The 72089-nt window shown below is 44.4% G+C and overlaps 3 protein-coding genes and 1 non-coding gene across 5 annotated transcripts; 2 read left to right on the forward strand and 2 right to left on the reverse strand.

Moving 5' to 3' along the window:
- Positions 1-27820: 27820 nt before the first annotated feature.
- LOC124679420 (probable carboxylesterase 15) lies at positions 27821-28957 on the reverse strand. The gene has a single exon (XM_047215178.1). It carries the CDS (start codon positions 28955-28957, stop codon positions 27974-27976), a length of 984 nt encoding a protein of 327 aa, XP_047071134.1. The 3' UTR covers positions 27821-27973.
- A 2496-nt stretch (positions 28958-31453) lies between these two features.
- Positions 31454-38733, reverse strand: LOC124672412 (D-lactate dehydrogenase [cytochrome], mitochondrial-like). Its single transcript, XM_047208641.1, has 18 exons — positions 38375-38733; positions 38158-38251; positions 37931-38031; positions 37785-37833; positions 37268-37360; positions 36998-37112; positions 36595-36655; positions 36131-36167; positions 35991-36052; positions 35735-35831; positions 34982-35056; positions 34531-34639; positions 34288-34397; positions 34031-34093; positions 32616-32695; positions 32262-32392; positions 32130-32173; positions 31454-31840 (listed from the first exon to the last, which is right to left on the reverse strand). Exons 1-18 carry the CDS (start codon positions 38731-38733, stop codon positions 31721-31723), a joined length of 1800 nt encoding a protein of 599 aa, XP_047064597.1. The 3' UTR covers positions 31454-31720.
- A 52-nt stretch (positions 38734-38785) lies between these two features.
- Positions 38786-38857, forward strand: TRNAG-UCC. The gene has a single exon. It is a non-coding gene; the product is annotated as a tRNA-Gly (tRNA).
- Positions 38858-41586: 2729 nt separating this feature from the next.
- LOC124670000 (valine--tRNA ligase, chloroplastic/mitochondrial 2-like) lies at positions 41587-58668 on the forward strand. 2 transcript variants are annotated; one of them, XM_047206521.1, is made up of 27 exons: positions 41587-41731; positions 41846-41927; positions 42542-42668; positions 43628-43711; positions 43815-43909; positions 44387-44478; positions 44991-45044; positions 45965-46017; positions 46199-46266; positions 46558-46633; positions 46816-46899; positions 47454-47602; positions 48067-48184; positions 48274-48390; positions 49077-49297; positions 55097-55186; positions 55322-55433; positions 55868-55978; positions 56056-56193; positions 56287-56337; positions 56412-56524; positions 56831-56978; positions 57090-57194; positions 57281-57382; positions 57845-57917; positions 57999-58165; positions 58258-58668. In XM_047206521.1, exons 1-27 carry the CDS (start codon positions 41599-41601, stop codon positions 58378-58380), a joined length of 2886 nt encoding a protein of 961 aa, XP_047062477.1. In that variant the 5' UTR covers positions 41587-41598; the 3' UTR covers positions 58381-58668. The 2 variants fall into 2 exon arrangements, with proteins under 2 accessions (XP_047062477.1, XP_047062478.1); XM_047206522.1 differs by lacking the exons at positions 41587-41731; positions 41846-41927 and having other exon boundaries at positions 42557-42668; positions 43620-43711.
- The last annotated feature ends 13421 nt before the right edge of the window (positions 58669-72089 follow it).

A 72089-nucleotide genomic window follows, 5' to 3' on the forward strand; every position in this document is an offset into this window, starting at 1 on the left:
GATCTCCGGATCCCGCTATTGGTTATTGGTCGGAGTGAGTACTCAACCATGTCCGCGAGTTCACGAACCGTAGGGTGACACACTTAAAGTTGGATGTTGAAATGGTAGAACTTGAATATGGAATGGAGTTCGAATATTTGTTCGGAGTCCCGGATGAGATCCCGGACATCACGAGGAGTTCCGGAATGGTCCGGAGAATAAGATTCATATATAGGAAGTCATATTCCAAGTTTGGAAATGATCCGGTGCATTTATGGCAGGTTCTAGAAGGTTCTAGAAAAGTCCGGAAGAAATCACCATGGAAAGTAGAGTCCCGGAGGGACTCCACCTTGCATGACCAGCCAACCCTAAAGGGGGGGAGTCCAAGGTGGACTCCCCTAGGGTGGCCGGCCAACCCACCTCAAGGAAAGGTGGGAGTCCCACCTTGGGTAGGACTCCCTCCTTGAGTAGGTTTCCCACATATGGGAGGTTTTAGTGTTGGGGTCTTATTCGAAGACTTGGACTAGAACTCTTGGTGCTTCCACCTATATAATGAGGGGCATAGGAGAGGGGCTGAACACTTCAAGCCTCAGCCTTGGCCGCACCCCTTAGAGGGCCGACGCCAAACCCCCTCTCTCCCCAAACCCTAGCGGTCTCTCTCCTCCACCACATCCCGCACGCTTAAGCGAAGCTCCGCCGGATTTCTCCACCACCACCGACACCACGCCGTCGTGTCTGTCGGATTCAAGAGGAGCTACTACTTCCGCTGCCCGCCGGAACGGGGAGGTGGACGTCGTCTTCATCAACAACCGAACGTGTGACCGAGTACGGAGGTGCTGCCCGTTCGTGGCGCCGGAACCGATCGTGATCAAGATCTTCTACGCGCTTTTGCAAGCGGCAAGTGAACGTCTACCGCAGCAACAAGAGCCTCATCTTGTAGGCTTTGGAATCTCTTCAAGGGTGAGACTCGATACCCCCTCGTTGCTACCGTCTTCTAGATTGCATCTTGGCTTGGATTGCGTGTTCGCGGTAGGAAATTTTTTGTTTTCTATGCAACGTTATCCTATAGTGGTATCAGAGCCGTGTCTATGCATAGATGGTTGCACGAGTAGAACACAATGGTTTTGTGGGCGTTGATGCTCTTGTTATCTTTAGTTTGAGTACTTTGCATCTTTGTGGCATAGTGGGATGAAGCGGCTCGGGCTAACTTTACATGACCGCGTTCATGAGACTTGCTCCTCGTTCGACATGCAACTTGTATTGCATAAGAGGCTTTGCGGGTGTCTTGTCTCTCCTACTATAGTGAAGATTCAATTTACTCTTCTATTGACAACACTAGTATCACCGTTGTGGTTCATGTTCGTAGGTAGATTAGATCTTACTCGAAAACCCTAAACCACGTAAAATATGCAAACCAAATTAGAGACGTCTAACTTGTTTTTGCAGGGTTTGGTGATGTGATATGGCCATGATGTGATGATGAATATGTATGAGATGATCATTATTGTATTGTGGCAACCAGCAGGAGCCTTATGGTTGTCTTTAATTTCATGTTGAGTAGTATTTCAAAGTAGTTGTAATAGTTGCTACATGAGGTGAACAACCATGAAGACGGCGCCATGAACCTTGACGCTACGCCGACGATGATGGAGATCATGCCCGTTGATGATGGAGATCATGTCCGTGCTTTAGAGATGAAGATCGAAGGCGCAAAGACAAAAGGGCCATATCATATCACATATGAACTGCATGTGATGTTAATCCTTTTATGCATCTTATTTTGCTTAGATCGCGACAGTAGCATTATAAGATGATCCGTCACATTAATATCAAGATAATAAAGTGTTCTCCCCTAGTATGCACCGTTTTACAGTTCGTCGTTTCGGAGCATCTCGTGATGATCGGATGTGATAGACTCAACGTTCACATACAACGGGTGTAAGCCATGTTGCACACGCGGAATACTTGGGTTTGCTTGACGAGCCTAGCATGTACAGACATGGCCTCGGGACAACGGAAACCGAAAGGTTGAACACGAGTCATATGGATGATATGATCAACATTTTGATGTTCACTATTGAAGCTACATCATCTCACGTGATGATCGGTTTTTGTGTAGTGGATTTGGATCGTGTACCACTTAACAACTATGAGGGATGTTGTATTAAGTGGGAGTTTATTAGTAATTAGATTAAAACATGAACTAATTATCATAAACATAGTCTGAGTAGTATTTTGAATTAATTTTGTAATATTGGCATTCGTTTTCTACCATGCGCTAGTCTTGTAATTGAGATAGAAATACTGTTAAAATCTGACAAGAAACTTTACGGATTGGTACCGTATTGTTAAAGAATCAAGAATTGATTAAGTCCTATTGCAAACTTTTAGTAAACCTCACATTGTTGATTCAAAGAGCTATGGTTTCAATTAGTACCTAAAGTTATCTTGTCTCCGTGAAACTTGAAGTTCAAATCTGTTTGAAAAGTAAGGAGCTGAAAATTTAGTTTTCGAAATAATCAAGGTATGAGATATATGTGATATCTAAGACCTTATTGCAAGATGATAGAATATAATTTGGTGAGACTACATGAACTCATAAGTTTTATGGGAATGTACGAAGGTTGAAGACGCAAGGCGTCACAATCCTCCAACTATTGGGGCACTAACGATATTCACATATCCATGAAGTGACCATCCTTAATATGCACCGTTGCTAAGACTCGTCGTTTCGAAGCATCACGTGATGATCGGGTGTGATAGATTCTACGTGTGCATACAACGGGTGCAAGCTAGATTTGCACATGCAAATACCAAGGTTAAAACTTTACGAGCCTAGCATGTACAGACATGGTCTCGGAAAGTCGTCATGATATGATGGATAAAATTATGAGTGAAATTGTTCATCATATTACAAGGTTACTAATAGTGAAATCCGGAACATTTGTCATATGATGATCAACTTCAAAATAAGAACCTCAAGGTTATTGGTATCAGACCAACAAACCTAGAAGTTATTAATGTTGAAGTGTTTTTCTGAATAATGAGGAAAGCTAAAAGAGAAACCGCAAAAGATATTTTGGCGAAAGAAAGAAAAGACTAGAAAGTCTAGCTCGGGTGTATATAAATGATATACATGTTATGATTGTATTCCTAGTTAGGTCACACTATGAAATTCTTGGGTATTAGTACTATATTGGTTGGTATGAAGTGTCATACAAAAACAACGCAATACAAGAATTCAATGGCCTAAGTGACTAACAAGGAATATGATAGGAATGCACGCCTGGAACAAAAATAAAGTGTTATTATGTTCATCGTTGGCATTCTATCTAGCCCTTAGAATTTATAATAAAGAACTTAATAATTGTTATTTTGCTCGGTCAAATGAAAACAATTAGTTGTTTAAATTATGACATTACTCCATGTACGATGGATAAGTTATTATAAATCTTAATGGTGAAACACACATACATAACACTGACGCTAAAATGCCATAAGGCAAATGATTTGAATTTCACTTATTTGTGGAACCGCCATTTAGGTCATGTTGGAAAGGAACGCATGAAGAAACTCCATGCAAATGGATTTTTGGAGTCATTTGATTTTTTGAATCGTTTGGCGCTTGCAAATCTTTTCTAGAAAAAAAAAGAATGACTAAAATACCGTTCATAGGCCAAGTTTTGAACGGACAAATAACTTAGTGGAAACATACATGATGATGTATATGGATCACTGGGCATAGTTGTGTGCGGGAGATTCTTATACTTCATGAAAACTTCAAACAATGAATTGAGTATATATATGTGGATATATTCGATAAGGAAGAAGTTTGAAACATTTGAATGGATTCAAATAAATTTCAGCATGAAGTAGAAATCATCGTAATAGAAAAGTCAAATATCTATGATTGGATCATCGTGGAAATATTTGAATTACTAGTTTTAGCGAACATCTAAGAGAGTTATGAAATTGTTCTACAACTCACATTTCTTGGAGTATCATAGTGATGTTGAAGTATCCGAGAGATGTATCCAAACCTAGTTGGGTCAATGATGAGATAAAATATTAATGCCATTATATTTTTGTGAATTATGCTTTAGAGACTACCGCTTTACACTGAATAGAGCATCATCATGATCCATTGAAATGACATCATACGAGTTATGACATGGGTATAAACCCTAATAGTCTTTTCTTAAATTTTGGTATGCATAGCATAAGTAAATAAGTTTACAACCAAAATCGGATGAATGTCTTTGTTGGTTATCCCAGAGAATTGATTGGGAATTCTTCCCACAATGGAGACAAAGACAAAAGTGTTTGTCAATGTTTCTTATTTCCAAGAAATTGTTTCTAGCGAAGTTTTTGAGTGGGAGGACAATAGAACTTGATAAGGTTTATGAACCCGAGCATAATGATCGAGTAGCGCAAGCATCGGAATTGGTTCCGAAGCGGCCACGACGATCATGGCTCCTATGACTACAAAGTGTTTTAGCCATGGAGATCGAAGTACATATTGAACCTTGTAGGTATGGTTTACTTTGTGATCAAATAAATGATTTGTGGACAAAGGATTGATTTTGAACAATGATAAACCAACTACAAGCAAAGAAGTTATGATGGGCCCTGACTCCGTTAAAATGGCCATGCACCATGAAATCCATAATAGATGAATACTTTTTGAAAGTAAATGGATCTATAGACTTGGATGAAATATCTTTGAAGAAGCTCGACTTGTTGAAAAATTGTTTACGACAAAGTTCAAAGAGTTGACTACGATAAGATTAGATCTTCCGTAGCAATGCTTATAGTCTATGTGGATTATTCTAGTAATCACTACATATTTCTTTTATGAGATATGCTAGTAGGATGGCAAAATACATTACTTATCGAAGTATGTATTAAAGGTGTATACAAGATACAACCAAGAGTTTTGCTGGTCCGTGGAATACTAGATAGGTATACGAACTTCAATTGGATGAAGTAAGTATTACGGAGTTGGAATCTTCACCAGATGAAATAGTCAAAGAGTTGTTGATTTCATCAGAGACGATGAAGAGGCTTGCATTTGCAAGAAATTAAGTGGGAGCGCTAAGACACATTTATAATACTTTATGTAGGTGACATATAGTTAGTTATAAATGATGTAATTATATACTTGATTAAAAGGTTTCATTGAGAAATTAATTTCAATAAAAGTATATGGACTGAAACATATCTAGTGTCAAGATCTATGAAGATAAATTGAAACACAAAATAAGTTTAAGTCAAAGTACATAGAATGGATAATGAAAATGGTTCAATATAGAAATATTAAGAAAATATTCTTGTCATGTGAAGTTTTAACAAGACTTGAGTGTATCTGACACTCAATGAGTAAAAACACATGATTGATTATAGATCACGAATAATATGTACACAATCAGATATCATGTGCTATAAAGTGTTATGAGCATATACCAGAATGATTCATATGATGATCATTGGACGACAGTAAGAATATCCTTGAGTACTTTAGAAGAACTAAGGATATATATATATATATATATATATATATATATATATTTTTGTATTAAGAAATGACAAACAAATCGCTGTAAGGTGTTACACCGATATTGGTTTTGTCACATATAAAATATAATTTCCATCTCAAATTAGATTAAGTGTTGTTTAAAAGGTAGCACAATGAGCTAGAAGTTGTCTATGCTATATTTAGAAGAGTTCTAAATATTGTGACGGATTCTACAAAAGAAGGCAGAGTATGTCATTGTTTTGACAATGACAAAGGATGTTAAGTCAAGAGGTTCTTTGAGAACTTGGTGTATTTCCGACTGAGTCGGAACTTTGAAGCTATATTGTGTGTGACAATATTAGTGACATATTTCAGACCGCGGAATTAAGGTTCCACCAAAAGACCAAACATATTTAATGCCGACTCATTTGGAAATAAGTGATGCATTGAGACGCAAATGAATTACAAAATACATACGTTTCTGAGCGTGTCAGATCCGTTGACTAAAAACCTCTCCCGTGAGCAATACATGATAAAGCACCATAAGGCCAAGGTGTTATATCTTTACAAATGTAAACTAGATTATTGACTCTAGTGCAAGTGGGAGATCGAAGGAGATATGCCCTAGAGGCAATAATAAAGTGGTTATTATTTATATCTTTATGTTTATGATAAATGTTTATATATCATGCTATAATTGTATTAACCGAAACATTAGTACATGTGTGATATGTAGACAAACAAAGATTCCCTAGTATGCCTCTTAACTAGCTTGTTGATTAATGTATGATTAGTTTCATAATCATGAACATTGGATGTTATTAATAACAAGGTTATATCATTGTATGAATGATGTAATGGACACACCCAATTAAGCGTAGCATAAGATCTCGTCATTAAGTTATTTGCTATAAGCTTTCGATACATAGTTACCTAGTCCTTATGACCATGAGATCATGTAAATCACTTATACCGAAAGGTACTTTGATTACATCAAACGCCACCGCGTAAATGGGTGGTTATAAAGGTGGGATTAAGTATCCGGAAAGTATGAGTTGAGGCATATGGATCAACAAGTGGGATTTGTCCATCCCGATGACGGATAGATATACTTTGGGCCCTCTCGGTGGAATGTCGTCTAATGTCTTGCAAGCATATGAATAATTTCATAAGAGACCACATACCACGGTACGAGTAAAGAGTACTTGTCAGAGACGAGGTTGAACAAGGTATAGAGTGATACCGAAGATCAAACCTCTGGACAAGTAAAATATCGCGTGACAAAGGGAATTGGTATCGTATGTGAATGGTTCATTCGATCACTAAAGTCATCGTTGAATATGTGGGAGCCATTATGGATCTCCGGATCCCGCTATTGGTTATTGGTCGGAGTGAGTACTCAACCATGTCCGCATAGTTCACGAACCGTAGGGTGACACACTTAAAGTTGGATGTTGAAATGGTAGAACTTGAATATGGAATGGAGTTCGAATATTTGTTCTGAGTCCCGGATGAGATCCCGGACATCACGAGGAGTTCCGGAATGGTCCGGAGAATAAGATTCATATATAGGAAGTCATATTCCAAGTTTGGAAATGATCCGGTGCATTTATGGCAGGTTCTAGAAGGTTCTAGAAAAGTCCGGAAGAAATCACCATGGAAAGTAGAGTCCCGGAGGGACTCCACCTTGCATGACCAGCCAACCCTAAAGGGGAGGAGTCCAAGGTGGACTCCCCTAGGGTGGCCGGCCAACCCACCTCAAGGAAAGGTGGGAGTCCCACCTTGGGTAGGACTCCTCCTTGAGTAGGTTTCCCACATATGGGAGGTTTTAGTGTTGGGGTCTTATTCGAAGACTTGGACTAGAACTCTTGGTGCTTCCACCTATATAATGAGGGGCATAGGAGAGGGGGCTGAACACTTCAAGCCTCAGCCTTGGCCGCACCCCTTAGAGGGCCGGCTCCCAACCCCCTCTCTCCCCAAACCCTAGCGGTCTCTCTCCTCCACCACATCCCGCACGCTTAAGCGAAGCTCCGCCGGATTTCTCCACCACCACCGACACCACGCCGTCGTGCTGTCGGATTCAAGAGGAGCTACTACTTCCGCTGCCCGCCGGAACGGGGAGGTGGACGTCGTCTTCATCAACAACCGAACGTGTGACCGAGTACGGAGGTGCTGCCCGTTCGTGGCGCCGGAACCGATCGTGATCAAGATCTTCTACGCGCTTTTGCAAGCGGCAAGTGAACGTCTACCGCAGCAAAAAGAGCCTCATCTTGTAGGCTTTGGAATCTCTTCAAGGGTGAGACTCGATACCCCCTCGTTGCTACCGTCTTCTAGATTGCATCTTGGCTTGGATTGCGTGTTCGCGGTAGGAAATTTTTTGTTTTCTATGCAACGTTATCCTACAGGGCAGACTATCTTGGTCCAGACGACCCTTTCTACCATCCCGCTTCATATCATGATGTCACTGGACATTCCGCCTAAGACTATGCAGGCACTTTTGAAAATTTGTCGGCGGTTTCATGTGGAAAGCTAGGCTTGATGTGAAGGGAGGCCATTGCTTGGTTTGTGGGATTAGGTGGTGTCTCCCAAAGATGTGGGAGGTTTGGGCCTGATGACCCACAAGTATAGGGGGTATATCGTAGTACTTTCGATAAATAAGAGTGTCAAACCCAACGAGGAGCAGAAGGTGTTGACGAGCAGGTTCGATTGAGGATTCACTGTAAATTTGCAGGGGTATTTGATATTGCAGATAAATAAAGTACGAGTAAATAAAATGCAGTAATAATAATTGCAGCGAGTGCCCCAATCCTTTTTAGAGCAAATGACAAACCGGTTGTTGTACTTATGATGACCAAACGTTCCTGAGGACACACGAGAATTTCGTCAAGTGCTTTCGCTTCACATAGCTAATAATCTTCAATGGTTTGGTAAGTGTTGTGTGGGTGAACCTATGCTAATGCACTACCCCACACTTGGACTAATACATACTTGTGATCATACCTCTTGCAAGCGTGCGCAACTACAAGAAAGTAATTAAGAAAAATCTAACCACAACCTTGAACTTTGAGATCCTACACTCCCTTGTGCACTGGTTTCCTACCGGGGGTTTGGGTTTCTGTCGCTCCCGCAACCCCATAATTAGTAGCTAAATACATGATGCATTCCCCTAGGCCCATAAAGGTGAAGTATCATGTAGTCAACGTTCACATGACACCACTAGAAGAATAGCACCCCAACTTAAATATCAAATCATTGCATATTACTCAACATAGTTCCACTACTAACATCATGACTTCTCCCATGTCCACAGGAACTAAATGAACTACTCACGAGACATCATATGGATGAATAACAATCTGGACATAAACCTTAATTCAATGGTTTCACTCAATAGCATCAACTACAAGGAGTAATCAACACCGGGAAAGTTTCCCCTATGAACTAGACAAGTATCAAACCAAAGATGTTACAACGGGACGGCGTGGAGACGCCGGTGATGATGGTGCTGGTGGTGGAGATGATGGTGATGATGATCTCGATGAAGTCCAGCTTGATGACGGTGACGATGGCGACGATTTCCCCCTCCGGGAGGGAATTTCCCCGGCAGATTTCTGCCTGCCGGAGAGCTTTTCTTCCTCTCTGGGTTCTCCGCCCCGTACCGGCGGCGGAATATTTCTTTGGTCGCTCCTCCAGTCTTAGGTTTCTCGGGGGGTTGAAATACGCGAGGGGACGACGTCAGAGGTGGGCCAGGGCCGCCACACCAGGCCCAGGTGCGACCAGGGGTGGCCCACGTCTAGGGGTGGTGTGGGCCCCTCCTAGCCCATCTCTGCCTCCCCTTCTGGCTTCCTTCGTCATCTGGCAAAATAGGAGTTTATGTATATTTCTGGGAATTGTTGTTCTTCAGAAATATGGTATCTTGAGTGTCCCTTTTCCAGCAGAATTCTGACTCCGGCAGTTAATTCTCCAATAATCATGAAACATGCAAAAATATATAGAATAACATAAGTATCACCTCTAAATATGAAATATATCAATGAATAAGAGTAAATTAAGATATAAAATAGTGATGCAAATTGGACGTATCAGGGCCTTCCTAACTTGTGCCTGCTAAATCTTTCCTTACATTTCCAGTGGGCGTGGCTTAAGAGAGTGAACCCAGCCAAGGCTTGGGCGGAGTTCAACCTTCAGATACCGCAACTCGCTAGCGCCCTCTTCGAGTCGGGTACGGTAGTGATCGTTGGTGATGGCGAGCCGGCTCACATCTGGAAGGATAGGTGGCTTCACGGAGCGTGAGTATATGTGACTATGCGCCGAATCTTCTGGCCTTGGTGGCGAGCCACAAGGTTAGTTCAGGCACAGTTAAGGATGGCCTTGCTGGGGAGTGGTTGCGGGACTGTGGACCGGACCTGGGGCACTGTACGTGATACGTCTCCGACGTATCGATAATTTCTTATGTTCCATGCCACATTATTGATGATATCTACATGTTTTATACACATTATAAGTCGTATTTATGCATTTTCCGGCACTAACCTTTTAACGAGATGCCGAAGAGCCGATTGCTTGTTTTCGCTGTTTTGGTTTCGAAATCCTAGTAAAGAAATATTCTTGGAATTGGACGAAATCAACGCCCGGGGCCTATTTTTCTACGAAGCTTCCGGAAGACCGAAGAGAAGACGAAGTGGGGCCACGGGGCGCCGCCACACTAGGGCGGCGCGGCCCAGGAGGGGCCCGCGCGGCCCTGCTGTGTGGGGCCCCCGTGACCCCTCCGACTCCGCCCTTCCGCCTACTTAAGGTCTTCGTCGCGAAACCCCCTGTACCGAGAGCCACGATACGGAAAACCTTCTAGAGACGCCGCCGCCAATCCCATCTCGGGGGATTCTGGAGATCACCTCCGGCACCCTGCCGGAGAGGGGATTCATCTCCCGGAGGACTCTTCACCGCCATGGTCGCCTCCGGAGTGATGAGTGAGTAGTTCACCCCTGGACTATGGGTCCATAGCAGTAGCTAGATGGTTGTCTTCTCCTCATGTGCTTCATTGTCGGATCTTGTGAGCTGCCTAACATGATCAAGATCATCTATCCGTAATTCTATATGTTGTGTTTGTCGGGATCCGATGGATAGAGAATATTATGTTATGTTGATTATCAATCTATTACCTATGTGTTGTTTATGATCTTGCATGCTCTCCGTTATTAGTAGAGGCTCGGCCAAGTTTTTGCTCTTAACTCCAAGAGGGAGTATTTATGCTCGATAGTGGGTTCATGTCTCCGTGAATGCGGGGAGTGACGAAACCTCTAAGGTTATGGATGTACTTGTTGCCACTAGGGATAAAACATTGATGCTATGTCCGAGGATGTAGTTATTGATTACATTACGCACCATACTTAATGCAATTGTCCGTTGTTTTGCAACTTAATACTTGGAAGGGGTTCGGATGATAACTCTGAAGGTGGACTTTTTAGGCATAGATGCATGCTGGATAGCGGTCTATGTACTTTGTCGTAATGCCCAATTAAATCTCACAATATTCATCATGTCATGTATGTGCATTGTTATGCCCTCTCTATTTGTCAATTGCCCGACTCGTAATTTGTTCACCCAACATGCTATCTTATGGGAGAGACACCTCTAGTGAACTGTGGACCCCGGTCCATTCTTTACATCTGAAATACAAATCTGCTGCTATTGTTCTTTACTTGTTCTTGCAAACAATCATCATCCACACTATACATCTAATCCTTTGTTACGGCAAGCCGGTGAGATTGACAACCTCGCTGTTTCGTTGGGGCAAAGTACTTTGGTTGTGTTGTGCGGGTTCCACGTTGGCGCCGGAATCTCCGGTGTTGCGCCGCACTACATCCCGCCGCCATCAACCTTCAACGTGCTTCTTGGCTCCTCCTGGTTCGATAAACCTTGGTTTCTTTCTGAGGGAAAACTTGCTGCTGTGCGCATCATACCTTCCTCTTGGGGTTCCCAACGAACGTGTGAGTTACACGCCATCAGTACGGTGGCCAAATTCTTCTACATGTGGCATGTGTTGGCCAATGTGCAGCTAGTGTGGGAGAGCGAGAATGGGTTTGTGTGGCGTTGGTCCGTGGATGGGTCCTTCTCGACGAGTTTGGGCTACAAGGCCTTCTTTGTCGGCAGGGTTGGAGCACCGACGGCCTCTCGGATTTGGCGTTCACGGGCTCCCGAGACAATTCAACACCTACTCCTTGGTTGTGTAGTGGCTCACGAGATCTGGGCCTAGGTTCTAGCTCGCTGGGGGTAAACCAGATTGGATATCGGCGACTGATTTTGATCTGGTTAATTGGTGAACCTCGAGACATAGTCAGGGTGTTGCGCAGCAAGACCTTTGGACTACGATAATTCTGGTTTTTTGGTCCATTTGGAGGCACAGGAACGATGTGGTCTTCCATGTTGCTAGCCCTGTCCGTCTTGGCTATCAAGACGATAATCAAGGAGGAGTTCGAGCGGTGGCGTCTAGCTAGGTTTTTTCATACTGGTAGTTTTGGTTTTTCGGAGCCGATGGAGTTGTGGTGGCAGTTAAGAGAGTAGGCTTTGGGTTGGGGCAGCATGAAATTGCCGCTTGCGGCGTCATCTTGAGCTTCTTTGTCATTTCTTCTATATATCTAATACACCTTCTAGGGTGGTGTATTAGATTTAAAAAAATCATGAGAGAAAAAGCTCGATTGAGATAGCACAAAATTTAGGTGGAGTGTTTTACAAGATACCCAAAGATTGAGACTTACGTTAAGATAACAAACGCTTGCTATTGCCTCAAACAAGCAACCACAGAACGTGGCACACGTTATTCCCTCCAATGCTTAATTTCTGCCTGATCTGCAAATCAAAAATTATGAAGGGGCTGATACTATATACCAGTCTGGTCGGGTGACAGAAAAAGAAAGGTCAGAGTAATCTCGGATAGGTAGAGGCATCTCTTTCGGTACGAGTGATGACAAATGCCAAATCTTTCAAGAAAATCTGGATGGACAGATCGGCTGACAGCTACATCTCAAGTAAAAATCAGATAACTTTTCAGATTACACTATAAGAGTTCGGCCTTTTCAGTAACGAAAGCTTACTTGTAACTGTCGACCTTTTTTTCTGGCAACTTAAAAAATATTGCAAGTTGTGAAAAATGATACTACTCCGCTACTAATAGATACATGACTTTCTAAATGTGTAAGTCAATCTTTTCTAATTCCCGCTGCTAATATAAAATTTTGATTGATAAGGTGAAATATTATCATTAAATCATCCAACCAGGGCATAAATTTACATATATACATACAGCAAGTAATGGTCAAGAATACATACACCAAATAGCAATGCCTAGGCATTATCTGTTGAGGAACAAATCAAGAGAGTGTGTCGGCACAGGAACAGTCATCACCGTTGCGACAGGATGCCTTGGGGCATGTACAATAGTCCACCATCAGCTGTCTGTAGGGGCTGCCAGATAAGCTTTTTCATAACGTGGATAAAAGAGAGGGGAGAGAGAGAACAAGTCCGTCGTTAAAAGTCTAGACGGTCTGCAGCCCTGGAAATTCGCTCCCTACCGACGGCAAAATCCCGTTGTACATAGGGTGTCTGCATATCTGAACTAACTGCTTCGTTCGTATTGGTCTAATTCTAGTTCTCAGTAACGGAAGTCCCTAATCCTGCGGTCATCACAGATACATGACTAGACAGCCTATTGTAGTCACTGTCTGTAAAACTTTTGGCTAGTGATGTGGAGGCAGCCTACAGACTACATCCGTCTAAACAAATGCACATGCCCTTAGTGGTGACTCTGCCGATAAACTACCACGTTATGTCAACCACTCCAACAAAAGCTAGCTCGGCTGCTCGGACAAACAATAGACACGTATGCAGCATGTTTAATATTTACTACTTCCTCCGTTGCAAACTAAATGTCGCCGATTTTTTTTAATGGTGAAACCTGCACACTAAAAATGTGTTCAGATATATCTTTATCTAAACTAAATCTGATCAAAAGTGCGACACTTAATTTGAAACACAAGGACTGTTATATTGTATTGTACTAGAAGATTAGGCCCGCACGTGGCTCCAGTCCACTCGAATGAGGAGGGAAGAGGTGGCAGCGATTGACAGAGATGGAGGCAGGACAAAACGTCATGAACTTATCTAAGAGGGGGTATTGTGTTTTCCATATGATGGATCAGGACTGAGATCCGGTGCCCCGACTAAGGCAGGGCACGGATGAACAGTACCGTGCCCTGCTGCCTTGGCCGTTGGATCGAAAATGAATAGACCAGATTTCGCACTCTAGCAGAAACTATGGATATCACTGTAGTAGATACTGTGGACGATGTCTGTAGCGAATATACTGTAGCATATGCACTGTAGATGTCCCCTGTAGCATGCGGTTGTTCACGTTCATCCAGCCATCGGTTCTCGATCCAACGGCCAGAAAGAGCAGCGGGGCACGGTACTGTTCATCTGTGCCCTGCCTTAGTCGGGGCACCGGATCTCAGTCCGCTGATGGATCATGGGTTGATCACGAAATCAATTGCAAAAAATCATCTTGATTTGATGATGAAAATGAATGATGGATAGGGTGGTGTATTTGCTTTCAGTGTGCTATTTGGATTCAGATATTGGCATGAGAAGACTTATTCAAACTGGACCTGTCATTGACGGCAACGCATCTTGTCTCATTGGCTATGTAAAGATAAGCTTACGCTGGGGTGCGACGCCTCTCCAGAAGTACGCCGATTCATTGGATGTACTGCAATTCTTCGCTAGGAGCAACGATGACAAAGTAAAGAGGGTACACAAAAAGATTTTGATTGCAATATACAGTACAAAAGAGAGCGCCTACTGTTCAGTTGACTAAGAACGGATTAGTTATTGGTGGATGCTAGCGATCATGGTTCATGAGTTCTATTTACGGGATGGAGCAATCGTGACTTGACTGGTGTATTTTGTATGTTTTTTTCTTTTGAGGTAATGGTGTATTTTTTTTTTTTGAGAAACAATGGTGTATTTTGTATGTGTACTGCTTCCAATGACCCCTGTAGGCTTCCTTTTGGACTTTCTAGTACTTGTTTGTGCGGAAATTCAATTCGGCTCCCGGGTGCGTATGCTCCCTCTACCAAAAAAACATATTTCAAAATGTCAGAAAATTTGGATAAAAAATTCTACATGTACATCTCCATAATGTATGTGCATTCGCTAAGTTTCACGAAAAACCAATATTTTTTGTGGTCTATGTAAAAAGGAGAAACTTTATCTTGTGAAAAGCATTTTTTTTACCACTGAATTTTGTCTTTTTTACACACGTCACATGATAAGTCGATTTTTTATGAAACGACTTTGTGAGCGCGTAGCACGTGAAGATGTACGTACAAATTTTTTGTTTCAATTTTTTTGAAATTTAAAATGTACATAACATGCATTTTAAAATATAGGGAGCATATGCACCCATGTTCCAAAACACCACTCCCTTTGCTTTGAACTTGTTGGGCTGATATGTTACATCTCCTCATGGGCTATTTTTGTCCTGCAACGCCAAAAATAGCTATGTGACTATGTGAGCACCAAAGCTTGATTGTTATCACCAGAATTTGACCGAGTCAGAGGTGGGCCGCGATCAAGATGGGCTTGAAGAATATATATAGAAGAAATACGTGAATCGGCCTTACATCGTCGTCCTCCTCCTCCTCTTCTCCTTCCTCGTCGTCATCGTCGTCCTCGCTGTCCGCCCACATGCGGGAGCGCTTCTTCGACGGGAGCCTGGCGGAGGGGGAGGCCTTGGTCTTCTCTGCTTCTCCTTCTTTCTTCTCCTTGTCAGAGGAGATGGGGTTCGCCCCGGAGTGGAGGTCGTCCTCTTTCTTGTTCTTCGGCGACGATTGGAGGGGAGGCCTGAGGCAGAGGAGGAAGAGGAAGACATGGCTGCAGGGGAAGAGGGTTTTTTGGGCGCTGGTGGACAGAGCAGAGCGAGGGGATGGAGTGGTGAACCGTTTGGCACAGATAAATAAATGGAGTGTAGTGGAGATTTAATGCCATGACGGTTCTCGAGGACGTGATGCCGAAATTGTCAATTCGTACAGAGAAGCCCGGGAGGCGAGGCGTAATGATGGAAGATTCCGCGGCGGTTACGCTCGCCACGACATGACCCGACGAAAGAAAAGCGTAATGTTTTTGGAAATGACATTTCCAAAACCAGGGGAGCATGTGTTATCACCGAGAATTTGACCGAGTCGGAGGTGGGCCGCGATCAAGATGGGCTTGAAGAATATATATAGAAGAAATACGTGAATCGTCCTTACATGCAAAGTTTGGGCTAGTTTGCCCTTGTATACGTAACATATTAGATTACGTGTCGATTAGGAGTTAGAGTTTTACCCGTGCACGGTTAGGTGCACGCTTGAGTTAGAAAGTCCCCTGGACTATAAATATGTATCTAGGGTTTATGAAATAAACAACAACCAACGTTCAACACAAACAAATCTCGGCGCATCGCCAACTCCTTCGTCTCGAGGGTTTCTCCGGTAAGCACCATGCTTCCTAGATCGCATCTTGCGATCTAGGCAGCACAAGCCTACCTACGTTGTTCATGCGTTGCTCGTGTTGAAGCCTTTTTGATGGCGAGCAACGTAGTTATCTTAGATGTGTTAGGGTTAGCATTGTTCTTCGTATCATATGCTGTCGTAGTGCAACCCTTATACATCTAGCCGCCCTTACACCTATCTTAGGTGTAGGGGCGGCACCCCGCTTGATTATAGTTTAGTAGATCCGATCCGTTATGGTTGTTCCTTGTTCTTCAAGGATTAGTTTAACATCCACAATAGTTAGGCCTTACAAAGGGTTGGAGGATCCAGCGGCGTGTAGGGTGTAGTTTGCTAGCCCTAGACAGGATGTTCCGGGGATCAACCTCGTGTTGGTTTTTAGGCCCCGTCTAGGATCGGCTTACGGTCACCGTACGCGAGCGCGAGGCCCAATCGTGAGTAGGATGATCCGATTATGCGGTGAAAACCCTAAATCGTCGTAGATCGCATTAGCTTTATCTTGATCAAGCGGGACCACCATATATTCGGACACCTTGTACGAGTCATGGGTGGATCGGCTCTTTGAGCCGATTCACAAGATAACCTGAGAGCCGATCGAGGCTCGTATTTAACGTTTACGTGTATGCCATGCAGGAAACTAAGCGAGGCATCATCCACACCTTCCTGACCAGGTATAGGTCAGGTGGCACGCCCTTGCGATAGCATCGGACGTGTGACCAGGAGGCTTTGCGGGCCGTCGCTCCGAGGGCCGGGGCCAGCCGCAGCCCTAGTTGTTCCCGGCTCTACGGTGTTGCCGGTCGCTGCCCGCCGGTGGGTTTCGACCGCAACACATTACGGCACGCCCGGTGGGACGATCTTCGACATCCACCGCATCGCCATCTACATCCGAGATGGCGGAAAGCACTCCGGTCAAGTACGAGGATCCGGTCGACAAGCTCAAGAAGAAGCATGACGAGATCAAGGCGGTCCTCGAAGCCGAACTCATCGGCTCTTTCCACAGAACCCGCTCCCACGGCGTCAGGTGGAAGGGGTTCTCACCTGAAGGCGCACTCGATGGAGTGGACCTGTCCACCCCGTCCGAAGAACGCACCAGGTCGCTGCGTCAGGAGATCAGCTTCATGGTGGCTCATTCGCTGCACCGCTACTCTGAGAGCCTGGTGAACACTTTGGAGCGTGTCGCTCGCGCGTGATCCGGAAATCATGAGCCATCAGTACCCTCTGTCAAGACCAGCTCGCGGGACCTGTCAAGGAGAGGTGCCACTCCAGTCCCGTCCACCGTTGCCATGCGCATCAGCAGCACCGGAAGTGCCGAGTTCACCGGCATACGCCGTTAACATGGTGGAGTGTACTTACCATGGAGGGTGCCAGCCGGATTTCTCGTGCAATATCAACATGGTAGGACCTGGACACCACTCTGGTAAGGACGGAGATGAGGGCAGCTGCTCTCATAGCAAAGACACAGAGGAAGCCGCTCCACGCGATCGGCTCCGCCAAGACGGCAAGCGCTACGTCACGAGAGGGAGAAGTGAAGAACATAAGATATCGGCGACCACTCTGCGATCACCTCCTCAACAAGTATGTGAGTCGGTATGACCAACGCCGACGATACAACGACGATGATGAAGAAGATCGTCCGGCTAGGGACGACGGGAGACGTCGTCGGCATGATCACGACGAGGAGCGATACGAGCGCCACGCCAAGGAAAAGTCGAGGGAGCAAGACGACGAGGATAGGCACCGGGACTGCCCCTTCTTCCGACCCTGCTGGGATTCAGGAATGAGCCGATTGCCAACAATCGGCAATTGCCCAGAATGTAAACAAAGGAAGAAGGATGCAGCTAACGTGTCCGTGTTCAAGCGTCTAGGGCCTCTCCCGCCTCGGAACAAGCATGATGAGTCCGCTCGGGTGGAAGATCTCGAGGAACTAGAGGACGATGATCAAGAAGATAAGTATCATCGGCCAAGGTGGTGCCCTGATGGGCTCAGCCGTTCCCAGAAGCGAAGGGTTCAGCGTCTGCGTGGGTTGGAGGAAGCTGAAAGATTATACCTGCACACGTTGAGGAAGGCACGGCCTGATCTGGCCGCCAAAATTCAGCGAACCCTGGACGAAGAAGGTCGGCCACAAAGAAAAGAGTGGCGCCCCAAGCAAAGGAAAGCCGATGATTGAAGGAGATATGCCCTAGAGGCAATAATAAAGTGGTTATTATTTATATCTTTATGTTTATGATAAATGTTTATATATCATGCTATAATTGTATTAACCGAAACATTAGTACATGTGTGATATGTAGACAAACAAAGAGTCCCTAGTATGCCTCTTAACTAGCTTGTTGATTAATGGATGATTAGTTTCATAATCATGAACATTGGATGTTATTAATAACAAGGTTATATCATTGTATGAATGATGTAATGGACACACCCAATTAAGCGTAGCATAAGATCTCGTCATTAAGTTATTTGCTATAAGCTTTCGATACATAGTTACCTAGTCCTTATGACCATGAGATCATGTAAATCACTTATACCGGAAAGGTACTTTGATTACATCAAACGCCACTGCGTAAATGGGTGGTTATAAAGGTGGGATTAAGTATCCGGAAAGTATGAGTTGAGGCATATGGATCGACAGTGGGATTTGTCCATCCCGATGACGGATAGATATACTCTGGGCCCTCTCGGTGGAATGTCGTCTAATGTCTTGCAAGCATATGAATAAGTTCATAAGAGACCACATACCACGGTACGAGTAAAGAGTACTTGTCAGGAGACGAGGATGAACAAGGTATAGAGTGATACCGAAGGTCAAACCTCGGACAAGTAAAATATCGCGTGACAAAGGGAATTGGTATCGTATGTGAATGGTTCATTCGATCACTAAAGTCATCGTTGAATATGTGGGAGCCATTATGGATCTCCAGATCCCGCTATTGGTTATTGGTCGGAGTGAGTACTCAACCATGTCCGCATAGTTCACGAACCGTAGGGTGACACACTTAAAGTTGGATGTTGAAATGGTAGAACTTGAATATGGAATGGAGTTCGAATATTTGTTCGGAGTCCCGGATGAGATCCCGGACATCACGAGGAGTTCCGGAATGGTCCGGAGAATAAGATTCATATATAGGAAGTCATATTCCAAGTTTGGAAATGATCCGGTGCATTTATGGCGGGTTCTAGAAGGTTCTAGAAAAGTCCGGAAGAAATCACCATGGAAAGTAGAGTCCCGGAGGGACTCCACCTTGCATGACCAGCCAACCCTAAAGGGGAGGAGTCCAAGGTGGACTCCCCTAGGGTGGCCGGCCAACCCACCTCAAGGAAAGGTGGGAGTCCCACCTTGGGTAGGACTCCCTCCTTGAGTAGGTTTCCCACATATGGGAGGTTTTAGTGTTGGGGTCTTATTCGAAGACTTGGACTAGAACTCTTGGTGCTTCCACCTATATAATGAGGGGCATAGGAGAGGGGGGCTGATCACTTCAAGCCCTCAGCCTTGGCCGCACCCCTTAGAGGGCCGGCGCCCAACCCCCCTCTCTCTCCCCAAACCCTAGCGGTCTCTCTCCTCCACCACATCCCGCACGCTTAAGCGAAGCTCCGCCGGATTTCTCCACCACCACCGACACCAAGCCGTCGTGCTGTCGGATTCAAGAGGAGCTACTACTTCCGCTGCCCGCTGGAACGGGGAGGTGGACGTCGTCTTCATCAACAACCGAACGTGTGACCGAGTACGGAGGTGCTGCCCGTTCGTGGCGCCGGAAGCGATCGTGATCAAGATCTTCTACGCGCTTTTGCAAGCGGCAAGTGAACGTCTACCACAGCAACAAGAGCCTCATCTTGTAGGCTTTGGAATCTCTTCAAGGGTGAGACTCGATACCCCCTCGTTGCTACCATCTTCTAGATTGCATCTTGGCTTGGATTGCGTGTTCGCGGTAGGAATTTTTTTGTTTTCTATGCAACGTTATCCTACAATGATGATACATCGGCTGGCACAAACATGGTCTTCATCCTTCCAACGGAGTTTAGCGCTCCAAGATTATATGAAGCACCTGTGGCACAATTGGACTGCGGCCCACGGCCGGTCATCTTTGAGAAGCCACGAGAAAGAAGTTACGGGCATCCGAAGGCCCCGTACTTGCGAGGTTACATCAATGGGCAGCCTGTCAACAAGATGTTGGTGGACACCGGAGCGGCGATTAATATTATGCCATACTCCATGCTACGTCGGTTGGGACGCTCCAGCTCGGATCCGATCAAGACCAATGTAACACCGAGCGATTTCAACGGCCAAGCATCCGACGCACAAGGTGTTCCGAATGTGGATCCGACCGTAGGAAGGAAAACTGTCCCTACGACGTTCTTTATTGTCGACGAGCAAGAGCACCTATGCTTGTACTACTAGGGAGAGATTGGATCCACGCCAACTGTTGCATTCCATCCACGATGCACCAATGCCTAATACGAGTGGGATGGAGATGAAGTAGAAGTCGTCCACGCAGATGATTCAGCCGAGATTTCAACAGCCGGCATGGACGTTTGGGAGACATCAGGCCAAGAGCCACTCTCAGGCATCAATTTGGACGACTGCGAGCGCATCGACGTGACAAAGAATGGGGTTAGGCTGGTTTTATCCACCGGACTGACCGTGTAACAAGAGCAACATCGATGGACAAATGTGGCGAGGCTGATCCTTGTGATCGGCCCCAAAAAAAATGTATGGAGGGATATTACAAAACCTTCATCGAACAAGCAACGTGGAGGCCGATTCCAGCAATCGGCCAAAATTATCCTCACCATCCATTACTGCACGGGTTCAACATTTAATCCAACAGAGCCGATACCATCAAGTCCCTTGAAAGAATCGGCTCGGGGGGGGGCACCCAGGTGGATAAAACACGAGGATATTCAGTAGAAGCGTCCTGCAAATGCCCAGCAGCCTAAGATATCCTTTGATGATGGGTATTGAAGTATGGGGGCCGATACATGAATCGGCCGTAAAAAATTCGAAAATTTTTAAGCACAGCCGATGCGCAGACATCGACTTAAGGATAGAAAGCCGATGCATGGCCATCGACTTATAAGGGGTTCAATGGAGCAGGAAGTGAGCCACGAAGAGAGACTCTAATGGAAGAACTCCTCAATGGAGCGGTTTAATGGCTCAGATCCTCTCTTCAAGAACAATGCCAAGAGCAGCATGGGTGTGCAGATCAGGTTAAGGGTGGGGTGCATCAGATCCACCAAAGGAAAGAAGCCGATCTGACCTGTAAAGACGAAGAAGTGGACTGAGGAAGCTCGGGGGGCAGCTCACCCTGAAGGCTCTCTGCTCTGGGAAGCCGATTTTTGTTGAAATCGGCTGGCTCTGCGTTATGATTTGAGGCCAATGGCGGCACATTGGGCTGACTCACTACCTTTCCCGCCTTAACTGAGGCTCGGGGGGCAGATTGTCCTGAAGGATCCTTTGCTATAAGGAGCCGATTTTGTTGAAATCGGCTGACTCTATGTCTCAGCTTTTGAGGAATAGTTGCTGTGGGAAAAACGGAGCAGGAGCCTATCCCGCAGAAGTATCATCTCCAGCCTCTGGGTTGAGTTAGCAATGATCTCAGAGAACCCCTGAAAGCAAAGGGGATTTGGAAGAGAAGGGTCTGGCAGGAAAATGTCTGAAAACCTGAGGTTAATGACAAGGCCGGGCGTTATTTCAGGGGTTTTGCCGTTTAGTCCAACATTACGCTCAGTGACTACGGATTGGGCCTGTTCGGTTGGAGGTTTGGGGATCTGAATCCGAGCAAGGTTCGCAGGTTACCGGTGCGTTGCCATCGGCTTATTGAGCGGTGATCAAGTTAACAATCGGCCAAATCAGTACGATAAGAAATCGGCTAGATCAAGTTAAGGGAAATTCTTCATTAACATTGGGATTTCTTACAATAAAGAGCCGATTGCTCAAGGGACTACTGATCCTACATAACTACTCCTCGCTAGCATCGTCGTCGGCGTCGCCATCGGCGCTACTGCCGGAGAAGTCCTCGCCGCTGCTGCCCCAGCCGTCGGCTGGAGCTTCCTCCTCCTCCTCGTCATCATCATCATCCTCGCTATCCGCCCAACTGCGGAAGCGCTTCGTCGGCGGATACCCAGCGTAGGAGGAGGAATCATCTTCCTCCTCCTCCTCTTCTCCTTCCTCGTCGTCATCGTCGTCCTCGCTGTCCGCCCACATGCGGGAGCGCTTCTTCGACGGGAGCCCGGCGGAGGGGAGGCCTTGGTCTTCTCTCGCTTCTCCTTCTTTCTTCTCCTTGTCAGAGGAGATGGGGTTCGCCCCGGAGTGGAGGTCGTCCTCTTTCTTGTTCTTCGGCGACGATTGGAGGCGGAGGCCTGAGGCAGAGGAGGAAGAGGAAGACATGGCTGCAGGGGAAGAGGGTTTTTTGGGCGCTGGTGGACAGAGCAGAGCGAGGGGATGGAGTGGTGAACCGTTTGGCACAGATAAATAAAGGGAGTGTAGTGGAGATTTAATGCCATGACGGTTCTCGAGGACGTGATGCCGAAATTGTCAATTCGTACAGAGAAGCCCAGGAGGCGAGGCGTAATGATGGAAGATTCTGCGGCGGTTCTGCTCTGCCACGACATGACCCGACGAAAGAAAAGCGTAATGTTTTTGGAAATGACATTTCCAAAACCAGGGGGCATGTGTTATCACCAGAATTTGACCGAGTCAGAGGTGGGCCGCGATCAAGATGGGCTTGAAGAATATATATAGAAGAAATACGTGAATCGTCCTTACATGCAAAGTTTGGGCTAGTTTGCCCTTGTATCTGTAACATATTAGATTACGTGTCGATTAGGAGTTAGAGTTTTACCCGTGCACGGTTAGGTGCACGCTTGAGTTAGAAAGTCCCCTGGACTATAAATATGTATCTAGGGTTTATGAAATAAACAACAACCAACGTTCAACACAAACAAATCTCGGCGCATCGCCAACTCCTTCGTCTCGAGGGTTTCTCCGGTAAGCACCATGCTGCCTAGATCGCATCTTGCGATCTAGGCAACACAAGCCTACCTACGTTGTTCATGCGTTGCTCGTGCTGAAGCCTTTTTGATGGCGAGCAACGTAGTTATCTTAGATGTGTTAGGGTTAGCATTGTTCTTCGTATCATATGCTGTCGTAGTGCAACCCTTATACATCTAGCCGCCCTTACACCTATCTTAGGTGTAGGGGCGGCACCCCGCTTGATTATAGTTTAGTAGATCCGATCCGTTACGGTTGTTCCTTGTTCTTCAAGGATTAGTTTAACATCCGCAATAGTTAGGCCTTACAAAGGGTTGGAGGATCCAGCGGCGTGTAGGGTGTAGTTTGCTAGCCCTAGACGGGATGTTCCGGGGATCAACCTCGTGTTGGTTTTTAGGCCCCGTCTAGGATCGGCTTACGGTCACCGTACGCGAGCGCGAGGCCCAATCGTGAGTAGGATGATCCGATTATGCGGTGAAAACCCTAAATCGTCGTAGATCGCATTAGCTTTATCTTGATCAAGCGGGACCACCATATATTCGGACACCTTGTACGAATCATGGGTGGATCGGCTCTTTGAGCCGATTGACGAGGATAACCTGAGAGCCGATCGAGGCTCGTATTTAACGTTTACGTGTATGCCATGCAGGAAACTAAGCGAGGCATCATCCACACCTTCCTGACCAGGTATAGGTCAGGTGGCACGCCCTTGCGATAGCATCGGACGTGTGACCAGGAGGCTTTGCGGGTCGTCGCTCTGAGGGACTAGGGCCAGCCGCAGCCCTAGTTGTTCCCGGCTCTACGGTGTTGCCAGTCGCTGCCCGCCGGTGGGTTTCTGACCGCAACATTGATACGAAACATGAATGATAGTTTGTGTAACAAAAAATGTAGAAAACACAAGTTTAAAGTTCTTGTCCTACATAAAATATAGTGAATAAACATTCCATGTCAACCTTAGTGAGCAATATTGACAATAGAAGTTACAAAGCACGCAAAAATAATGACCGGTTGCAAAATTCTAACATTAGATTTGCACATATGTTGTTTGGGAAATTGTGGTATTAAAATTTTGCAACTAGTGCAATAAAAAAATATAGACCTATAAGTCAATTAGATTCGAAAACAATACCTATAAAACGTATTATTTTAAAAAAGCTACATCAAAGATCGCAAGCAACACAAACAATTTATTTAACAAAATATTTACAAAGTACACATTCCTTATATTAGAGCTGCTCGTAAATATTTTTTGGAACTATGGTATTTCATTGGCAAATATATAGCTACAAAAAAAATGTGATTGAAAAGTTATGGTGCTATACTGAGCGTGTTTAATTTTTTTAATACAAAGACAATTTCAGCCATTCGTAAACAACACCATCAAAACCAACTTAACAAAACATTTACCTAATTGCACAAAGATAATATTAGTTGCACATGTTTTATTTGCACAATGATGGTGTTAAGAATGTGCAGTTCATCTATTAAGTACTTATGGGTCTGCAAAAAAATAAGATACAAAAGTTTTGGTGGTAAATAAATAATAGTTGGATTCTTAAAAAAATCTGCGTTGGACCAGCGTGAACAACATCCAGAAAATATTTTAAAAACATGAAAGAAAATAATAATTCAATTGTTTAAAAAAAATCCAGTTTGAGTGTTACATGTAAATTATTTGTGCAATGGTGATCTATGGAATTTCTAACTTGTCCATTGGGAATATGGGATTTAGTAAAATAAAATAAGATTCTTGTTCGAAATCATGGTCTACTTTTTACAAAAAAAAAAATCCAGGTCAACCAAACAACAATGCCGAAGCACTTAAAACACTGAAAGAAAAATCAACAAATGAAAAAAGTTACAAGTTGCACATTCTTAATTTAGAGATGCATATATTATTTGTGCAACTATGGTTTTCAGAAAATATCAACAGATGAAAAATATTCACTAAGTTGTATCCTATGTGGGACAGGTGGACATGCACATGCAGTGTTGAAATACTCCAAAAGGTTTACTGTCAATTGGAAGGTACATGTGTTGATAAGGAATGACTTCATGAACAAGAAGGATGATCCAGAAGCTACACGTGGACACAGTGAAGACTCAATCGTGCAACAATAGGACATTCACTGGAAAAGAAGGCGAACACCACCTATCTACGACTATACAAGGATGAGCCGAGGCCTCTCCACAAGACCAAGTTATGAAGGCATAAGCCATCGAATTTATCATCATCCACAAGCCATATCGATTTAGGACGCTTTGCCTTTTTTTTTGTTACCACAATACAAGCACCTAGGAGAGCCTCTCTTTTTTAGCAAAACCAAATTTATTTCCTTCTAGGTAACCCTATTTTCCAACGGGATTTTTCATCCGGGATAACATAAATGCTTTTTCATTGCCCCCACTTTTTTTTAGAAAGACCAATCTTATTTACTTCTAGGGAACCCTATTTTCAAAAGGCAATTTTTTAAACTGGGATAATTAGAATTACCTTTTTCATTGATTTTTTTTTTTTTTTTTTTTGAGAATTACCTTTTTCATTGATTAAGGAGTAAACATGGGGACTGAGGCCGTAAGAGAAAGATCACATCACAACTCAAACACACGAAACCCAGTGATAGACTGATAGGCTGTGCCGTAAACCAGCTCATGGGCAAATAAGCCGTAACTCTCATCTGGGCCAGCCCGTTCAAATATGGTCCACGTACTCGTCCAGCGCAGTTTCAAATTCCAAGTAGGCTCTGACCAACAAGTAATGCTACATCTACGGATGATTTCTTACGGAAAACATCTACGGACTCACGATCGTGCAGCAGTCCAGGAGGTTGTTTCCGCTTTTTAAGCAAAATGAATCAAATCTGAACCAACCTGTACACTCCACGTCATCATGTAACTATTTCCGTAAGCAAATAGTCCGTACGTCTAGGATTACCGCTGACCAAATTAGAAGCAACCATTGGAGAGCGGATTTCCCTAATGTAGTAAGGCCCCCGGACTATCTGAACCACTTATTTGTTGGAGATTCGTGCAAAGTCCACCCGATCAAAGGTTCTGGCATATTTGCATTTGAGCCCTCCACAAAATTCGAAATCACCCCCAGTACGAACTGGAATATAAAAGCCCCAAACCCTAATTCCCACACCTCACCCTTGTCCCGTCCCCTCTCCTAGCGGCCAGCGCCGCCGCACCCACCCCACACCCCCGACCCCTCTCCCAGCGCTGCCGCACCCCACCCCTCACCCCCGACCCCTCTCCCAGCGCCGCCGCCCTACACACCCGGCCAAGCGACAGCACGCGCGGCGACGAGCACGGGCGACAGCACGCGTGGCTCGGTGACTGCGGCTGGAGGCCGGCGACAGCACGTGCGGCGACGAGCACGGGCAACGGCTTCCCCGACGGCGGTGAGCACGTGCGGCGGCTGCAGCTGGAGGCCGGCGACAGCATGCGCGGCGGGTTCCCCAGCGGTGGCGATCCACACCCCCACCATGGAGTCGAACCACACCACCACCACCTGGATCTGGCTAGGTCAGGCTAGATCCCGCCCAAGACCTAACCGCCAGAGGCCCAATGAAGCAGAGATATGGCTCTACCTATTTCCTATTCTTGTTTGTCTCAAATTGCTTCAGATGATTCTTCCATGTTTGATGATCCTCACCGATTCTCAAATTTTTTACTATTCTCTATAATTTTCCTAAATTTCTTTCAAGAATCTTTGAAGTTTCTTTCAAGATCCAGTGGAGAAACTTGTGCATGTATATGTATGTCAATTTTCTTCTGTGCGTGAACACTGTGTCAAATACATCTAAATTGTTTTGATTCATTCATAGTTACTTTCAAATTTTGTATGAAACTTGTTTGAATCTGTGTTGGTTTTGTAAAAACTGATACTATAATACATGTATCATGTTTTAACCAATCCATTTACTACCTTTTTATTGTATGAATCTTCTGTGATTACGTTTGAATCTGTGAATTCGATGTGAATTATGTATGAAACTTTGATGTTTTTATTATCAGTACAAATTTATTATGGAACTTCTGCAAACTTCAGAATGATTCCCATAAAAGACTTGTATGAATATTGTTTGGTATATAAAGCTGAGTGAATCTGTACGTATTTGGTATGAAACTTGTATGAATATTGTTACCTATTTAAAAGAGAGAAAAAACTAGATGAAATATTGTTGAATTTGTTTAAGAATATTCCGTGTGATTTTTTTTGAATTTTTCTTCGGTGAAATATTTTTGATGACTCTGTAAACTTGATAAAATTATGGATCATGCTTTAGAGGCAATGCTGTTCACAGTTATAGAATATAGATCACATAGGAAATATGTGCAAACTGAAATCTAGATGTACGATGTACTAATAAAAATATTGCGGATAATTTTATCAGCTGATGGTTTCCTGTGATGTTTCACAAGAATGGTGGAAAATGAGATAGGAAATAACTACTGTGCATTCTGCAAAAATCTCACATTATTTGATACTTCGTTTAACTAAATGGTGAAACCAAGAGCACATATCGATGCACGGACACACTCGATCAGACACGTATAGACTCCAGCCTTTACACTCCCTGTAAGATCTGTGAAATATGAAAAAAGTAGGTGGCTTTATGCAAAACAGAAATGGACTAAAGATTGAAAGTGGAAGTATCTTTTTGCAACCTTGCTAGCACGAATCTCCAAAAAATTAGTGATATAGATAGTACAGGGGCACTTCCTACAGGAATTGCATTTCTCCAACCATTGCCGCACACCGAGAAAACAAAACACCACACTACGCAACTGATTTTCGTCTTCAGAAATCAGAAGTACTCCACGTGAGTGCACCAACGTAATTGGACAAGCACGGAGACGCAAACGCAAAACATACAGGCAGTGGATCGAAAGACGCCGCGCGCGATTGGCCGGCGGCATGCAGAGACGCGCTGAGAAGACCTAGTCGAAGCGGCCGTCCGTGTCGATGAAGCGCTTGAGCGCGCGCATGAGCACGGCGGACGCGTCGGACCAGGGGTCGATGGTGAAGAAGCCGTGCTGCTGCCCCTCGAAGTTCTTCACCTCCACGGCCTTCCCCATCGCCCTCAGCCTCGCCGCGTAGTCCACCGCCCTGTCGTGGAGGATGTCGCGGCCGCCCACCACCACCAGCGTGGGGGCGAACTCCACCGCCTCCAGCGCCGGGCTGTCCGGCCCGAACGGGTTCGAGACCGGGTGGTCCGCCGTGGCGCCGACGGGCAGCGACAGGCGCCAGTACCGGTCGTTGAGCGGGCGGTTCAGGAACGCGTCGTCGGGGCACTCCGCCTCGGACCTCGTCCGCTCCGTGCCGCCGAAGAAGGGCATCAGCTGGACGTACCCCTTGACTGTGGCGGCGCCCAGCTCGGCGCGCCCCGCGGCCGAGCCGAACCGCACGGCGAGGTGGTGCGCGATGGTGCCGCCCGCGGAGTCCCCCGAGACGAACACCCGGTTGAAGTCGGCGGCCTCGGTGAGCCACGGGTCGCCGCCGCCCGCCTGGGACGCCAGCCACAGGAGCGCGGCGCCGGCGTCGTCGATGGCCGCGGGGAGGCGGTGCTCGGGGCCGAGGCGGTAGTCAGGGGCGACCACGACGGCGCCGAGCTCGGCGGCGAGGCGGAGGCAGTAGTTCTGGCAGTTGGGCCAGGTGCGCGAGCCGATGCAGAAGCCGCCGCCGTGGTAGTAGAAGAACACCGGCAGCAGCTGCTGGTTCCGTTCCCGCGGCCTGTACAGCCGGAGCCCCAGCCCGTGGGCCGCGTCGAACTCGACGTCCTTCCACTCCACCGTGCCGTCGTCCCGCACCGGCGTCGCGAAGCCCGGCCCGGACCGGCGCACCACGGAGCCGTCGCTGTAAACGAACAGCACGCCCCGGCACTCGTCCACGACGAAAGGCACGGCGGAGTCCTCGGAAGCCATGGCCGACTGCGCAGTGGGAGACTGTGGACTGCCACTCCAGCTCGCCAAGTGCGAGGTGATGATATAGACGCGGCTCGGTGGAGCACGTCATGCGCGCGTCGTCGGCTTGTCCACTCGGCCGTGCCCTTGCAACCATCAATGGGAAGCGACAAGGTGCGTGCCACGGCCGTCGTGTGGTGGGTGACGCCTCGGCCGGCGGCCGGCACTAGGGTACAAAGCTGTGCCGTTTTAGCATCGCTGGGAAAGCAGCGTGCCTGAATGGATCATGTACATATGCATGTATGATTTGGCCGTTCGGAACCAGTAGATCAAAAAAATGTTGTTAGAACATCTCCAGCCGCCCGACGGAAACGAACGTGGCTGTATGTCTCTGCGCGAAAGGAAAAATGGACATGCACCCTATCCCAGCGGTTTGACTCAAAATGTTCGGTATATCCGCAGGAACGCATTCACGGCCGTGCACGGATGCTGCGTGTGACCTTGTATTCCCAGCCAGCCTCGCATGCCAGGGATAGGGAAATCGAACGGCGTTTGCTCGGGTACACATCTCCTTCTTTGCAGCCTGAGGGCGACGCCACCAACCCACCGCCGCGCGCCACACCGCCGTAGTCGACCAGGTTTCTCCGTGCCACGCCTCCTCCTCGGTCCAGGCTAAGAGCTAGGGTAGTGGAGAGGACCTGCCCGCATCGCTCTCGTCCTTGTAGACCACACATCTGCCGGGAGCGCCAGCCAGCCTCGACGCCTAGGACTTGTCGGTATGATCCCGATAAACTTTTCGGACGCCATTTGCGGCCATCATGCGCCAACTTAACTTGCTATTGATCCACTATTGGTGCCTCGCAGATGGATATCAGGCAAGCGTTCGAGAGGCTCTGTAGGAAATGCATTGACACCTCTTCCAAAGAAGAGCCCGAGGAGACGTCGCAGCTCAAGGTTGATGCGACCTCCATCCTCCACGAGCACCATGACAAGCAAATGTCGATGTATCGGGCCTCGATGAAGGGGGCAACCATGTCGGTGGGCATGCCCGGATTTACAAAGACTACTTCCACTTCCACCTTACCGATCTGTTACAAGGAGCACATGTTCCGCGCCGCTACCGGATGGAGCGTCAAAGACTACGACCCCTACTTCCAATGCATCCCCGATGCCACTGGTAAGCTAGGCTTCACCTCTTACCTGCAGCTATTCGCATGCTTTCGTATGGAATGACTGGTGATATCTTCGACGAGTGCCTCCGAATGAGTGGGAGCACCTGCCATGAATCCATGTACCGGTTTTGCCGAGCCGTGAATGGGGTGTTCGGCTAAATTTACTTGATAGATCCAACTGTTGAGCACGCTAGACGGTTGTTGTGGATCAATGAGGCTATAGGGTTCCCGGGTATGATCGGTAGAGGGTCAGTAAACGACCATGCCGAGGGATGCACTGTTATTCTTGAGGCAGTGGCATCAAAATATTTGTGGATTTGGCACTCCTTTTTTGGCATGGCCGGTTCCCACAATGACATCAATGTACTCAACTGCTCTCCGGTGTTCAACCGGCTTATGGAAGGCACTGCCCCTAAGGTGAGTTATGAGATCAATGGCAATGCATATGACAAGCCATATTATCTTGTTAATGGTATTTATCCTCACTGAACCACACTAGTGAAGATAGTTTGTAATCCTCAAACAAAAAAAGATAAAATATTTGCCAAAGTGCAAAATGCTGGCAGGAAAGATGTGGAGCGGCATTTGGTATGCTCCTATCTCGGTGTGCTATTTCTCATCACCTAGCTAGAACATGGACCATGCATGAAGTGATGATTTGTTGTGTGATCATACACAACATGATCGTCGAGATGCAGTGTCCTGATGGCTGCAATGAGCACGAATAGGACTTTCAGGGTCAGTTTGTTGAGCCAAACCGTGGGGCAAAAACCTGGGAGGAGTTCCTGAATATGAATATTGAAGTCTCTGACAACAATATTTACAAACGCCTCCCGAACAATATTTACTTTCATTTGGATGTATAAAGTATATAGAATACTTTCATTTGTTAATTGTGAACTATGCTCTATGGATTTTCGCATTTATTTGGATGTATAAAGTATTTAGAACCTCGTTGTTCTGTAAAGCCAATTTGTTTCGTATATTGCATATTTTTGGTGGAAAAAAAATCCAAAGCCAATTTGTTTCATATATTGCATATTTTTTGTGGAAAAAAATCCAAACCGGACTGGACGGAACCATGCGCCTTACCGCTGGGGACACCCCAAATGTAAAGACAATCGTGGCCCTGGCCCGAAGACCATTTCCGTGTCCACCCCTCGACGCAAACGGCCACCGGAGATGCCCTTATGTTAAGTGTGGGAGACGGCATCAGGTGTATACCACCGGCCGTTTCCGGGTGAGTATGTTGTCACGCGAAGCATTCGCCGTGCAGTGCTATGTGAGTTATGGCAACGGTTTGGTGCTCAACTTAGCATACAACCATCTCAGCTGCTCAAGGGAATAACGTTTCTGCAGTTCTTTTCTCCTTTTTTATTTCCAGCACATGGACCAGTTCTTTTGAGAAAACATGGACCAGTTTATGTTTCCTCGCATCACAGTCCTAACATATGTGATTTTCCTGTGACACATGTTATTCGGTGAATAACAGATCCACCCAGTTGAAGAAACGACACATCCAGTGGTCGCACCACGAGATGGCTCATCAGCCCCCACTAGAGGAAAAGCACTTGGTGAATCAGGCAGGCAGGGCGGAGCTTGGCGACGTCAGTCATATGCAGACGTGGGGTGGGATGAGCTTCCCTGGATTCATGATGTTGTTGGGATCCAGCGCGGCTTTTATCCTTTTCATCGTCCTCAGTGACTCGATCCCCAGCTCCTTCTCCAAGTACTGCCAATGCCAACAGGAAAGCAGTCGTCGTCAGTTGGTGGGTGGTGAGTTGATGACATACGTGAGCAAGATGATTAAGAGGTCTCATTAGGAAACTCAAAAGAAATTAATCAGGGGCTTGAGTTTGCAAACTTGCAATGGTTTTAAACATAAGCTCCAACATCAATCACAGATATGAACTAGAATACTAGATACCCACATGGGCAAGTGGTCAATCAGGTAATATCTGTAGCATCATATTCCTACATCCTATCATATCATATCGAAATAACAGGTCATAGACACTTGCCTTCATTTTCCCTGTGCCAACACCATGCTCTCCTGTGCATGTACCTGTTGGTGTCCTAGTCATCATTAATCTCGTTTTTTTGCATACTAGTCTATCGTATACACGTTGCTTTGCTTTTTTATTCGTTTGTACCTTCCATAGACAGAGCAGTATGAACCATGAAATGGTTTAGTCTCTCTGCTTCTCGTCGCTGGTCCTCCTGACTCGGCTCAAATAGGATAATTGTGTGGAAATTTCCATCGCCAGCATGGGCGATAACCATACTGAAAACATATACAAGTCAGAGAAAAGGTTCTCACGGATAGCATACTGTCATGCTGGATCTAGAGTAAGAATGGCATGCTACTTCATGCAGAGTTCAAATCATTAAACGGCATTTGTATCCTATATCTAAAATTATGGAAGAGATGGCCATATCTTGTCTTAGCTATGAAAGATAAGAAAGAAATCTAGATACAACAGTATTGCATAAGGGAGAAAAATTACCAAGTCAATGGTGATGCATCAAGCAGTTGCTTAGATACAGATATGCATTCCGCAAGTCTAGACAATGGAACACAAACGTCCTGCATGAACAACATTTTGGGTGGCATTAGAATTTAGAAGACTTGACACAACTTATCTGCTGAAAATGGAAAGATCGTAATGATACCATGATCATAATGACCATCGTTAAGGCTAAACAATGTTACCACCTGACTAAGGGACACAAATGCATATACTGCTTCAAACAAAGAGATGAGAGCTGTTGCAATCATCCTTACATAACTGAGTACATGTTTGGTTGCTCAAATAGAATTACATTTTCAACCCTGTTTATGACAGGAATGATAACTAAATTGGGACGTGTTGTCAAATATCAAAATTTTGCACCTAAGAGCATCTCCAACAGAGGCTCTAAAATTTGGCGCTGTAAAAGTTGTTTGCAGCGCGCTTGAACCAGATACAGCGCGCAGCGCCGACGCAAGCTTCACCAGAGGCTCTATTTTACAGCGCAATCAAGAAGCTAAAAATAACCCTTCACCAGAGGCTGTAAAATAGAGCACCACAAACAAAAAAAATCAACATACATACAACAAACGAGATCAAACAACCACAAATAAATCTGAAAAAATCAACTAAATTACGGTGGCTTATATCCATCTAGCTAGCAATTGATCTAGCTAGCAAGCTAGCAATCGATTCCATGCGTGCGGCCGATTCCATGCAAGCTAGCAATCGATTCCATGCGTGCGTGCGCGGCCGGAGGAACTCGCAGCACGGCGCATCAATCAATTCCATGCGTGCGGCCGGCGGAACTCGCAATCAATTCCAGCAATCGAAATCCAGTCCTTGCGCAGCGCGACGGCCGGCGGAACTTGCAGCGCGGCGGCCGGCGGAGCTCGCATCACAGCGCGGCGGCCGGCGGAGCTCACATCACAGTGCGGTGGCCGGCGGAGCTCACAGCACAGGGCAGCGCGGCGGCCGGCGGACCTCACAGCACAGCGCGGCGGCCGGCGGAGCTCGCAGCACAGCGCGGCGGCCAGCGGAGCACCTCGTCGTCGAAGCGCCAGAGACAGCCGTTTCTTTTTTGCGCGGTGGGAAAGATCGCGGTGCCATTTTACAGCGCGCGCTAGCCGGCGCACCAGATATACCGCTTTTGATAGCGCAAACTACCGCGCGCACTAAAATATTTGCAGCGCGACTTAGTTTGCAGCGTCTGCTGGAGGACAAAAAACGCGCCCGGCGCTGTATATTGACAGTTATTTTAGCGCAGCGCTATTTTAGAGCCTCTGTTGGAGATGCTCTAAGGAGGCAAACGTAGTGGCACATGCGTAGCACTAGAGACTAACTATCTCTACCAACCCAAAAGGTGATGTTGATGATAGAGATATCAATATGTACTCAGCAAGCAAACAAACCGTTATCATAGCTTCATGATCAGGTTTCATTGCAAAACCAGCCCAAAGTGCCTCCTTTCTGATCTGCACATAGACGAAAACGCCATCAACTTATACTTCAAGGCGAAATATCCCAGATACCTCAGTAATACTATTATTGTCCAGAAACTGGATGGCATAAATCCATACTGTATGACACTACATCGCATGGCATGTGTAAGATCATGTAGCACAAAGAAATATCTGCATATTAGCTACTAGAAGTTCCTATGACTGACCTTCCACAGTTCCTCTTTAGCATTCGGCTCTTCTACAAAAACAAAATCGGACCCATGGTGTTCTGCAGCAATCTTTTGAACCAACAGCGTTTGTTCAAGTGCATATGCTTCTGGATATTTGCAATAGAAAGAGAACAACAAAATGGTCAGTTCTTGATATGTTGAAAGCATGTTTGCAGCTTAAATTATGTCTAAGAAAATATTTTACATAACTTCTCCAAGCAAGTTGAACAACCAACCTACCTGTCCCTATGAACTCAAACATCAAGGTCGGCACTTCAGGCAAGCTTTTACCATTTGCCAAGTTTATTGCCCTTATCTGAACCTCGTCCAACAGTTCCACTCTTGAGACCTGATCAAGCAGAAAAGACAAGTATCAGTAGCCTATAACAACTTTAATAAATTGGGGTTTGGCTTTGCCCACTGGTACGCCTCAACAAATGTAACTTCTACTCTAGTATTTTAACTGAAGTCAATCTAAAACACAAAATAGTCCAAGCAAAATTTCAAACGCCACAACTGGCAGTCAATTAATTTGTAACAAACAACTGATGTGACATGAACAAACCTGAGAATGGAGACATGCACATTCACTCTATATGGAACAAAGGATATTAATACTTTCATATCTGACTTTCAAATTATCCTCAAATGGTAATTGCAATAAAGAAAAAACTGAAGGAAAAGGACAAACCTGTATACCAGAAAGCATTGTTGCAATAGCGACATCAGCAGCATCCTTAATAGTTTGAAAATTGCACATGGCAACCTGAATAACAGAGCATGGTTATAAGTACCTTCACAAGTAAAATAATCATGCAAAAAATTATAAAAAGCTCGACGAAGCTAAATCAACAAAATAGTGCCATATGCCCTTTTTTTTTCACAAGTCTGAACATTTAATATATTGTATGCTACTAGAAATGATTAAACAAGATGACTATTGTGGGCAGGCTTGTGTATCAGTTGCCCCTCTATTCTAGATATAATTATCAGTGCTACATGTAAAAATACCAAGGATGGTCATGTGAACATCATACTAATAGATCATCAGAAATAATTATTTTGCTGTCTATATTTTTATAACCTACATATTGTGACCTAAAAATCATTCATCAAATTTTTAATCATAGAACATTAAGCCAATAACACTGTTTTAGGAACATAAGGAGAACATCACATAGAAAGGTTTCGGATAATGTATTGTGAGTGCGGGACATAATAGACCATGAAAAGAGATATCTTGTGTTCATACGACCTTAAAAATGCAGTCCCCATTTTACAAGATGCAAGATAACAGCAATGTGTTACATAAAAGGGTTTATATCCTAAACAAAGCAATAGGTTGGGCCGTTGAGTTGTTAACTTAATATAAGTATATAGTGGGCAGTAAAGAAGTTCGCGGAATATTAATTTGACTGTGACTGAATTAAAACAATATACCTACCACAGAATGAGACGGAAGCTTTTGAAGCCGTAAAGTCACTTCTGTAATTACCCCCAAAGTTCCTTCACTTCCAATGATCAACCGAGCAAGGTCATATCTGACATTTAACATGGGCAAGTAAAGAAAGTTGTCGAGATCAATGCCAGCAACAGATGATATAAGCTCGTGTGCTAAGACAATATAGGAAAAGAAAGCAGTGCAACTACAATTCCGTTCCAAAAAAGAAAAGCATTTTACTCTTAAGAATCAGGTATACCCAGCTGCGCTCTTTCGAGCCCGAGAACCGGTCTTGACAACATCACCATTTGGTAAAACAGCCTGAAGTACCAAGAAAAAGTTACTATTTGTGTGTGAAGCCAAATGTAAAAGGAAAAAAGTTATAGATAGCAAAAGGACCTGAAGATTGATCACATTGTCCCGCATAGTCCCATACCTACAAACTAATAAGCAAATCATCAAAGCTATGCAACAGTAGTATCATCAGGCTATAATAAATAAACAGGTGAATCGTGCACGTTACAGCTGTACTCCCTCCATTCCAATTTAATTGAAGTTCAAGTTTTGTCCTAAGTCAAAACTTCTTTAAGTTTGACCAAGTTTATAGGAAGACGTATGAACATCTACAACACCAAATTAGTTTCATTAAATCCACCGTAGACCATATTTCCATACTATGTACATTCGAAGTTGTAGATATTAGCACATTTTTCTGTAGACTAGGTCAGACTGAAAAATGTTGACTTAGAACAAAGCTAGAACTTCAATTAGTTGGAACGCAGGGTGTACTTGTTTTTTGTGCAGATGAGGGGTTACAGGTGCACTGTCGAAGCTTAAAAGTAGCCTATTATATGGATAATTACCTCACAGCTAATGAACCAGAACATCGCGTAGCGCACATTCCACCAATAGTGGCTCCAGGTCCTGAAAATCAGACCAATGTACATGAGCTACTACACTAAGCTAGTGCAAAACGAAGAAGCCTGTGATGCTATTTTAGACATAGAAAGATGGGCGAACTTCAGAGCAGATAGTGAGTACTACAAACATGCGTAATTATCTCCTAGAATAAAAGATGTCAGTAACACCTAAATGCCTGGAGAATGCAACTGGGCTACACAAATTAGTCGCAGACTAATCTGGTCAGCTGCAGTCGGCTTAAATTGACTATAATTTTGTATTAGGTAATGTCAATCTGGAAATATGGATGTTTGAAAAGGTAAAAGAACAAAATAAATTGAAGGGAAAAGGGAACAAGCAGCTTGCCTGGGTCAAGAGGGAAAAAGAGGCCATGGGGTTTCAGGTATTCATTCAGCTCTATCCATCCAACTCCTGGTTCAACAACTACATCCATATCCTCAATATGCAGAGATTTGATTTTCTGTAATGATTTTATGATACATTAGAATACAGAAAAGAAAAGATGATGGGTCAAATAAAGACTTTTTAGGGAGAGCAAGATCTCACTTATTCAAGAGTTTCATCATTGTTAACGTTATAATTGCATGCTTCTTTATTGTATAGCTTGATACTTACCTTCATTGAGGACATGTCAATGCAAACACCACCATGAGGTGCCAAAGTGTGGCCTTCAATTGATGTAGCCCCACCATACGGTACAATTGGCACCTGATTCCAAGAAGAAGAAAAATCAATTAGTCTTACTGAAAACAAAACTACAACTCCTTCCACAGACTCCAGCAGGAAACACGGAAAAGAAGCTAAATAACCTCCTTCACCGAGGCTATAACAGGCTGTTTGAAACTTCTGTTTCTGTTTCTATCGACAGGATCTTATGACATCCTATAAACTTAATTAATCACATAAAATGGAAAACTTCAGATGAATTAGTTCCATGATCTGATGAGTGAGCACTGTACGGGTCCAAAGTCAACCGAAACAACTACTCTGAACTACTATCAACAGCTAGCTGACCTCAATCATGCAAACCGGGATGTTACTGTTGTTCAATGCAGGTAAGTAGCTCTAGCAAACAGGCAGCATATGATGTCCCTTTACGCTAATGAATGGAAGAGCACCGTTGCTACCATACCTCGTATTTGTTACAAGCCATCACAATCCTCCGTACCTCATCCTGGGACCTGCAAACCAATGATGGAGGCATTACAACACATGGAACGAGCCGTGGCAGACAAACCAAGAGGACGAATTTATCGGGTGAGTGTGAGGTGAGATCACTTTGGGAAGACGACCACGTCGGGCACGTTGACCGATTTGTGGAAGCTGTTCTGTGGCGTCCCGTGGAAGCTCCTCTCCTCGAAGTCCACTGTCAGGTTATCCTGCAGAACGGCAATACACCCAGCCAGTTAGCCCGTCGAATTAGCCACCGGCCAGCAAAAGCATCAAACAGTTGGCGCGCTTGCAATGGCAGCAGGAGGCCAGCACACTCAAACTCGGTTACTCACCCCGAGGAAGGACGCGAGCTCGTCGACGAACTCCTGCGGCACCCGCTTGCGCTCCCCGCGCACCACCAGCTCGGTGCTCTCCTTGCCGCCGACCCTGAACCAAAAAATCAACGGAAGCGCACAAGGCGCGGGTCGTCAGCTCGGTTCATCCCCAATGCGAAAAGTAACGGAAGGAGCGACGGAGCAAGTGGTTTGGGTTTGGTGGGCATGAGCTAACCGGTGGTCGCGGCCGTCGGAGTCGCAGAAGGCGACGGTGGCGGTTGTTGCGCCTGCTGCTGCGGCTGCGGCGGCGAGGAAGGAGAGGAAGGCGGGGAGGCCCCGTGTGGGGCTGGAGGAGGGTTCCTGGGGCTGGGGGAGGGGCTGGGTGGAGAGTGGGAGGCGGAGGGCGGAGAGTGGGAGGAGCGCGCGGCGGGGCCGGGAGAGGCGGAGGAGGGAGGCGGCCATGGATGGTAGCGAAGTGAGATGGTTGGTGGGGTAGCCTGAGCGAGTGAATTGTGGGCTCGCTGAAAAGGAGTACTCTAGAGTCGTGTTCGTCTCGTCTACGTCTCGCTGCGGCCGGCAAGGTAACGGCGCCATCAGTCTCAAAATATATTAACTTATAGTATGAAAGTGAAAATAATTCATCAAAGCGTCTGTAGTCCAACGGTTAGGATAATTGCCTTCCAAGCAATAGACCCGGGTTCGACTCCCGGCAGACGCAATTTTTGTTTTCCTGCTTTCGAACTTTGTTATTTTGGTTATTTCCAAAATGTAAGTCATATAATTGTGTCCAAAACAAACAAAAAATGTTATGTTTGACAATGCTATTTGCTGGTACTCTTCTCTTTAAAATTAGTCAACTTAAATTTGAAGGAAGGATGAGTGCAAAGTTGGTAATCTTTTTCTTCCTTTGTTTGAGAATGACCATCATTTTAAGTGATTGACAATTTGATTTTGCTTGCAAAAATCAAAATCATGGATAATAACATTAAGGAAATAAATCAAGCTGACATTTTTAGTGTTATCTATAAGAATGGTACAAAATCATTGGATGGAAAGGTGAATGTATGAGAAATATATGTGAGTAAAACACAACAACGCGAACTTTTTGCGAGGACATTATCATACATTTGACCTTCTAAATTATTAGGATTTGTACAAAATCGTACAACTAGTGTCATGTAATTAGGATTTTGATTCTAAACACAAAAAGATCCTTGTGAATTTCAAAGTAGTTTAGCATCCTTGTTTGAACCAGTTTGTGTGCACCAATAACTTATGCTAGACAAGATATGCGATAAGTCGATACCAAGATATATATAACTGAAAACACAATGGCTACCACAAAGTAAATGTGTAAGTAAAAAAGGCTGAGGTGTATAAATAATTGACCATGCGAAAACAACTATGTATCTCGAGTTCACATCCCTGCGGATGCTACTCTATATTGGAGCGATGTGGAGGCATAATGCTCCCAAACACCGCAATGGCTTAGCGTATTCTTCTCAAGCCTTCCCCACCAAAATGAAAGTGTCCCGATACCCTAGTGAACATTTGAGGGTGGTCACCGAACCCGTGCAATAGATTTCCTTCACAATTTAATTGAAAGCTCCCAAGAATTCTACCAAGCGAGATTGCTGGAACACCAATCAACAAAGCTTTTCACAACCAGGGACGGAGCCAGCAGGGTGCTGGCTGGGGCCATGGCCCCCCTTATGATGGAAGTTTTTCTGAAAATACCCTTGTTAATATGATGATTTGATCTGCAGTTTTACCTAAATTTAGCTATATGGCCCCCTCCAAGAATTTTTTACATGTAGTTGGCCCCCGTTATATCACTTTCCTGGCTCCGTCCTTGTTCACAACCTTTCTTTATGGAAGTGCTCATCCCGCTCATTCACTAAGTAGAAGGGTAAATTTATCCATGACATATCTCTCATGCAATATCGGATCAAAGCAAAGCACAAGGATAGGCTGCTCACCTGGATTAGGTCTCTGCCTTAGAGCCTTACTCCACTTTTATCTCTTCTTTGTACATATTTAATTTTCTTTTCCTCTTATTTTGGTTACTTGTATATACTTTGGACTGAGTTGGAGTAATAAATTGTTGTGGGACTATTGCCTCATAGTCTTGGGTTAAAAAAAACACCAATCAACAATATAAGGACTGCATTCCACCGAATATGTGAAACAAGTTCGGGGAAATCTTCACAATTTAATTGGAGGGTCGCAAGAATTTCATCGTGCTTTACACCACAATGATTGAGCCCCGCAGAAACACCCATCAACAATACAAGGATTGAATTCCACCAAACATGTACAACGAGTTTGGGACAATCTTCACAACAAGGTATATGCATGTTAAGTGTGGAACTTAAATACAAAATTACGTAACTTGTGCGAAAAAAGGCTACATGTCCAAGCAATAATATAAGGATTGGATTTTATTATTCACACAAACGAAGATTCATTTTTTGTGTAGGCCACATACAATAATATTTATCTTGAAATTTTGCACGAGTAGGTGTCAAGGTAATATGCACGTGCGTGATTTATTTTAATTTTCTAAAAAAATTAAATAGTATTTTGAGATTTTTAAAAATCCTATCCTCCTAAACCCATGTTCTCATGGTTATTTTCGATGAATTCACCTCAAACTACTCTTAAAAGGAACAAGACATTCAATGTTAGGTCAGATGCAAGCAACCACATCCCAATGAACAAATTGAACTCTGGTCTCTATCCAAGTGTGGGCAAATGGAGCAAGAGGTTAGGGAGTCTTTTATTTTCAATTGTTTAAAAATCATGTACGTAAGTTTTAAAAAAATCTGGAAAAGGTGTGGATCTAGTCAACTATATATCCGACAAGCATGCAAAATCTTAATGCCTTCTTTCATATTTTGGGCTACATAAAAATGATAAAATATGACGAATTTATAGTTTTAAAATGTTCATTATTCACTATACTTAGATCAATGATTTTGTTTTTTTATGTAGTCCAAAATGCAAAAAAGCAAAGAAAATAGTACAAATATTTTCATGTTGAGATTTTACATGCTTGTAAGGAGTAGTAATACCCATGAATTTTTATTGAAATTTTTGAATATTTTAATGGAGGGATCTCTCGAGCTCGGCCTCCCTTTGGAATCTTCAATCTTAATCCACTCTTTTATTGTGTGCAAGTTCAAATATGTTTCAGGCAGAAACTTCTAACGAGGCCAAAATAAAGAAAATCAAAACATATACTGTAGCAATGCTAAATACGGATTTGGTCATCATTCCCTTCGCTTTGCGCCACCACACTCCGTTCCCCTACGGTGCCCAGCGCCACCACTACACACCACGCTCCCGCGTTATCCTCTTGCAAATCCAAACCCCCCAGAAGCTCCACTTCTAGGGTTTATCCCGGTCGCCAGCGCCCCCAAGGCACGCGAGCCGCGCGCGCGCCCGCCCGCGGCTCCAATGGCGCTCGCGGGCCCCTCCCACCTCCTCTCCTCGTCCTCGTCCTGCCTCCGCCGCCTCAACCCGCTCCTCTTCTCCGCGCACCGCCGCCCGGCCTGGACCCCGCGCCGCGCCGTCCGCAGGTTCTGCGCAGGTAAACTGCTACCTCCCTGGTTCTCGGCGCAGTTCGTTTAGCCTAGCTGGTGCGAGATTCGGTGGGATTGGGTCGTGCATTGAATTGAGGGATTGAGCTTTGTTCGCTTTGCAGCGGTTGCCGAGAGGGACGTGTTCACCTCTCCGGAGGTCGCCAAGTCGTTCGACTTCACCAGCGAGGAGCGGATTTATAGCTGGTAATTTAGCCCTCTTTGATGTGAGTTATCTCGCTCGCTTGCTTGGTGAATGGTGATCCATTGATGCTCGTTGTCATGTGGTAATGATTACCATGATTTGCTGGCAATTAATCAAATTCATCACAGCCTTGCAATTCCAGCCCTGCTACGAGCAATAAAGTTGAGGGATGAAATTTTAGTTTGGTAGTGTGGAAATGTAGATTTAGTTGCTCATCTTAGAGCTGATCAATGATTTGCAAAAATTGATAGAATATCACTGATGTTTGTACATTGCTGGTTTACTGATCCATGGGCAGCTGTAGTTAGCAAGTCAAAGTGGCAGAGATGTGATATGGAGCTTAGAGCCGCCTCTTTTTATCCGTTAAATTTTGGATCTGATGATGTATTGTTATACTCATACATCTTGAATTGTGCGCACGATAATTTCCATGATTCATTCAGGAACACTAAGTAAACTTAGGTACAGGGTAGAGAAGTATGTTAGAACTCCCATTGGATTAGCCTTACAACCTAGGATGACGACTCCTAGCTTAATAATCTAGTTATATGATTCAAGTACTGTTCAACAAACTGAATTGAATAAATCTAATTGTATGTTGGTAATTGCTTTATAGGTGGGAATCTCAAGGATTTTTTAAGCCTAACTTCGATCGTGGAGGAGATCCATTTGTCATTCCTATGCCACCTGCAAATGTTACTGGATCACTGCATATGGGTCATGCTATGTTTGTTACCCTTGAGGTAGGATGGTTCAGTTTTATAAGACTTTTGTGTTAATTATGTTGGATAACTATATGCTTATATCATTCCTTGCAAACAATTCATTTATCTTTACGCCCTACGGATCTTTTATAGTGCATTTGCACTGTTGATTAGTTCGATCGTGATTTTTTTCTCTGTATTTACCTTTGAAGTTGATTTGGATGTTAAATTTGAGCATAAGCTTCTATGCATTTGCATAGTAAGGTGAAAACAAGCCATGTTTCGATGGCACTGGCAACTTTGTCTCGGCAACCAGTGAATGTGCCATGTATAGAAAAAGTTGTGACTATTGTATTAAACCGAAGTTGTAAATTTTTTGAACAGAAATGATAACTTGCATGTTAAATTTGAGCATAGGCTTCTATGGATTTGCCTAGTAAGGTGAAGACAGACCATGTGTCGATGGCACTGGAAACTTTGTCTTGGGAACCAGTGAATGTGCCATGCCCATGTATAGTAAAAGTTGTGACTATTGTATTAAGCAGAAGTTCCAAAAATTCTGTATAGAAATAATAACTTGCATGTTAAGTTTGAGCATAAGCTTCTATGGATTTGCCTAGTAAGATGAAGACAGGCCATGTGTCGATGGCACTGGAGACTTTGTCTTGGCAACCAGCGAATGTGCCATGTATAGTAAAATTGCAACTATTATATTAAGCAGAAGTGATAATGATGTAAAAATTATGCGCAGAAATGATAACTTAAATGCTGTGAACTACATGATGCTGTTAAACTAGCCTATTTAAGTTAATCCTGTGCAGTTTAGATTCTTAGATAGTTGCCTCTGATGGGGTACTTAATATTGTGTTTCTAAGTTCTGAGACAAGTAGTCCACATATACATCCCAAACATGGAAAAACTAGTTTTTGTTTCTTTCCACCGTTTTGGGCTTTAGTATTTTTCTGACTAAAGTTTCTCCTTTTCATTAAGTAACTCAGGATATAATGATAAGGTATTTCCGTATGAAAGGGAGGCCTGCACTCTGGATACCTGGTACTGACCATGCTGGGATAGCAACTCAGGTTTGTAGATCTTATTACACATTTACTCTGTATTCAATGTTGCGTTTCACACTTAGTGCAGTAATAGGCTAATTTTTATTTTCAATTTTCATTTATAATTCAGTTAGTTGTGGAAAAGATGTTAGCTGCCAAAGGCATCAAAAGAACAGATCTTACACGGGAGGAGTTTACTGAAAGAGTTTGGGAGTGGAAAGAGAAGTCAGTCCTTTTCTGAATCCAGTCCAGTTTGCTTATACTGTTTTCTGACGCAGCCGATTTTTATCTTCTTGCTGAATTGAAGCAATCCTTTTTTTTTACGAAACTGAAGAAATATTTTCTTAATTACCTGGATTTACTATAAACCACCCTTACATTCCAAAAAGGTACTACCTACGTGATTTCCTCTTTCTAAATGTAATTGGTCAGCACCCTCACTCCATCCTCGATGCGTTCACGCATGCATCTCACATGCATTATGCTTTAGTTTCTTTGTGCTTTGCTGTCCTCTGGTATTGTTAATATGGTTTTGGGTTTGTCTGTCATAATAATTAGAAATTAACTATCATGGAACTTATGAGGAGAGATTATTCGGGCTAATCATTCATTCCAGACGGTTGCATTTATTAGAAGTTCTTTTTAGAACTGAATTTTCACAGTGGATTGTTTGTTTTTTGTTCTGAATACTTCTCCATTCAGGTATGGGAGTACTATCACTAATCAGATAAAGCGATTGGGTGCATCTTGTGACTGGACTCGTGAATGCTTCACTCTAGATGATCAACTAAGTCGTAAGTGTCAACTGATGTTTTCAATTGCACTTGATGCCATCAGCATTTACTAGTACCTGTATTTTATGGCATTATGTTTGTTTGAATGGTTTTTGTGGCATTATGTTGTCGAACTACTAGCTTGTTTCTGATTTTTAGGACTTTCTTATGTAGTTATGTTAGTTTTCTTTTTTTGCAATCATCGGGTAACATGGTTTGCATATATTAATTTGGTTCTTGTCGATAAACTTGCATTTGATCAGAATCACGATAATGGTATATGGTATTTGACTCCCATTTTGGTTCCTGACTGTGTGATTTCAGCTCAACTTTTACATGAGAGTAATAGCTGTTTGATGTTCAACCTGCCAGATCTGAAGTGTTTAATGCCATTTATATACACTAGTGAACTTTGACCCATCATTTTTGTTGTAGAACCATCAGTAATATAGTTGTGATAGGCTGATAGCAATTGTAGATTGCCCACTCGAGCTGAATGTTAGAACTTGGTGGTTTTTCTTTCTATTTTGCAGGTGCAGTTGTTGAAGCATTCGTTAGGCTTCATGAAAAAGGACTTATATATCAAGGTATTATAATTAATCATGGGTACATGCTCTACTACAAAAGAAAGTGAATGCGCATAATATTGTGTAATGTGCTTGTATTGAGTTCAGTATCCTTTTTTTCTGTTGTCAAATTTCTTGGAGTATTTTATTTTAAAACTCCATTTAACGTTAGTATACTTGGCAGTAGTGAACACATATGATCTTGTATGGAGTAGGGGACGAGAATAACGTTGTCTTGTATGTACTTATCTATTATTGTTATTATTGGTATAAAGGCTTGTGTTACTACTTCTAGAAGTTCGTAGGGGCCACGCTTGTCATAAGCTTTAGTGCTAAAGTTACCAAGTATATTTGTCTGTTGTTGGTTACTGCTGATTGGATAATTAAGTAGTTATATGGTGGAAGATGTGAAAACTCTTGATTTTCTAGTCTGCTTTCTTCAGCAATCGGATGTTCTGTAATGTTATGAATCAGAAATGTAGGATACACTGGTAATGAAAAATATTTCTTCAGGCTACAACCTGCAAGTGAGTGGCTGTACTTCTGGATAGGGATACAAATTGAGTGGCTGGACCTGCATGCTGCCCTTTCAAATGCCAAATAATTTCAAACATGTAGCTGGCAACTCATGGAGCATGCACCATCCAGCATAGTAAAACACGCTATAGGTCTGTTTGATATTGGTAGTTGGTACTCTATCTGTGTTTTCTCTTGCATATGCCTGATATGTTTATTCTTCTGTTATGCTTAATGCTTGCGTTATTTCATGGTTGACGATGGCATCATGATTGTTATACCATTTTATATGGTTTTTTCTTGTTGGATGGACCAATTCTTATTCTTTTGAATTATTTTATCTTTCTTGTATGTCGTTAAATTTAGGGACTTACCTTATGTATCTTTGGTAAATATTGATTGATATTTTGTACTTCCGTTCACAGGATCATATTTGGTCAATTGGTCTCCTAACCTGCAGACTGCAGTATCTGACCTAGTATGTGAAGAGATTTCCTCTTTTTTTTAAACAAGTACACACATCCATACATCGGCAGAGCTAATTATTAAAACTAAAAGAAAATTCGGTAACGTATATGAGAGCTGAAATTTCAATATTGCATGGGTGATTATACATGAGCCAATTCAAGATTTGATTCTGAAATGCTTGATTTTATTAGGAAGTTGAATACTCTGAAGAACCTGGCTATTTGTACTTTATGAAGTACCGCGTCGCTGGTGGATCAAGGTATTTCTTTTAAATTCTAAATCTTCTGGTCGTCTAACATCTCACAATAATCAGTGTGAATCGTCTTTAAGTAATTGATGATGCCATCATACATATTGTTGACTGTATTTACAACTAAGTGCATGCTTGTGTTTACCAGTTTTTTTTGTTGTTGTTTCCCCCCTGTGATTTAAGTGTGAACATTTTCATGGGCACGAGTTTTCTGATATGCATTATCTTTAGCAATCATATAACATATTTGACACTATCTAATGGTGAATTTGGCTTACACACATTCAATTTGTGGGGCAGGGATGATTTTATGACTATTGCGACAACACGTCCCGAGACTCTATTTGGTGATGTTGCAATTGCAGTTAACCCAGAGGTATGCTCTATTGCAGTTAGCCCAGACTATATGTCAGAACTTGATAGTAAATATAAGTGCATAATAAAACTATTTGTGCATTTCGTTGCAACCTATTTTACAACTACGTCGAGCTATTTTATTTCTTGAAGAGATTAGGTTTGTCAACAATCTTTATTTCAATTTGTTAATTGGTAATGCAGGATGAGCGTTATGCAAAATATGTGGGAAGATTGGCTATTGTACCCTTGACATTTGGGAGACATGTTCCTATTATAGCTGATCGGGTAAGAATAATAGTTATCTCTAGTATTTTTTATATTTCGAGTGATTCCAGAAAGGATATTGTGAGATTAGTTAAACTAAAGTAATGCAAAACACCATATTCACTAGTTGCAGGTGTTCTCTCACCATCTTTGTCGTGTTATTGTGCCGCTTGTATTTGCAAATTTTACGCTATCACCTGCCAGTTGAATTCAGGAAAGCTCTTATTCATATTGTTAACTACTTCAATGGTGTGGCTGTTTTTGTGGCTAAGTTTTGACTTATTTAAATTTTTGTATCCCAAGCTGGCCTTTTGCTTGGCTTGCCGTACTTAGATGAGGCATGTGTTCTTGTGTAGGTTCTTCATACTCGCATAAGCAAAGCCAAAATATTCTTTCTATGACCATATGCGGTTTCTCCCAAACTAGAGTAAAAAAGATCACTTCATTGTAGTAATTTGGTCAACCTCAATCCAGAAGCAGTTGAAGGGAGTACTAAAGGGGAGGCAGGATAGTGTTCCTTAGATGGACTTTGCATGACTCCTGTTAATAGTAACTATTGCTTCTATGATTTACAGTATGTTGATCCAGAATTTGGAACAGGAGTGCTGAAGATTAGTCCTGGACATGATCAGAATGATTATCATATTGCCCGAAAGCTTGGGCTGCCAATTCTTAATGTTATGAACAAAGATGGCACACTAAATGATGTTGCTGGATTATACAGGTATTATTTTTTGTAAGACAGCACATATTAACTAAAGAATTGTACCTCCTAGGAGGCGTGTACCCCTATCTTTTCAATGAAATGAAACGCAAACACCTCTTTGCGTTTTCTCGATTTTTTTTTGTAAGACAGCACATATGAACTAAAACCATTATTCTTCTATTCTGTGGTGGATATACTTAGACTTGCAAATTCAGCTGCTTACAAACCCCTATATGTTTGGTGATTTTGAATTTGCTTTCGAGTTATGACACAACAGGACTACAGCTGTTTATACTGCTTACTGTTTTTGAAAATTTAAGACAAAAGGTTGCGAACCCAATTTGTGGCATTGAGTTAGTAGAATTAATGTAAGCAGTTGATTCAACTACTGCATAAGATAAAACAGTAGGTAACAGAGTTGTAAGTTGCAGGGCCTTCTGTGTGCAACATGTTGGCCTTAACTTATTTTCCTCTTTTTTCAGTGGTATGGATCGCTTTGAGGCACGAGAGAAGCTGTGGTCCGAACTTGTTGAGACTAACTTGGCAGTGAAGAAGGAACCCTATACACTTAGAGTTCCCAGATCTCAACGGGGTGGTGAAGTGTGAACCTTTTTCTTGTTCTTGCTCATATTTAAGGCCTGCTGATGTTTTTCAAAGGGCCTGATGACCCTATTTTTGTGTGATCCTAGGTGATCGAGCCTTTAATTAGTAAACAGTGGTTTGTCACAATGGAGCCAATGGCTGAAAGAGCCCTCCAGGCTGTTGAAAAGGGACAACTAATTATTCTTCCAGAGAGATTTGAAAAGGTAAATGCATGTATCTTTCACTCTGATTCTCTGGAAAGGTAGTTATCCGCCGCTCAGCAGTAAGCACACAAAAGCACGGCAACAGATTTTTACAGAAACATTGAAACAGGAATTCACTTGGAGCTCAGTAAAACAATACTCCCTCCGTTCCTAGATATAAGGTGTATAGTTTTTGGCACGGAAATTAAGAAATTCATGTTGAGGAAAAATTACACAAGGTTTTGGCGGGATTGATCCTGAGCAACTGACATGAGAAAATAGAGGAGTTTTCAAAAGATAAGGAAACACAATAAAATCTCTAAAAAAATGCCCACATAGGTTGTCCAACACAATATAGCTCATGGTTTTTGAGTCGCTGTATAGTCGCCGAGTCGTTTTCCAAAAATCACGGCGACTCGCGACTATACTGCGACTTATGGCGACTATACAGAGTTTTTGGTCGACTATACATGAGTCGCAGCCTCAGGCGACTCACTTTTGAGTCGCGACTCAAAAACCATGATATACCTTATATTTTGGAGACTTTTCTCATAAAACTATACACCTTATATCTAGAAATGGAGGGAGTATATATATATGTGCCAAAGAAAGTGGTCATATATCTGCATATAATTCTCCGTCAGAAATGAAATTTGCAGTTGACTTGGCCACTATTTCCCTGCTCATTCTTTTGTGTGCTGCTGCAGATATATAATAATTGGTTAACAAATATAAAAGACTGGTGTATAAGTAGACAATTGTGGTGGGGCCATCGGATACCAGTCTGGTACATCGTTGGAAAGAAATGTGAAGAAGACTATATTGTTGCCAAAAATGAAGAGGAAGCACTTGCAAAAGCTCAGGAAAAATATGGAAAATCAGTTGAAGTATATCAGGACCCTGATGTTCTTGATACTTGGTTCTCAAGGTTTGTCTTGCTCTTCAAAGATGTGTGGTATCAATTATTTCTCCGCAGTATGAACTTCCTGATCGCATGAATTTATCATTTGATTTGCACCGATTGTTTTTCTGCTATATGAATTTCTTGATCGCTTGAATTTTGTCATTTGATTTGCACACCAACATTATCACGTAATGGAGCTACATGCTCCTTATTTTGAAATTGAGCACAGAGTTCTGCAATATTTTCTTAACGAAAGACTGTAAAGGAGGCCCTGACATTACGCATTTTGTATTAGTAGGAAAATAGTGTCTTGGCAATTTCCTGAAGTTCTGGTTTTTCTCATTGCAACATCAATATGTGACACTAAAATAGTTCGAACAACTTTCATTGTGATTGTTTCGAAAGAATAAATCACCAAGTCTTACTGAAATTCTTAGCAATATTTGTCACTTCCATGCTTCTAAATGATTTTTCTAGCCCTCTTATTGTAATGCCTGACATGTGATACTATTTATTCGGAGAGGCCCGCCTTTCGAATATCTCAATAAAGACCTCCCTAAGATCTGGGAACCACAATAAGCAGGTTAAAGGTTAATGTCCTTGTGTGGTGGTGCTCAGGGCTTTAGACTCCAATAAACCTTTGCTCAGTATTCTTTCTGACCTCCTATATTACATTGTCTTTATTTCTTTCCCCTAAATTAATTGCCATGTAATTCATACATTATATTCCTTTTTCTTTCTTTTCTTAGATTATATTCTCTTCCTTCCTATTCTTCCTATATTACATTCTCTTTCTTCCTTCTCATCCTACAATATATATTACGCTTTCTGTAGGCTTTTGGGGAAATTGTGGATGGGTTGATCACTTGGACCTCCACACCCTCTCATATATAGCTCAACTTAGGCTTACATGTTAACTCATACACTAGAATAGTCTAGACACTACTACTATACTAACACTCCCTAGAATACTCTAGACTTTGCTAATAAACTAACTTAGATTCTAGCACACTACTCGGGATATTCTAGACTTTCCTAGGAGACTACTACTAATCTCCAATTCCCCTAGAGCATTCTAGACTCTACTAGAGTACTATTACACTAATCTTAGATTCCAACACTCCCTCAAGATGGGCGATGGATATCTATCATTCCCATCTTGTTACATGCCAACAAACATTCCTTACTACCTAATCCTTTGGTTAGACAATCCGCTATTTGTTCTCTAGAGGTTACATGGCTTAACTTCAAGGTTCCTTCGTCAAGCCGTTCTTTAATGAAGAATCGATCTATTTCCACATGCTTTGTTCGGTCATGTCTGAACGGGATTGTTAGCAATGTTTATTGCCGACTTGTTGTCGCACCAAAGATTCAATGGCCCTCTCCGCAGTAGCTTCAATTCCGATAGGAGGCCTTTCATCCATAACATCTCACACAAACACACCGCCATTGCTCTATACTCGCTTCCGCAGCTGATCTTGAGACCACATGCCGCTTCTTGCTCCTCCAAGATACCAAGTTTCCTCCTACGAAGACACAAAAGCCCGATGTTGACCTTCCGTCATCAAGGCAACTTGCCCAATCAGCGTCACAATATCCCTCCACACTCAAGTGCCCATTGGCCTTGAACCATAGACCTTTTCCAGGACTTCCTTTCAGATAGCGTAAAATTCTATAAGCTGCCTCTAGATGTCCACTTCTTGGGTCATGCATGTAGCGGCTCACCACACTCACGGCATAAGATATATCGTGTCTCGTATGTCATAAATAGATAAGTCGACCAACAAGCCGTTGGTAGCGCTCTCTATTAATCGGATCTCCCGACCGAGCACATAGCCGGTGATTTTGCTCAATAGGAGTTGAAGCGAGCCGACACCCAAGCATACCAAGTCTCATTGAGTAGATCCAACACATATTTCCGTTGAGAGATAACTATTCCTTTAGGAGATCTCGCAATCTCAATACCCAAGAAATACTTGAGTTGTCCTAGATCCTTAACCTCAAATTCTCTCGCTCAATCTCATCTTCGACTCGGCTTATTTCATCATTATCGTCTCCAGTGATAACAATGTCATCCACATAAACTGCAAGGATGGTAATACGACGCCCCGAATGCCTATAGAACACGCGTATGATCCCTATTACATTGCTTGTAACCCATATTGCGCATGGCTCTCCGAACCTATCAAACCATGCCCTTGGTGACCGCTTGAGACCATACGAGAGACTTCTTCAATCTGCACACCTTCCCCGGGTGTTGGAGTTACTAAAGCCGAGTGGAATGTCCATATAAACTTCTTCCCGGAGATCTCGATGCAAGAAAGCATTCTTGACATCCAGTCGATGCAAGGGCCAACCAAAGTTAGCAGCACAAGAAATAAGAGTTCTTATAGTACTCATCTTTGCAACGAGCGCAAAGGTCTCGTCATAGTCAATCCCATATGTTTGACTCGTAACCCCTTGCCACCAACCTTTCCTTGTATCGTTCTATTTTCCCTTCGGGGATTGCTTCACGGAATACACCCATTTGCAAGTAACTGGACGTTTTCCAGCTGGAAGAGTAACAAGATCCCATGTATTGTTCTTCTCAAGAGCTTTCATTTCCTCCAACATGGCCTCGTACCACTTTGGGTCTTGTTTTGCTTCTTTCCAATCTCTTGGGATCACCACAGATTGCAATGATGCGATGAAGGCCCCGTAGTTCGTAGATAGAGATGCATATGATACATAATTAGCAATGTCATGCTCCTCCTGGTACCAATTTGGAGGTTTTCTAGCTGCAGCTCGGGTTCCTTTTCTTAAGGCAATGGGCAAGTCCATTGAATCCCTCGTAATAGATGGACCTGCGCCATCAGATAATTCATCAGTTTCAACACCTGTTGGAGCATGTTGCTCCCCGCACTCGTGTGTCACTTGTCGTGGGAGCCTCGTTGTTGCACATATTGCTCCCCTGCACTCGTGTGTCACTTGTCGTGGGAACCTCGTTGTTGCTGCTGCTCATGCTGCGATTTTCTCCGTGTATACACTTTCAAGTTCTCTTCCTCGTTTGGCTTTCTCCATCTCTCTTCACTTGTAGCTTGTCTCCTTGTAGACACCCTTAGATTTTCTTCCTCATTTGGCTTTGTCCATCTCTCTTCACTCGTAGGAGATGGAATTGAACCAACAACAACTCTGGATGGTTCATGTTCCTTTGTCCTCAAAAGTTCACTCTCCCCTCTCGACTAGCTTCGATTGTGCTAGGAGAGTCAAAGTCAAACAACGAGGCCGAGGTCCGTCTTCTCTCCATAGAACGGCTCGGACTCTCTAAATGTCATATCCATGCTAACAAATGTTCTCCGCTCACTAGGGCTCCAACACTTGTAGCCCTTTTGTCCGGATGGGTATCCAATGAAGATGCACTTCACAAGCACGAGGATCCAATTTTCCCACCGAAGGTCTATGGTCTCTAACAAAGCAAGTACACCCAAACACCTTTGGCGGAACGATGAACTCATTTTGGCCATAGATCATTTCATATGGAGTCTTCATCCCAAGCACTCTTGAGGGCATCCGGTTGATGAGATAAGTAGCGGTCATAACCGCTTCACTCCACAAGAATTTGGGCACATTCATGGTAAACATAAGTGATCGAGCCACCTCCAAGCAGATGACGATTCTTCCTTTCAGCTACTCCATTCTGTGGAGAAGTATCGGGACATGAAGTTTGATGAAGTATTCCTTTTGGGAAAGAAAATTGCCAAATTCATTGTTCACATACTCCGTCCCATTATCTGTCCTGATAATTTGAATACTAGCGTTGAAGCGATTTTGGACATATGCATAGAAGTCCTTGAAGCATGTAAGCACCTCACTTTTATGTTTCAGAAGATATATCCAAGTCATTCGGGAGTAGCAATCAATGAAGGTGACAAAATACTTCATCCCGCTAACAGAGACCACCGGGAAGTCCATACATCGAGTGAATCAGTACAAAGGGCAACGTGCTCCGCAGTCCACGACTCACATATGATGTCCTGGTGTGTTTTCCAAACTCACATGCATCACACACAAGTTTTTCTTTGTCCACCTTCTTCATTTCTTCGAGGAATATCTTACTCATAGTATCAAAGGACATATGGCCCAATCGACAATGTTGGAGTATCAACCTTGCCTCATCATCATTGGTAACAACTGTGAGAGCGAGTGCACAACGCTTCATCGGTTTCCCTTCTATCCAAGTACCACAATCCCTTATGTCTCACACCTATCCCAAGCCTCCTTCCAGTCTTCCTCTCTTCAATTATACAATTATATCGATCGGCAATTATTCGACAATCAATATCATCAACCAAAGAGCTCATAGACACCAAACTCACCGGAAACGATGGAGCATATAATACCGAAGACAATGTAATGGACGGAGTGCATTTCACCGTGCCGACCCCTTTCACAGGTTGATAAGTTCCATCGGCTGTTTGGATTGTCTCTTTATGCATGGGTGGATGTGGAGTATATGATGCAAACTCACTCCACTTACCCGTGACATGTGCTGATGCTCCCGAATCCAGAATCCAATTTGAACAAGTTCCATTTAATGCAGGAGCCTGACTTGAGATTGCTTCTTCTGTTTGTGCAAGATTCACACAATTTCTTAGGATAGTTGTTTTTCCACTTTGTTTTGGAATTCCTGCACTCTCCCTTGATTGTCTCAACTTCTCAATCTCCTTGAGCAATTGAGTCATTTTCTCAAGTAGCTTCTCAATTGTTTGATTCTCCCCCATTGATCAATATTGCTGAAAATCACCAACAAACCAGCTTATGTGCTTCTTCTCTTCTCTGCTATATTTGACCTACTCTTGCAGATCTCATGACCCCTCTGGATCTTTCTTCTGGCTGCACACGCAGCTTAGGTCTCTCCTTTGTCCTCTACTCGCACACGCAGAAATCAGCACCTTTGCTTCTCCCTCTTCGCTGCAAGCCACAAGCAGCTGCACCTCACCCAGCTGCTCCCTTCACCACCACACCGAACTTTGCAAGATTCACCACCACTCCGAACGCTGCAGACGGTTGGCTCCGCACCTCTGCAGCAGCTCACATCAACACTTCTACCTGGGCAGCACTCCACTCCTCTGCCCGTCTGTTGTATTTCCCCTGGATTTTGCGGAACTCCACCTCACTCCACCGAATCACCACAGGCACAACCTTATACATTTTATCAAAAGACAAATGTCCCATTCTACAATGTTGAAGCATCACCATGGCTTCCTTCTCTCCCGCAGTTGCTGCTAGTACAGTACATACTGCATCGTTTGTCACCTCCCGGTCCATATACCATGTAGTTTTTGGGAGAAAATAGTTTCTGGTTGGGCAGACCCGTAGCACACACCATCACTGCCTCTAGCTCTGATACCATGTAGGCTTTTGGGGAAATTGTGGATGGGTTGATCACTTGGACCTCCACACCCTCTCATATATATAGCTCAACTTAGGCTTACATGTTAACTCATACACTAGAATAGTCTAGACACTACTACTATACTAACACTCCCTAGAATACTTTAGACTTTGCTAATAAACTAACTTAGATTCTAGCACACTACTGGGATATTCTAGACTTTCCTAGGAGACTACTACTAATCTCCAATTCCCCTAGAGCATTCTAGACTCTACTAGAGTACTATTACACTAATCTTAGATTCCAACACTTTCTTTCTTCCTTTTATATCTCTTTGCCTTATTTTCCAAGTCTTGAAAATATCAGAACTGCAGAAGTATAAATATTATAAGCAAATCTAAAAAATTGCACGTAGTTTCTGTTTTGACTTGTTGGAAGTTGCTGTGCAGTGCTTTATGGCCTTTCAGCACACTTGGTTGGCCAGATACGTCCAAGGAGGATTTTAAGCACTTTTATCCCGCAACAGTTCTAGAGACCGGGTATGTTAGCTTCAGCAACAACCTTTTCTTCCTTTTTTTTTGTAAGGTGATTTATCTGATGTGCTTAGCTATGTGTTGATATTCTGCTATTCCATTTACTATGTTTGGTACTATAGATAATTTTGTTTTTAACAGCCATGACATTTTGTTCTTCTGGGTTGCACGGATGGTCATGATGGGAATTGAGTTTACAGGAACTGTTCCATTCTCTTATGTCTATCTACATGGTCTTATCCGGGACTCTGAGGTGAGAGATATGGGCACCATAAGTACTTGTTTATGTTTTACTTATGAGGGGGTAAACAGTCAAACTCAGTATTTTCTTGCAATTTATAAGTAAGATGATCAAACTTCTATGTCACTTGATTTTATGAGAACACAACTGTATCTGTTCATAATGTACATAGCATTACTAGTTACTAGGAGCTGCTAATTGATATGGGAGGAGGCGGTAGGGACCCGGGGATTGGAATGTACCTAGAGATTTGGCTCTTGATAGGACTGCATGAAAATCAGCAATTCATTTGCTAGAATCTTAGTTTACTTGTTTCTCTCTGTTTTTGCTTTCCATACATTTCTGTTGGTGTCCATTATGAAGTCTATTTGACATGTGTCTAAATTTTATGTTGGACTTGTTTATGTTGCTCTCCGTTTCACAGACTAATCATCAGGTTATTTTAGGGACGAAAAATGTCAAAGTCACTGGGCAATGTCATTGACCCCCTAGATACCATGAAAGAGTATGGGACAGATGCATTGCGATTTACACTTTGCATGGGCACTGCCGGCCAGGTTTGCTTTCCATGGTCTTCTGCATTTTACATTCATCAAGCTTGCTCACTTCTCGTTAACACACATTTTCACCTCAGGACATTAATCTCTCGACAGAAAGGTTGACATCAAATAAGGCTTTCACCAACAAACTCTGGAATGCAGGCAAATTTTTGTTGCAGAATTTGCCTGATAGAAGTGATGCCACTGCATGGGATCTCTTATTAGCAAACAAGGTATGTCACTGAATTTTCAAATTGCACAGGATGCATTCACTAAATTTCATTCTCCTTTATGTAACTGTTCCTACTATGTATCTCTTTCTTCAGTTTGACACAGAAGCATCGCTTCAGCAACTACCATTGCCAGAATGCTGGGTGGTGAGTCCAGTATTTTTATTGAATTATTGGTCTTTAATGAGTTCTGGTAATAAAGAGAATAAACTACAATCCAGGTTACGGGACTACACGAACTTATCGATAAAGTCAGCATAAGCTATGACAAGTTTTACTTTGGAGATGCAGCTAGAGAAATCTATGATTTCTTTTGGGGCCATTATGCTGATTGGTAAGATGACGTACAACCATATAGTGGAAACTCAACCTTGTTTGCACAGTATTGTCTAATACTCCCTCCATTCGGAAATAAGTGTTGCCGATTTGTCTAGATTCACATGTATCTAGACACGTTTTAGTGTGTAGATACATGCGAATCTAGAAAAATATCCAACACTTATTTCCGAACGAAGGAAGTATATACCAAGCTATTGGTTGGCTGTATACTCCTATCTCCACTCTATCCTTGCCTGTTTAGGTGCATTCTTTCTTGTAGATTTAATGATTTATATGTTTTTACAAAATTGTTATAATGTAGGTACATTGAATCTAGTAAGACTCGTCTCTACCACTCTGGTGACAGTTCAGCTACTACTACAACACAAAGTGTTCTCTTGTATGTGTTTGAAAACATACTTAAGCTACTGCATCCATTCATGCCCTTTGTCACTGAAGAATTATGGCAGGTACTGAAACCTTGACTCTCCATTAATATTATACATCATTTTTAACTCTCACTTCCTTAAGTTGCTCCCTGGCCTAGCACTGACATATAGTTAGTATATAATTATTTTCAGGCATTGCCCTACAGAAAGCATGCACTTATAGTTGCTCCCTGGCCTAGCACTGACCTTCCAAAGAGTTCATTGTCTATCAAAAGATTTCAGAACTTGCAATCCTTGGTAAATTTTCGCTTAGCTGTATGTGCTTAGTTTGAATGTTATAGCCTGCCGGCGACCATTTTGTTTGATTACCCCTATGATAACAGATAAGAGGAATCAGAAATGTCCGAGCAGAGTATTCTGTGGAGCCAGCTAAACGGATATCAGCTTCTGTTGTTGCCTCTGCCGATGTCCTGGAGTACATATCGGTAAGTGGCTTGAACAGCAAGTCCTTTCTTTTAGTGACATTTCATTGTATGTATATTCTGAGCCTTTTGACCCAGCAATTTCAGAAACGTAGCATGTTTTTTCAGAAAAAAGACTGGTGGTTATTTGGTGTAATTTAGTACTCAAATTATTGAAACCAAAGTTGCCAAATCATATTGCATAGACATATTATTTAGCTCGGAAAGCTTCGCCGTTGGAACTTAAGAGGCACCATTCCTCAAAATAAAGTAGAGTTAACCATGTAAGGATGATAGATGCTATCTCCATGTAAATATAAGATACTAGCTCTTTACATTACAAAACCCAAGGTTTATAAAATATCAGCAGAAAGTTGCTGTTTCCTCAAAAAATCTATGATAGCTGTAACTTTCCTGCATACAGCCAGCTATTTTTTTTTAAAAAAAAATTATTCTATTCATCTGACTAGTATTTTTATGCCGCAGAGAGAGAAGCAGGTTCTTGCTTTACTTTCAAAGCTTGACACAAAGAACGTACATTTTACTGAATCGCTACCAAGTGAGTACCTTGTAAACTTTTCCAGACATTATCTTTGTTGCTGCAGTTTGCCAATATGCAAATCTATTCCTTGCTCGCCAGGTGATGCAAACCAGTCTGTTCACATTGTTGCTGATGAGGGTTTGGAGGCGTATCTACCATTGGCTGACATGGTTGATGTGTCTGAGGAAGTTAAGCGGCTCTCCAAGCGCCTATCTAAGATGCAGACAGAATATGACGCTCTCTTGTCCCGCCTCAGTTCCCCCAGTGTATGTCGACTATTTCTTCTCCTTTCTGTGACCTAGTTTTCCATATTCAAGTTCCCTTATCCTGTTGGTTATGCATTTCAATTGTGGTGCAGTTTGTAGAGAAGGCCCCTGAAGATATAGTTCGTGGAGTTCGTGAAAAAGCATCGGAGGCAGAGGAGAGGATCTCCCTCACTAAGAACCGGCTTTCCTTCCTGCAGTCAACAGTTTCCACGTAGATGTTATTCATCATCGATGGTGGGATCTGCCATTGTAAAGCCAATTTTGATTTATACTGGCTCGGCACCACAGATGTTCAAACACTTGTCTGTGAAGCGAACTTCCCACTGAAATGGTCAGCCTGAAGCAGCACAGCAGAGCCGTAGATGGGTTATACTTCACAAAAACATACCAAATTCATTTTGATGTATACAACAATGGTTTTATAGGTTTTTTTATTTTATTTTGCTGCCTCTAATTTTCTTGTAGTATCATGATTTATATTGAAAACACTTGTAGGATTGTCTTGTGAATTTGTCTGGTCAATCAACACCATCAATGATTAGAACCTGTGAATTCAATATTAAATAGTTTCATCCTCCTGTCCTGATGATCGATACATCCCTAGAGCCATCCTAGCCTCCTAGGGGCTCTCAGCAACTTGTACCAGTTAAGCTTTGCTGTAATCCGAATTCGGCGCCTTGAGGTATCATTGTCACTGCCCACCGGAGTATCAAGAGTGCTAGCTCCACTTGTGCGCTCCAGATTGTCTGACATGGCCAGCTGACTTGAGTCGTCTTTGTGGCTGAACCCATGTGGGATGACCGTGCACGGGAAAACGGCTCTCATGATTCTACGGACTGTTCAAGCAAAGGCCCGGTCTTAATAGACAACGAACACGATATCAGTGCTCGCCTGGGTGCTGGGACTCTGGCTCGCAGTGGCACAGCCTGTCAGGATCCTTACCTGACGGACACCAAGTTCTACCTGACGGACACCAAGTTCTTCAGTGAACTGTTCAGTTTCAGCGACAAGAATCAACGGTCGAGATGAAGCCCTGATTCAAAATGAAGATCCTACGGCGAGAGTAGCTCCGCTGCTGTTTACCTTTTTGTCCTAGCTTTAAAATCTGTAACCCTATGGCTTGTAAGGGTATAACCGTAAAACGCCTGAGCTCATGCCTTGGATATAAAGGTGTGAGTGGGGTGGATGGGTGGATCAAGCATAATCAAAAAACCCTATTTTATCTACTGTTGTTTTCTTCCTTAGCAAGTAGAAGTAGATCTGAGCCCGCGTGCTCCCCTTCTTCCTCCTCATCGATCGAGCACTGTCATGGATCAACCGAGATCCTGACACGGTGGTATCAGAGCGTCGATCTGGTCTACCCCTACCTCTTCCCCAGCCGTCGGTGGCTAATCCCGCCCTCCCTGCCCCTCGCCACCTACCATGCCGGCCAGCACCAGATCCCGATCCTCATCAAGGGACGGGGCTGCGCGCGCCGCCCGGCACGCCGGAGCTGCGACGTCCACGAATGACGAGCATGAAGACGCTCAGCTGCGCCAACGCGTTCCTCGCGACGTGCGCGCCATTGGTCGTCGCCTCGATCGACACCAGGCAACCTTCCACAACCTTCAAGGTGAGATGGCAAAACTCACTTCCATGGTAGCTAACCTGCAGACCAACTTCTCCCATGCGCCGGCAGCACCATCAATGAGCCAAAACCACACCTTTCCATCACCGCCACCGCTCCCAAACACCAGCCTTTCTCCAATTCTAGAAGGAACAACCCCTATATCCACACCACCCAACCCAAAGCCGCCACCTTTTCCACCTAACTTCGGCAAATTTACCCCAGACCAACTTCCCCATCCTCCAGAGACGCACCGCCCATCTTCCATTTGACAAATTGCCCATGTGACCACCAATACCCCTCCAATCACCACCTCAACCCCATCCTCCTCCCACCAGACTGAAATCACCCAACTTACCAACCCACACACCAACCCAAACTCCTACAATCCACCAGCACAACCACCATACCCACCAAATCCATATCCACCCAACCCATACTACCCATACCCACCATACTACCCTCCTCCTCCACCCTACCATTATCCCTACCCAATGCCAACCCCAACACCACATCAGACAACCAACAACTCTTCCCAATACCCATCCACTGACAACACCAACTGTAAGAGCAAACTTTAAACCCCAAGTTTTGTGTGTTTGATGACAACACTTGAGATATCTCACCGTGTGCCTTGAGTATCATTGTTAGATTTGCAAGAGCACGGTGACCTCGCCGGACGCGCCAAGATCGGAAGACGAAGCGTAGTTGATAGGTTTTCCGGTTTTGTGTGTGTTTAGTGAGGTAACATGGTTGGAGAGAAAAAGGGAAGAAAACCAGATTTAGCCAGGCCGGTACTACCGGTACCTGTAGCGGTAGTACCGCTACCCCTATAGGTACCGCCCTCGGTACCGCTCTGAGTCTGCGCTGATTTCGTCTCCCAGAACACGCTGCGGTACCCTGCAGTGCACTGGGCGGTAGTACCGCTCACGGCGGTAGTACCGCTCACGGTACCGCTTAGGTACCGTAACCGAGTTACGGTCGTACCGCCCTGGTACCGCTCTGGTACCGCTTTGGATCCGATAAGGTTTGGACCCTGTTGCGGTACCTCGAGCGGTACCTCGTGCGGTAGTACCGCTCTGCGTCCTTTGACCAGATCTGGGAGGATTTCGAACTCAGAGCGGTAGTACCGCTTAGGCCAAATCTGGACATAACGGTTGGATTTGGAGGAGCCTATTTAAGGGCCCCTTCTTCCCCAACACGATTTTATCTCTTCCCTCTCTCTCTCCTCCATTGTTGCTTGAGCTTAATTCTTGAGGATCTCCCTCCCCATCCAACCAATCTTGCCCAAACTTTGAGGAAGGGTGGAGGAGACCCCGATCTATAGTTCTACCAAGAGAGATTTCACCAATACTAGCTATTCCTTAGTGGATCTTGGTGGTAGGGTTCCTTAGTGGAGCATTGGAGAAGAGTTCCTTTGGTGGAGCCTTGGAGGAGCTTCTTGGTGGAGCCTTGGAGGAGCTTCTTGGTGGAGCATTGGAAGAGTTCCTTTGGTGGAGCATTGGAGATGGGTTCCTATGGTGGAGCATTGGAGATGTGCAGCTATGGAGTCTAGCTTGGTGATGTACTAGCTCCATAGGGTGTTGGGAGCATCCTTGTGTGTGGAGCTCGCCCCAACCTTGTGAAGGAATCACCGCCTCGACCGGTGCCTTAGTGGAAGAGGGAGAGCACCTTCGTGGAGCTCTCTCGAGGAAGAAGGTGAGGCCTTCCTTCGTGGTGTGGCCGTCTAGTCTCTTGTGTGAGACTAGCACCTCCTCAACGCAGACGTACTTCCTTTAGTGGAAGGAACTGCGGGAAACAAACCTCGACTCGCCTCGCGCCCCGGTTGTCTCGCTCCTTACTCTCATTATCTTGTTGATTCCTTTACTTGTTGCACTTGTCCGATATTCATTGTAGGATCACCCCTATTGCTAAAGTTCACACCTTTACCTTCCGTTGCCTAAAAATTGAAAAAGACTAAAACTTGCCGTAGCGCCATTCACCCCCCTCTTGTTCGCTACGATCCATTCAAGTGGTATCAGAGCAAGGTTTTCTTGCTCGGGCTTTACCGCCTAAGAAATGGCCGAACAAGAGGCGGATAAGAATGGGTCACCTTCCCTTGTGCCACCCGCTCCATCATCGCCCATCGATTCCACGACGGCTACGTTGGATGACCTCAAGAAATTGGAGTCATCCATCGTTGCTCAAATGAAGGCGATGATGATGGAGTTGATGGTACAAAAACCAAACCCGCCACCAAAAGCAAGTGCCGAGGATCCGCCACCAAAAGCTAACCCCCTTCCTCTTGTTGATTTTGTCGCGGAAGCGACAAAAGATCCACAAAAGGAAGGGCTTGCGGATACCGGCACTTCAACAAAAGGGAAGGATGATGACACACCGGTATCGGAACGTCTAGGGGGTTATCATGCGGTGCCACCACCAAATGATTACACCATCAACGTTCCGATACCGATGCCGCATATCTTGTCGCATGGTTCACCACCGTCTCTTGAGTCAAACAACTTTGAGAATTGGCAATTCTTAATGCGTTCACATGTGCGCAGCGCTTCTACCGAGCTTTGGCGTATCATCGAGGAGGGCTATTCACCACGAGATCCCAAGAATTTGACAAGGAGAGATGTGGTGGATGACCAACTCAACGCCACCGCAATCAACATGATTCATATGGCCATCACCCCCAAGGACCGCGCTCATATCCGCTCGCTCAAGACCGCCAAGGAAGCATGGGACAAACTTGAGAAGCTCTTCCTCGGCAATGCAAGCATCCAAAGCTCCCGCTTTGATGAAGTGAACAATATGGCCGACAATTTCGTCATGGTTGAAGGAGAGACCCCCGAAGAAATGTATCGGCGCCTCATCGCTCTTGCCGTGCAAATGCAAGATCTTGGAGCAACGTTTGTGGATGACCATTGGATCAAGCGCAAGTTCTACAACGCTCTCCTCCCTTATGAGGAAGTGAAGTTGACGGCCATCCGCCAAAACGCCTCCTTCCGTGCTATGACATCCGATGAAGTCCTTAGCGAAGTCATCGCTTTGGACATCTCCAAGAAGAATGCGGAGGATCTTGTTGCTCGCGCCCACAACTCTCGCAAGCCCAACCTTGCATTGAAGATGAAGGTGCATGAAGCTAGTGAGAGCGATGAGGATCCCGTTGAGTGGGGATCGGAGGATCTCAAGGTCAACTACCATGAGCACATGGCTCTTGCCGCCAAGAAGTTTTGGGATGGAAACATGTCCCGAAACACAAGACCAAGAAGATCACGTGATTCTCCAAGAAGACTCTCCAAGAGCCCAAGAGAAGGGACAAAAAGAAGAACATGCTACAATTGCGGTGACAAGAATCATTTTGTCGCGGATTGTATGTTTGAGAGAAGAGAAGATTATGGTGGAAAGCTTATCCCAAAGGATAGGTTCAAGCCACTCTCCAAAGGATTCTCCAAGTTCTCTCCAAGGTCCGATGACGACAAGGTCTCCTCCAACAAGAAGCCTAGAGCCTTCATCATTCGTGAAGAGTACACCTCCGATGAAGATGGGGAGCATGAGGACAAGCGCTCCAACAAGGAAGGAGAGGGAGTGGCCGCCATCGCCATTTCCACTCCCTCCAACTCTCTCTTCGACTCTCCTAATGAGAACCTCGTCACCAACAATGCTCGGTGCCTTATGGCAAAGGTATCCACGGAGGTAAAATCCCCTTCCAAACCATCATCTTCTACTAATGCCTTATATATTGATGATGCCACTAGTCTCGCCGTTAAACGTGAGATTATGGGTTTGGATTCCTTGGATTCTTTTCTCGCTAACATGAAGGGGGATACCAAGATTCATGTTGGGGCTCTCTTAGCCCAACTTGGTGCGGCACAAGATCTTATTGAGAAGAGGGAGAAGTTGGAAAGGGAAGCGGCCTTTGAGCTTGCCAATCTCAAGGAGGAACTTGATGATGAACGGAATCTTCGCATGTCTCTTGAAGCTAGTGTCATCGTGCTTGAGGACAAGAATGAAGCTATTGTCTCGCAACTCTCCAAGGATCGAGACCATGCTCTTGAGTTGGTTGGTGACCTCAAGAAGAAGATGCTCTCGCTCGAGGAAGCCAACAAAGGGAAAGATGATGAAGACCCCAATTCGTGCCATGATGAACTTGTGGATCAAGTTGCTTCCTTGAGGAGACACAATGCTCTCCTCTTGGAAGTCAATGCTCTTCAAGAAGAAGCCTTGGATGAGTACTATCGCTTGTTCAAAGAGAAGACCTCATGTTGCAACCATGAAGAAGAAATTGCCGCTCTTGAGATCACCAAGGCCAAGCTATTGAGTTTGAGTAGCAAGCAAGAAGAGTCTTTGGTGGAATGTCTCCGCATGAGCAAGGAAAAGGACACATGTTGTGATCATGAGGAGGAAATTGCCGCCTTGAAGAGAAGGGAAGCCAAGCTCATGGAGGTCAACTCCATGCAAGAAGAAACCTTGAAGGAGTACTTTCCTTTGAGCAAGGACCGTGCATGTTGCACTCATGAAAGTGACATTGCCAAGATGGAGAATGACAAGCGCATGCTCATGAAGATGAACGCTCTCCAAGAAGAAGCTTTGATGGAACACTTCCGGGTGAACAAGGCAAAGGAGGTCCAAGTGTTTGATATTTTCCATCCACACCCGGAGCATGAAGATGAAGTCAATCGCTTGAAGGCCAAGGTTGATAGACTCCAAGTTCAAGCCAAGTACTTGGAAGGAATCATTGAAGCTAAAGATGGAGCCAAAGAGGGCTCTTGCAATGAAGGAGGAGTGGCTACCAAGCCAAAGAGAAAGAGGAAGAGGAGGACCAAGAAGAAGAAGAACAAGGAGAACATGGAGACCAACCTTGAAGGGAGCAATGCTAGCTCAAGAAGGGATGGGGTACCCAACTCCACCTCGACGGGTTTCGCCGGCTCTAATAACCCTTCTCATGTTCTTTTTGTTGATTACTATGGACATATTCGTGCTCGCTTTATTGGTCCTCAAAAGGACAATGTTGATTGGACTATTTGGGTTCCCAAACCCCTTGTTACTAACATGCTAGGACCCATTGAAAAATGGGTACCTAAAACCAAGACTTGATTCCTTGTAGGACTATGCTTCAGGTGGCGCTAAATGGGTGGTTGATAGTGGAGCCACAAGTCATATGACCGGAAGCAAGGATATTGTTGTCGACCTCGCGCCTTCTCTCTCTACCGTTTCTTATGGCGACAACACGTGCTCAAAGGTATTGGGTCTTGGCAAGGTGGTGGTAACACCCGACATCTCACTTGTGAATGTCCTCCTTGTCGAGACCCTTGGTTACAATTTACTCTCCGTTCATCAAATTGCTCGTATGGGTTTATGCACATTCTTTGATGAACATATGGTGGTCCTCTTGTGGAGCAAGACACTCAATGTAGCTTTTGTTGGATATGTAGAGAACGGTTTGTATGTTGTTGATTTCTCCGGAAAGACAACGTCTTCCGCTCTTTGCCTATTCGCCAAAGGTGACAAGGGTTGGTTATGGCATCGCCGACTAGCCCATGTCAACATGAGGACTTTGCAAAGTCTCCACAAGGGTGGCCACATTCTCGGACTAAAAGAAGATGTCTCTTTTTGTAAGGATCGTGTTTGTAGGGCTTGCGTACAAGGAAAAATGCATGGAGCTCCTCATAAGGCCAAGACCATCATATCTACCACAAGATGCTTGGAGCTCTTGCATGTTGATCTCTTCGGTCCACCATCTCATGAAAGTCTTGGAGGAAAGAAGTATTGCCTCGTCATCGTTGATGACTATTCACGCTATTGTTGGGTATTCTTCTTCAAGTACAAGAGTGAGACTCAACGGACCATGATGGAGTTTGCCAACCAAGTTCAACGCAAGTACGACAACAAGATCCTCGCAATAAGGAGCGACAATGGAACGGAGTTCAAGAACTACACATTGGATGACTTCCTCGGCGAAGAAGGAATCCAACACCAATACTCCACGCCATATACTCCCCAACAAAATGGGGTCGCCGAAAGGAAGAATCGAACCTTGATCGAAGCCGCTCGAACCATGATGATGGAATACAAGTCCAACTACAATTTTTGGGCGGAAGCTATCTCTACCGCTTGCCATGCTACTAATCGCCTCTACTTCCGCAAAGGCCTCGAGAAGACACCATATGAGATCCTCACCGGCAACAAGCCTAATGTGTCATACTTCAAGGTCTTCGGATGCAAATGCTACATACTTGTCAAGGACACGCGCCTATCCAAGTTTGATTCAAGAGCTCAAGAAGGAATTTTCGTTGGCTATGCTACGGATTCTCACGCCTATAGAGTCTTCAACAAGTCAAGTGGACGTGTTGTAGAATCTTGTGATGTGACGTTCGATGAAGATGATAGATCCTTGGAGGAGCGAAGTGCTTCTTGTGAGAAAGGAGATGCAATTCCCCGGATACCATAGGAAGGATGGGTGTTGGCATTCGCCTACCTCAAGAGCTACCTTCTATGTGTACCGGGGAAGGACCAAGTTCCACCCAAGTGGAGCCATCTACACCACAAGGCCAAGCTTCTTCCGTTGATCTAACAAATGCAAGTCAACCTCTACAACAACCTCAAGTTCAACCTCAACCTCAAGATCAACCTCGACATCTACAACAACAATCAAGTCCAAGTTCACCACAACAAGCTCAAGAACAACATACACCGCAAACTCGTCTACCTCAACACTCAACATCAAGTGACCAAGGTCAAGCTTCAAGTTCTTCTCCGAGAGGTTCGGGGACAATCTCCATGGACAATAATGTTCCTTATACCCCCGAGCCGTCCGGATCTCATGACAAAGTTGCCTCTTTCAACGACAATGGAGGTCAAGGCGAGGACCTAAACCATGATGAAGGCGAAGAGGACTCACAAGAACCATCTCCTTTAGCCGACACTCGCCGCGAAGACCCTACTACAAGACACTTGCGTCTTAAGTCTCATTCCTTGCAAAACATCCTTGGTGATCTAAAGAGAAATGTCACCACTCGGAGGCAACTTGCAAACTTTTGTGCGCACCATGCTTTTGTCTCTAAGGTGGAACCACTCAAAGTAGATGATGCTCTCAACGATCCCGATTGGTTGAATGCTATGCAAGAGGAACTCAACAACTTCAAGAGGAATGATGTATGGACTCTCATGAAGCGACCCGATCATTGCCGCAATGTTATCGGCACCAAGTGGATCTTCAAGAACAAGCAAGATGAAAGTGGCACGGTCATCCGCAACAAAGCAAGATTGGTGGCACAAGGCTATTCTCAAGTCGAAGGCGTGGACTTTGGTGAAACCTTTGCACCCGTTGCAAGGCTTGAGTCCATCCGTATCCTTTTGGCCTTTGCCTCACATCATGGCTTTAAGTTGCAACAAATGGATGTTAAGAGTGCTTTTCTTAATGGTCCTCTACATGAGGAAGTGTATGTGAAGCAACCCCGGGGTTCGAGGACCCCCATTTCCCGGACCATGTCTTCAAGCTCAAAAAGGCCCTATATGGTCTCAAACAAGCTCCTAGAGCTTGGTATGAGCATCTCAAGGAGTTGCTTGAAGACCGTGGTTTCGAAGTGGGGAAAATCGATCCCACTCTTTTTACTAAGAAGGTCAATGGGGAGCTTTTCGTATGCCAACTCTATGTAGATGACATCATTTTTGGCTCTACTAACACAAAATTCAATGATGAGTTTGCTATGTTGATGACAAATAGGTTTGAGATGTCAATGATGGGTGAACTCAAGTACTTTCTTGGGTTCGAGATCAAGCAAATGCAACAAGGCACCTTCATCAATCAAGCGAAGTACCTCCAAGACATGCTCAAGCGCTTTGATATGAAGGGGGCCAAGGGGATTGGAACTCCAATGCAACTCAAGTGTCAACTCACTCTTGACGAGGCCGGCAAGGCGGTGGATACCAAGCTCTACCGTTCGATGATAGGTTCGCTTCTCTACCTTTGTGCCTCTCGCCCGGATATAATGTTAAGCGTTGGTATGTGTGCACGGTTTCAAGCAAGTCCGAAGGAAAGCCACCTTGTGGCGGTCAAAAGGATCTTTCGATATTTAGTTCATACCCCACACTTCGGATTATGGTACCCAAGGGACACGGACTTTGCTTTGATTGGCTTCACCGACTCCGATTGGGCGGGCGACAAGATTGATAGGAAGTCTACCTCCGGAGCATGTCACTTTCTTGGAAGATCTTTGGTGTGTTGGTCCTCGAAGAAGCAAAATTGTGTCTCCGTCTCCACCGCGGAAGCCGAGTATATTGCCGCGGCAAGTAGTTGTGCTCAAATCTTGTGGATGAGGCAAACCTTGCGGGACTATGGACTCGAGTATAGCAAGGTGCCTCTCTTGTGTGACAATGAGAGCGCAATCAAGATCGCCTACAATCCGGTTCTTCATGGCAAGACGAAGCACATTGAGATAAGGAACCACTTCATCCGGGATCACATTGCTCGCGGAGATATTGTACTATCCTACATTAGCACCAAGGAGCAATTGGCGGACATCTTCACGAAGCCCTTGGATGAGAAGCGTTTCATTGAGTTGAGGCATGAGCTAAATATCATCGATCCATCGAACTTTGCTTGACCGTCGTGCGCACATACCACTCCTAACCTTTATATCTAGATGAAAGGCACGCATGGACATAGGGGAGTGCGGTTTAAATCCATTGAGCTATCACTCCCCCCATAATGCATAAAGAAATCCAAAACATTTGCTATTTGTCAATTAAGTGACTTATGAGCTTCATGTTGAGTTGTAGTCCGTGAGTCCTAGATACATCTACGCGACCTCACAACTACTATACTCTTACACGGTGGCTTCGGCCACCAACACCCCCTCTTTGAGGGTTTTTCGGTTCTTCGTAACCTTGTTTTGTCCTTCTTCTTTGCTTTCTTCTTCTTGTTTTTGAGAACCTCCTTCAAGCTTGTTTTCTCGTGATTTTTGCAAGCTTGGTTGTATGTTCTTTTTCTCCATCCTTCTAGTTTCGTCACCCTCCTTTTTGGTGTTCCGATGCCAAAGGGGAGAAGTTCCTAGGTGGATGGGGACCTTTGTTGTTTGTAGCCGTTTGGTTCTAGTTGCTTATCTTGTCTTATGGCTACGTCAACAACCCTATGGAGGCATCTTATTGTGAGTTTGGGTATTCTCAAGGCTATGGTATGATAACTTCACCCAAATCTCCGTGTATCATCTTATGTTGCCTCCATGTTGTGCATGTGCTATTTGAACATGTCGTATATCTATGTTGCATATGTGCTCGATTTGTAAAAATGAGGGGAGTAATGTCTCTACAACATGTGTATTTGTATTCAAATACATATTCATGATATGCACATGTGTAGGGGAGCTCCGTCGAGTTTTTGCAAATCTAAAGTATCTCATCATAATATCATATGTTATTGCCAACTCTTGTGTTGTCATCAAACACCAAAAGGGGGAGATTGTAAGAGCAAACTTTAAACCCCAAGTTTTGTGTGTTTGATGACAACACTTGAGATATCTCACCGTGTGCCTTGAGTATCATTGTTAGATTTGCAAGAGCACGGTGACCTCGCCGGACGCGCCAAGATCGGAAGACAGAAGCGTAGTTGATAGGTTTTCTGGTTTTGTGTGTGTTTAGTGAGGTAACATGGTTGGAGAGAAAAAGGGAAGAAAACCAGATTTAGCCAGGCCGGTACTACCGGTACCTGTAGCGGTAGTACCGCTACCCCTATAGGTACCGCCCTCGGTACCGCTCTGAGTCTGCGCTGATTTCGTCTCCCAGAACACGCTGCGGTACCCCTGCGGTGCACAGGGTGGTAGTACCGCTCACGACGGTAGCACGCTCACGGTACCGCTAGGTACCGTAGCGAGTTACGGTCGTACCGCCCTGGTACCGCTGCGGTACCGCTTTGGATCCGGTAAGGTTTGGACCCTATTGCGGTACCTCAAGCGGTACCTCGTGCGGTAGTACCGCTCTGCGTCCTTTGACCGGATCCGGGAGGATTTCGAACTCGGAGCGGTAGTACCGCTTCCCGAAGCGGTAGTACCGCTTAGGCCAAATCTGGACATAACGGTTGGATTTGGAGGAGCCTATTTAAGGGCCCCTTCTTCCCCAACACGATTTTATCTCTTCCCTCTCTCTCTCCTCCATTGTTGCTTGAGCTTAATTCTTGAGGATCTCCCTCCCCATCCAACCAATCTTGCCCAAACTTTGAGGAAGGGTGGAGGAGACCCCGATCTATAGTTCTACCAAGAGAGATTTCACCAATACTAGCTATTCCTTAGTGGATCTTGGTGGTAGGGTTCCTTAGTGGAGCATTGGAGAAGAGTTCCTTTGGTGGAGCCTTGGAGGAGCTTCTTGGTGGAGCCTTGGAGGAGCTTCTTGGTGGAGCATTGGAAGAGTTCCTTTGGTGGAGCATTGGAGATGGGTTCCTATGGTGGAGCATTGGAGATGTGCAGCTATGGAGTCTAGCTTGGTGATGTACTAGCTCCATAGGGTGTTGGGAGCATCCTTGTGTGTGGAGCTCGCCCCAACCTTGTGAAGGAATCACCGCCTCGACCGGTGCCTTAGTGGAAGAGGGAGAGCACCTTCGTGGAGCTCTCTCGAGGAAGAAGGTGAGGCCTTCCTTCGTGGTGTGGCCGTCTAGTCTCTTGTGTGAGACTAGCACCTCCTCAACGCAGACGTACTTCCTTTAGTGGAAGGAACTGCGGGAAACAAACCTCGACTCGCCTCGCGCCCCCGGTTGTCTCGCTCCTTACTCTCATTATCTTGTTGATTCCTTTACTTGTTGCACTTGTCCGATATTCATTGTAGGATCACCCCTATTGCTAAAGTTCACACCTTTACCTTCCGTTGCATAAAAAATGAAAAAGACTAAAACTTGCCGTAGCGCCATTCACCCCCCTCTTGTTCGCTACGATCCATTCACCAACCACCATAACAACGACCCCAACATTCGAGCCCCGCATGTGGAACTGCCAACCTTTCAGGGAGAAAACCCACGAGCTTGGATTATGGAGTGCGAGGACATCTTATCATTGGTAGGGATCGATTACTGAGAATCATCGAGTTAAATGGGGTCTGGCACACGTAAGAGGACAAGCCAAGACATGGCTGAGAAGTTCAGGCATCAACTTACAGCAATTGTCGTGGTCACGCCTCTGCCAAGTTCTAATTGAGCGTTTCCCAGACAATCATTCTCTGGATCCAATGGACCGGCTGCAACACCTGAAGCAAACAGCCAATGTCGACAGCTACATCAATGCGTATGAAACCTGGATGACATTGATGAAAAGAGGACGATCATACCTGCCACAAGACTTCTTCATCGACAGATTCATCAGTGGTCTTAAGGACAATATCAAACATACGGTGCAATGCCAGAAACCTGACTCCTTGCTGTCTGCATACTGGTATGCCCGGCAATACGAAAAATCTTACTTGTCGTCTAACAGAAGATCTATGCCAGGAAGCAATGCAGTACCTCTGCCAGCCAGGAACCTCCCAAACAGAGACAACAGGAACAGAGACCCGAATGCTCGTCCGAGAGAACCAAGGAAGTGCTGGTATTGTCCCGAGAATTGGACAATGGGACATAAGTGCCAACCTATGCAAAGAGCACTAAATGCATTACAGATGCAAGGGAATTCAGAGGAAGACAGTGACGGGGAACTATCACAAGAAGAAGGCCCTCACCCTGACAACAAAGAACAACCAGCAGCAAATCCACAGGTTCAGAACCAACCTGTCGATAATCTGATGCATATATCTGCTGCAGCATACACTGGGTCTCCTAGCGCATCTACTATATCTCTGCTGTTACAATTGAAAGGAGCAAAAGCCATTGCTTTGGCAGATACTGGCAGCACCAACACATTTATTGATCATTCCTTTGCCCTTAAGCACAATATTCCAACAAGACCTGCACCCAAACGAACAGTAACAGTAGCTGGTGGAGGCACCCTCACATCTGATGCAGTGGCAGTCAATCAACCTTTCAAGATCAACAATATACTGTTCCATGCAGACTTTCGAATACTGCAATTGCAAGGAGCCGACATCATTCTTGGGGTTAATTGGTTCAAGCTCCACAACCCAGTAACCTTTGATTTCATTGGCAGAACCTTGACACTGGCCAATAAAGGAATACAACAAACCTTTTCTGATCACTTGGTACCTAACAAGAAACTACTGATCACAGCTGAAGAATGCTCCAAAATATTGGAACAGGGAGCCACTGGTTACATCTTAATTCCTCCTAAAGGTGCTGATAATTCTACTACAGAGCTACCAGCAGAACTAGCTCTCATCCTTCAGGACTTTGAGGACATC

The sequence above is a fragment of the Lolium rigidum genome, chromosome 7 (assembly GCF_022539505.1).
Source record: "Lolium rigidum isolate FL_2022 chromosome 7, APGP_CSIRO_Lrig_0.1, whole genome shotgun sequence".
Taxonomy (NCBI): Eukaryota; Viridiplantae; Streptophyta; class Magnoliopsida; order Poales; family Poaceae; genus Lolium; species Lolium rigidum.

What these genes read in the sequence shown, in the direction of transcription:
- LOC124672412 (XM_047208641.1), bottom strand. Translation starts at nt 38,733, where the DNA reads ATGGCGCCGTTACCTTGCCGGCCGCAGCGAGACGTAGACGAGACGAAC. An exon ending in TTGACATGTCCTCAATGAAG is followed by an intron (nt 37,113 to 37,267) that starts GTAAGTATCAAG and finishes AAATCATTACAG; the next exon opens with AAAATCAAATCTCTGCATAT. An exon ending in TACTGCTCTGTCTATGGAAG is followed by an intron (nt 32,174 to 32,261) that starts GTACAAACGAAT and finishes GGACACCAACAG; the next exon opens with GTACATGCACAGGAGAGCAT.
- LOC124670000 (XM_047206521.1), top strand. Translation starts at nt 41,599, where the DNA reads ATGGCGCTCGCGGGCCCCTCCCACCTCCTCTCCTCGTCCTCGTCCTGC. An exon ending in ATGCTGGGATAGCAACTCAG is followed by an intron (nt 43,712 to 43,814) that starts GTTTGTAGATCT and finishes TTTATAATTCAG; the next exon opens with TTAGTTGTGGAAAAGATGTT. An exon ending in AGACTGCAGTATCTGACCTA is followed by an intron (nt 46,018 to 46,198) that starts GTATGTGAAGAG and finishes TGATTTTATTAG; the next exon opens with GAAGTTGAATACTCTGAAGA.
- LOC124679420 (XM_047215178.1), bottom strand. Translation starts at nt 28,957, where the DNA reads ATGGCTTCCGAGGACTCCGCCGTGCCTTTCGTCGTGGACGAGTGCCGG.